This window comes from Oryzias latipes, chromosome 2 (assembly GCF_053564925.1).
Source record: "Oryzias latipes strain Hd-rR chromosome 2, Olatipes_Hd-rR_3.1".
In the NCBI taxonomy this organism is placed as follows: Eukaryota; Metazoa; Chordata; class Actinopteri; order Beloniformes; family Adrianichthyidae; genus Oryzias; species Oryzias latipes.
In genome coordinates, this window is record NC_136238.1 from 26,514,857 (window position 1) to 26,566,443 (window position 51,587).

Consider the following 51,587-nt stretch of genomic DNA (forward strand, 5'->3'; position numbering starts at 1 on the left):
GATCTGATGTCTAAGCAGGACCTGGAGAAACTAGTGCATGCTTTCGTCTTCAGTCGACTTGATTACTGTAACAGTGTGTTTACAGGATTACCAAAAAAAATCCATCAGGAAACTACAGCTCATTCAGAACTCTGCCGCTCTGCTTCTCACAAGGACCAAGAAAGTGGACCACATTATTCCAGTTCTGAGGTCTTTACACTGGCTACCTGTCTGTCAGAGGATAGACTTTAAAGTCCTGTTACTAGTTTATAAAGCTTTGAATGGTTTAGCACCAAAATACATGGCTGACCTCCTGACCCAGTATGTACCAACTTGACCTCTCCGCTCTTCTGGATCTGGTATTTTATCAGTCCCTAGAGCCAGAACTAAACATGGGGAAGCTGCATTCACTTTCTATGCTCCACAGATCTGGAATAGACTTCCAGAAAACATTAGATCTGCTGAAACACTCAGTGTCTTTAAATCCAGGTTAAAAACTCACCTGTTCACAGCAGCATTTAATTAATATGTATTCAAAAGTTTATGTCCGTACTATTTATTTATGCTTGTTTTAAATTCAAATCTTGTTTACTATCTTTTAATTTTATTTTAATGATCACATTTTTACTATTTGTTTTTAATTGTTTCTTTTAATTTTTTATGTAAAGCACTTTGAATTGTCTCTGTACATGAATTGTGCTATATAAATAAATTTGCCTTGCCTTGCCTTGCCTTCTAAGTTCCAGCTTGGTGAGTGTGCAGGTAGCCATGGCAACCACTTTCCAGGTCAAAGGGAGGACCACGGCCATCCAGTCTCCCGGCTTTTGGATTGATTTGGATTTGATAAACATTTGTTTCCCAAATTTTAATAGTAGAATTCAACACGGGACATAAAGTGGATTCTAAGAATAGGAACAAAAATAGAAACAACAAAATAATCCTCCTCTTGTTGTTACAGTGAACCCAACGGAGGACACTTTGGACCGCTGTCCATTCACCTGTTCTGCATAAGCGGACTGCCGGACTCATGAGAACCGTGTCTCTTGGGAGATTCGTTTCTCAAAGCCGGAGAGGCATTGGGACGGGTGGAGTCACATGCAATGAACAAGCACAATTCATCAATCTGTGGACCGTTTATCATCATTTTTTCTTTTTAAACACTGACCCCCAGAGGTCTCCATAGATTTATGTTCAAAAGTGTCTCACATTCTAGAGATTTTTCATTTCTCTCTATTTCTGACACAGAATCTGAACAGTTCAAACGTTTAGTTCAAAATGATTCAAAGCAGAGAAATCCCTGAAAACAAACATTTCTCTTCTTTCAGGAACTCTTTGACTTTCCAGAACTCTGCTGTGTCTCCAACATCACCCCCCCACAGTCCAGCATGGAGCGTCTCTGGACTCTGTGGAGGAGAGTCCTGCTTTCAGAGACGTTGTAGAAGGACAGAACACCTGCTCTGTGATCCAGGTCCACTCCTTCTCTGGAGGAACCAGGAGCTGAGATGGAGGTGAACATGCTGTTGTGGAGAAATGAGAAACTGTCTGGAAAACAAAGGAATGACCAAGATTTAGCATTCAAACCAAATCTACTGGCATTTCCAGATCTGCTGGTGTTCTTGAATGCCACTGCTCCAAAAACATCAAATTTTTCCCCAGAACAGGCCTCGGTGTGAAGGTCTTCCTGCACTGAGGACAGCTGTGGACGTTCTCCTCTGCATCCCACAGTCCTTGAAGACACTTCCTGCAGTAGCTGTGTCCACAGGGAATAGTCAGCGGATACCTCTTTGCCAATTTTGCAATATGCTTATAGCTGGTCTCATTGGTTCTTCCCAATTCAAGAGGGTTAGCATCAAGAGGGATGCATCCTGTTGCTCTGTATTTGGTAACCTTTACCTTTATCTCCTCCAAAATAGCAGAGTTATTTTCCACAGACAATCCGGTGATGCTGTTTTAAGTGCGTTAGCAGATTAGATGTTTTACAGCGCAATACGCTGTGTTTGACTTATCCAACTGTCTTTTCCCTTCATGGATGCTCACAACAAATCAAGTGTTCCCACACAGAAGAGCGTAAGGAGATGGGTGGGTCCTCAGGTTCTGGTCTCACGTCTGCATTACCCGTAGTGCTATAGTTGACATGCTAACTGTTCATTCATTCATTCATTCATTCATTTTCGGTTCCGTTTTTGTCCCTTTCGGGGTCACGGGGCTGCTGGAGCCTATCCCGGCCACTTATGGGCGAAGCCAGGGGACACATTGGACAGGTCGCCAGTCTGTCGCAGGGTAGAATGTCCACAATCACACACCCATTCACTCTCACACTCACACCTAGGGACAATTTAGAGTTGCCAATCAACCTATGATGCATGTTTTTGGACGGTGCATACACGGGGAGAACATGCAAACTCCACACAGAAAGGTCCCCCTTTGATGTTGTTTTTCATGTCCGCCAGCCAGGACTTGAACCGGGGTCTTCTTGCTGAAAGGCAAGAGCGTTAACCACTGCGCCACCGTGCAGTGCACAGACATGCTAACTGTCTGTTACCTAATGCGGGGAAAACTCGCGGTTACCATAAGTTCCGTCTCGGCGCAAAGTTAATACATTGGGAGGACAAAAACAAAAAAATAAATAACATACCGAAAACTTTGTACCGTTTTGTACCGAAAACGGTACAAAGGTGAACCGAACCGAAAGTGCCATTCCGAAATGTTTTGGTACAACTACGTGTACCGTTACACCCCTATTAATTGACCTAACAAAGTACATGCTGCAGTCACTACTTTGTGTTTATATGTATATATTTATTAAATGTTCACTGAGCACATTAAATGTTAGAATTAAAAAAGTATAACAAAAACATTTAAACCATAATGAAGACATTCAAGAATTAGCTCCAATGACTCAAAACAAACAACTCATTTCTATTTGCAGGTACATCTAAAACAATTCATTTTGTGAAAAAGTTGTACATATTTTGTCAGCAGTAAAACTCTTTGTCTAATATCATTACACAAAGATTCAAATTATTGATCAATTACTTTTTTTGCTTTTTATGTAAAGATGAAAACCTAAAAAGAATTCCTAGAAAAGTATGAATATCATATTATAACAATAAATTAGTAGAAAAATTCCTTTCCATACATTAAATACTCACTTGTAACTCCCTCTAATGAAGTTACTTCATCAATATGGTATGGAGGCCATCAGATTTTTCCCTCCTGTAAATAAAGTCTTTGACTGTGGTGCAAAGGTTGAGAGGTCGACCTCTTATCAGAAAAGTTTATACTTTACAGTTTACAATAACTCCTTTTTTACACTGTTTGTGAAGAGAGTCTTGTGAGTTCTCATGTGTGTCTGAAGACTAGATCTGCAACTAAAACTTGAATCACATTCTTGACAAGAAAAAGGCTTTTCTCCTGTATGAATTCTCATGTGTTTTTTAAGACTTGCTGCATGACGAAAACTTGTATCACATTCTTTACAAGAAAAAGGCTTTTCTCCTGTGTGAGTTCTCATGTGTATTTTAAGACTTGCTGCATGACGAAAACTTGTATCACATTCTTTACAAGAAAAAGGCTTTTCTCCTGTGTGTATTCTCATGTGAATTTTGAGACTAGACATTTGATTAAAACTCTTACTACATTCTTGACAAGAAAAAGGCTCATGTCCTGTGTGAGTTATCATGTGTGTTTTAAGACTACCGCATGACGAAAACTTGTATCACATTCATTACAAGAAAAAGGCATTTCTCCTGTGTGAATTCTCATGTGTATTTTGAGATTAGATATTTGAATAAAACTCTTACTACATTCTTTACAAGAAAAAGGCATTTCTCCTGTATGAATTCTCATGTGTGTTTTGAGAACAGATCTGTGACTAAATCTTTTCTCACATTCTTTACAAGAAAATCTCTTATCTTTTGCATGGATTCTTGCGTGAATTCTGAACAGAGATTTGTTGCAAAAGCTTTTATCACATTCTTTACAGATATAATATCTTTCATCGGACCAAGTTTCCATGTAGTCAGACGGGTTAGTAATTATTCTTGAGTTTTTCCCAGACTTGATAGAGGAACATCTCTCTTCTTTTGGAGATTGTTTGTATTTCTTACCAAGATTTGTCTTATTGGGATTTTTTCTAACATCAGAGACACACTGACCTGCTGACATGTGAGAGCCGTCCACACTTTGGACATGACTTCTGTCCCTCCTCTTCCTCTGATCTCTGTTCTGTGGGTCTGTCTCTTCATCTGTAGTTGATGTTGATTCTGTCTCTTCATCTGTAGTTGATGTTGATTCTTCTTGTTGGTTTCCTTCTTCATCCTGACCATCAGTTACATTAAAGTTCTGCTGATTGTTTAGATCTGCTTCACTGTTCTCCTCTTCCTCATAAGTAGGAATCTCCATCAAGGTATCAGTCTCCTGCTTCAGATTAAGCTGATCTTTATTCTGACTGATGTAGAACCCTTTTTGACCCTGTTTTATCAATAGAGGTTCTGTTTCTTCTGTTTTTTCTTCTTTAATCATTTTGGGTTCTTGTTTCTCTTGCTCCTCTTTAATCTGTGGAAGCTCTGATTCCTCCTGTTCCTTTTTAATGTGTTGAGGTTCTGGTTCTCCATGTTCCTCTTTAAACTGTGGAGGTTCTGGTTCTTCATGTTCCTCTTTAAACTGTGGAGGTTCTGGTTCTCCATGTTCCTCTTTAAACTGTGGAGGTTCTGGTTCTCCATGTTCCTCTTTAAACTGTGGAGGTTCTGGTTCTCCATGTTCCTCTTTAATATGCAGAGGCTCTGATTCCTCCTGTTCCATTCTTAGATTCCTCTGTTGGTTGCACAGATCATCTTCACTCGCATAACGCTGAAGGAGGACTGCAGGGACAAAAAGACAAAAAAGGAGACCTTTTATACCTTGTAAATTGGCAAGAAAGATCTAAATCCTTTTTTTTGGAAGTAAAATAATTGAAATGAACAATGTCGTAGTTCTCTTTCACAGTTAGGACAGTTAGAGGTGATGTGAGTCTTTCAGTCTTCAGTAGGTCAAACACATACCGTATTTTTATGACCATAGGACGCACTGCATTATAGGGCGCAGTTTAAGTTATGAGTGAATTTTCTGTATTTAACACATACAAAAGGCGCACCAGGTTTTAAGGCGCGGGCAAATTAAAACATATCGGTAAAACATGCATGTTAATGTATTTCAAAAAAGGACAGCGGGAGAAACTGAGTTGGTTGTGATTTATTGTTTATTTTTTCAGTCATCAATCAGCATCCAAGAATCCATCAAAGTCCTCATCTTCTGTATCTGAAATCAACAGCCTGGCTAAATTTCTATCAAACACGCCAGGTTCCCTTTCGTTATTGTCAGAGTCCGGCTCGTTGCCGGCTGTTGTGAAAGCTCGAAGAACTGTGCAAGCAGACACTTAGCCCAAGGCATCACTCACCGGACGCTGCCTCCCACAACAATAAAAGCTGCCTTTTTGTGCCCTGTTCTGCATAACGCTACTGTGCTGTTCCCCTTCTTCTTGCCATTGTCACTCACTGTGATGTCAAAAGTAAGCGGCATCCATGTTGGTGATGTGGCTTGGCTGGATGTGTTTGTCTGCAATCTTTTTACTAAAGTATGAGCGGAATATGGACAGCTTTTCATTAGAATCCACTGGAAGTTGCTGTGCCACCACAGTCCTTGCCCGGATTGACAGATAGCACTGTTTCATAAAACAAAGCACCAAGACGGCCCTCTTTGAAAATGCAAGCGTTTCTGCCTTCAGTGGAATGATGACTGTAGAGACGCTTCTACCAGCTGTTCTTTTGTCATTAATCTATTGTTTCAGTTGGTCTTCAACCTCTGGCCACCTCGCCTTGTTTCCTTGGAAACTCAGCTCCATCTTCATGACTTTTCGGAGTTCGTTTTCAAACTTCCTCTACTTGCGTACCATGGATTCATTGATGTTGAATTCTCTGGCAGCTGTTTGTACGTCTTCTTTCACGACCACACTTGCCATTCTCATGCTGTCCTCTCCTACGTCTTCTTTACCGAAGTCACACAACAACACATTAGGCCCACTGCACCATAGGACACGTCATACATTTTGGAGAAAATACAGTTGTGAAAATATGGTAATCAAAGAAACTCTCTACATTTTCACAAAAGGTAACCCACTTATTTTAAACTATGCATTTTAGTAAACACACACCCGACACACTACATACACTCATCTTTTATAATAATAAGGTGGTGACCATTGATCTTCTGTTCCCTACCCCATCTCCTCTGGGGGGGGAGTAAGACCCTCAGTAGTGGTGATAGTTGTGTCTCTTAGGCCAGGATTCTAGACTCAATCTTTGCACCGTGTTAAACTGTTGAGTTCAATGTAATGTGGTTGAAAAAGTCAGTCCATCAAACTTTTGTGCTGGTGCACCCGCACAAAAGTTTGATGGACTGACTTTCTCATCTACATTACATTGAACTCAACAGGTTTACATGGTCACTTTCTTTTTTAATAGTGTAACCAGCAGCTCTGCCTTTGACAGGTGCATGCCTGTTTGATTGGGGATTTGGTCCAGCTGTGTCTGTCCTTATATAAGGAACAGGGAGTGAGTGGATAGACAGTGGCTGCCTGCATGCATGGTGGCATGTATGGCTGAAGCTCCTCTTGTTGGGAGGATGTAGATCACCTTTTACTCATATTCTGCTCTTTTAACTAGATGCTGTAAGTGGCTGGGAGGTGTTGCAGATGTCATGAGCCACTGCGTGTTCTGTACCCACCCTCTTAATACATTTTAATGTGTTTTTAGAGCGACGTATTTATTGTAGGGATGGGAATAGAAGCCCCATGAAGCTTCCCTTGGGGTTCATGTAATTGTACCGGAAAAATGAACCACCCATTCAGGGCTTTGAAACCACACAAAACAGCGGCATCTGGTGGTGGTCTGGATACATATCATATGCTTCATTTAAGCTCCTTGTAACACTTCAATGTGGAAATGATGATGAAAAAACGTAAAACAAAACAATGTTGTTAATGATTATTAAAAAGAACAATGTAAAACAACACAACATGTGACGTTTTCTGTGAGAAGTGCTTGACAGCAAAACACACATCACATGAAGGAAAAAAAACACAAAGCAAAAAATAAATAAAACAAAATTGTAAGATGCTGGCCTTGAACCCAAGACCTCTGGATGTGACTCCCAGCAACCATTTCACTGAGCTATATCTACTGATGTTATATTTGTCTTGACATTATAAATATATCTAAGTATTTTTTTATACATGACGTTCATAGTGCATTGTTTTATTAGGAGAAATCGAGTAGAAACGATCTTGAGCCACAGTACGTTTTTTACCAGGAGTCATGGTAAAGTGCAATGAACTGACGCTGATTCTGATACAGGGGAAACAATAGAACTGGTCGGGAAACGTTCGGGATTCATTTCGTGTTTCTAGAGAATAGTGCGCCCAACTGCAAGTGACATCTGAAGCGTGGTTCGACCAAATGAAGCATTTGATGCTTCATACGTCATCAACCACGTGTTGCGCTAATTGACACACGCCTAGAAACATTGTGCCGAAACACTGTTTCATTACAGTGAAGTGCTCGCTGAAGCGCCGTGTCAAACAGGACATCCCTAATTTATTGTGTGGTTGACTTTGATTTATTTTATTGTTGTATAGGTCTTAGTTGGGCGTCGGTGCGTGCGATGTCAGTGAGGGGGCCCCTGGTGGCAGCATCTTCCTCACTCCAGTTCCCTCACTGTATTTTTTTTTTCCCTTTTAGTGTGTAGTGGAAGTTTTGTTGGCACGTTTTTCTTATTGTGTGTGGGTTCGTTTTATTTGGTTTCAGCATGGAGTGGAGTGAGATGCGCTGCCTCGTACTGGCTTAGTCCCTCCCTTTCCCTCCCCTCCTGCACGGGCGGTCGGCTCCGCCTTCCTGTTTTATTCCTGCATCTCCTTTTATTGTTTTATGTCCAGCTTATCAGAGTAAAGTGGAGAAAAAAAGAGAGCGCAACACTTCAGTGAGGCGGAGTCTGAGCTTTTAATGACGGCGTATGAAGATTATACGTCCATCAAAAAGTAATACGGCTGCATGATCAATAGAAAGAGTTTCTGCTTGTAGTAGAAGAACAGACAAAGTAAACGCACGAGTTTCTGATCTTATTTCCGTTTTCCCTGTGACTTATATATATAACTTATCCAATTTTGCCAACTTAAACGAATTACTTCTATTGGTAACAAATAATTGAGTTAAATTTATTCAACCTCATTTCACATCTATAAAACTCAGTAATTATGGCCCGCAGCAGCAGTCACTGACTGCAAGGACAATATTGTTTTCGCAGTTGGAACGACGACTTCGCCGCCTTTCAGCGAGAATTTGACCCCCGCCGCATGCTCGAAAAGTCACCAAAACGTGCACACACCTGGGATAAATTGCAAATGAATTTTCCACAAAGTCAACGTCACCCCCCCGAAGACGATGACATCACGGCCAGCGATCCCGTCAAAAAAATGAATGGGCCGAAAATCGCGTATGGGGCCGAACAAAATGGACTTCAAAATACAGCCGCGAAACCAAGACACACGTGTCGGGGATACCCCAAAGATGTTTTGAAATCATTACGGGACGGCCACACGACCTACGGCTTGGCGGCCATTTTGTGGCGAACTCTGAGAATTGGCGATTTTCGTGTTTTCCCACAATATGGGGAAAAGACACTTTTGTTTGAACAATTTTCACGCAATTGCACACACTTGCTGCCAGCTCCATTCTACAAACACCCCAGAAGTGTCGTTGACCTTTGACCTTGGGAAAAGGCCGCCATCTGGAATTTTCTCAAAAAAGCACCTTTAGCACCAGATACAAACGAAAACTCGTCGTTGGAATTTTCATCAATCGTCTCGTAACTTTTCGGGCACCAACGGCCAGCTACTCTGGACAAAATGTTGGAATTAGAAGTTGTAAATTTTGAACGGCGTGCGCGTGGCGAGCTAGCAACCGTTGCCATCTTGGCTAGCTCGCACATTTTTCATCGGAATGTCGTGAAGAGGTAATATGCGATTCCTTGGCCCGCGCTGAACAAAACGATGCTACGCACGACAAGATCGATAAAGGAATGTGGGCGTGGTAAGCAAAAAACCGTCGCAGAAAAATGTGCCGACTCGGCAAAAACGAAAAAATTCGGAACTTTTTTTTTGAGAATCGACTAACGAAACCAATATACCCTTGTCCGCGATATCCAAAGAACGCTTTGAAATCATTACGGGATGGTGACACGACCTACGGTTTGGCGGCCATTTTGTGCCAAAATCTGCCATTTTGCGTTTTTCACGTTTTTACACAATATGGAAAAATGAACTTTTTTTTCGAGCGATTTTCACGAAATTTGACTCACATGTTGCTAGAGCAAGTCCACAACTACCTCTGGAGTTTCGTCCACCTTTGACCTCGGGAAAGGGCCGCCATCTTGAATTTTCTATAAAAAACGCCTTTACCCCTGGATTCAATCGTAAACTTGTCGTTGGAATTTTCCGTGATCGTCTCGAAACTTTTTGGGCATCAACGGCAAGCTACTGTGAAAAAAATGTTGCAATTAGAAGTTGTAGATTTTGAACGGCGTCCGCGTGGCGAGCTAGCAAAGTGCGCACTGTTATAACTCCTATGTTTTTCAAAGGACTACTGTGAATTTTGAATGCATGCAATAATGCCTGAAACTGCATACATTGAAAAACACTGGATATAGACATATAAGGAATGTGGGCGTGGTTAGCATAAAACCACTGTTGCTAAGGACAACAAAAAGTTTACTTTTACCGATTTGTCCGAAACTGACGTCAATCTGTTCGTCCTCCCGAGGGGACCAAAACATAAAATGGTTGCTATGGAGATAAAAATCAACAGAAAAGCCGCCATTTTGAAAAAGGTGTTTTTTTTAACTAACTTATGACGTATAGCTCTCACCAATGGAGAAATGTGTTTTTCTGAGTCAGTTGATGATGTTGCTCGCTATGCTAGCACTTTTAGCCACATTAATATAGCTAGCATTGTTAGCATAATTAGCATTTTAGGTAATGTGTTTTTCTGAATCAGTTGATGATGCTGATCGCTATGCTAGCACTTTTAGCCACATTAGCATAGCTAGCATAGTTAGCATAATTAGTATTTTAGGTAATGTGTTTTTCTGAGTTAGTTGATGATGCTGATCGCTATGCTAGCAATTTTAGCCAAATTAGCATAGCTGGCATAATAAGCGAAATCAGCCTTTACTAGCTTTTAATTTGTGGGCGGTGAGGGCGGTGAGGGCGCCGGTGGTGCGTAGAGTTGGGCGTAGAAGGCGGGTTGCGTCTGCGGGCCATACAACTCATTTTTACATATTTATCTAACTAAATGTCATATTACTCCAATTCAATTAATCTTTTTCCATCTTAATTAATTATGATTCTTGAACTCTCATATGTCTACGTTTGAGCCGGCAGATATGCTCATTTTTATAACAATTAAAAGGACGGAAAAAAATTACACGGAGTCACAATTTCAATAAAGAATTCTCTGTCATTACAATTATAGGGTTGAATGGTAGGGGTGCTATATAAACTCATCATCCCCTCCTTTACTCTCACTTATGGTGCAGAGACATAAGCAAAGTAGGACAAAATAACTCGCCAAAACACGGTAAAACAGCTCAAACAGTTAAACAACTAAACACATTTTGTCAAAAACCCACACTTAAACCCAAATCCGTCCAGACAGGCAAAGGGAATGGTATCCCAGAATCCCTTGCGGTGCCGCTCTAACAGCAGCACCAAAGTTACACCTACTTAATTGAATTAATTTGAATTAAAGGAGAATAATTGTCTGAAACTTACATATTATTTTTAAGGTGACCTAAAAAAATGATTTATCTTAACTGAAGCAAATAGTTAAGTTAGATCAAAGTAAAAAAAATTATCTTTCCAACATCCATATGTGGTATTATCACCCTCTCACGGTGGAAAAAGTATTATCTGAGCTTCTTCATCCACTAAATCATCTTCAAATGGACATGCCATGCTGCTTCACATCTCTGAAAACAAACTAAGCTTCAACTAAACCTGCCAGGTTATGTTCAGAGCATGAGTTGCCATGGCAACTTGACCTACCCTGAAACATACCTCCATTTCTGAAACCGAAAGCTGAGGTTATCAATTTCCTTAGCCTCAAACTTACCGTGGGAGCTAGCATAACCTGCTTTCTGGAATACCCCCCTGATGTTCACACATGCATACTTATGCATTCAGACCAACACATGTGAAATACTTCATTCAGGTGAGATCCGCCACCCAGGCCAGGTTCGGCAGGACCGCCACAGGGGCCCCCAAGGCCAGAGAGCCGGGAGGCACCTGGGGACTGAAGGCCTGTTCACACCGGGACGAATTCCGCCGGCGATTTTCGCTGACGTTTAACGCCTCGTGACTAAACAAAGGGCACCAATGAGAGTGTGCACACCGACGCGAAAAAACGCCACGCGCTAAAGCGTCAAAAAAAAAAAAACGCATTGGGTTCGTTTTTTTTTTTTCCACGAGTCGCGTCGAAATCTATTCGACCAATGAGAATGGCGCTTTTGCACACGTGTCTGGAGCTTCTGAAGTTACAGTAAAACACAACTTGGGGGCGCTCAAACACAAAACTGCCTTGCTGAGCACACATACCAGCGAAGAAGATAGACGCCAAGTAGCGTCTACGCTGCCGCAAAGAAATAATGACGGACATTCTAAAATATCCTCTTACCAAGTCCCAGTTGGAGCTACTGATGCTTGAAATATTCATGTTTTCTTTGTATTATTCTGACAAGCGCGTAAATACTTGCTCTCTTCTTCTGAGTGAAAAGCGACTTTAAGAATCGTAAAGTTGCGCAGCGCCACCTTGTGTACAGGAGTATTTCTGTTTACATTAAGCGCCATCTAATGTCAGGGAATGAAATTGCATGTTCGCTCGGCTCACCGAGCTCACCGCGAAAATCGCCTGGGTGTGAACACAAAAAACGTGGCGAAAAACGCTGGCGAATAACGCCTGGCGAATATTCGTCCCGGTGTGTACGGGCCTTGAGAGTGCCAGACCCAACCCGACAAAGAGAGCGCCCCTCCCCCCCACGCTGCCCCTTGAATGTTTTCACTCAGTACAAGTTAGTAAATGCTCCTGATGAAATTTGCAGTTCACAAAAAGAGAAAAAGTTAGCGGGAAATGTTTTTCTCATTCACATGCCTCTGTGACAATGCATCTAATGCTGGAATAATGAGGTCATGTGACCGGTTGTGAGTAAGTTGATGGGCTACAACCAATGTCCACAAACATACAGGAGCATATGTAACGTCATTTAATAATATCAGAATGTGGTATTTTTAATAAAATAACTGCTTTCTTATTGTTTTGTTAATTTCAAGAAACGTTATCATGATTTTCATTTTACCCATTATTTTCTTATTTTGCAGACTTTATAGACATTATTTTCATTTTCTTCTGACTTTCGTCATGCGTTTTAGCTTTTTTTAAATTAAAATGTGGTCTGTCACCTTATATGTTCTCTGCTTTCAGTTTTTGGCTCCATGGCTCCAAACAAAGAAGAAGAATGTTTTGCTGATGCCTGGAAATAAAAGGAAATAAAAGTCTGGAATCTCTCTATATTAATAACTTAAAATATCTTTAATGTAAATACGATGTTTGCTTTAAAATGTGTGTTTTTAAGCTAAATTATCTTTTGTGAAGCTTCGAATTGAATTGGACAATTTTCTTGATTATATTCCTAATTAATTTATATTTGCTAGTAAGGAAATAAAACAGGATTTGATATCAACTTTAGTTCTTGTGGTTATTTTGACTAAATGGTAAATACTTATATAGCACTTTTCTACCTAGAAGGTAGGTACAAGGATCACCCGGTCACACACTGGTGTGTGACTGGGCTCCGCTGCCAAACACAAGCGTCTGCCTACCACCAGAGGCAAGGTGGGGTTCAGTGTCTTGCCCAAGGACACTTCGACTCATGGGCGTGCAAGGTGGGAATTGAACCTGCAATCTTAGGATCATGGGTCGACCGCCCTACTGCTGCACCACGGAGAACCCAATGTATGTAACTTGCTTTGCAATGACACCTCCTTTTCTTGGATTGGACAGTAATGAGAAAGTTCTGACACTAAGGAGTCTCACCTGATTCTGGTCAAAGATTTTATTGATTTGCTCCTTATTTAGGAATAAAATTGGTGATCACGTAAAATGACATCACTTTATCTGAAAGGTCGTTATACCATTGGAAATATTTCTTTAACACCTAACCAGTGACATAAAGATCAGGACAATCCAACGATTTCAAATGTTTAGTCACGTACCAACTATGTGGAGCTGAAGCTGCGGGTTCCAGCTGCTATCCAGCAGTCTGCGCTGACGACAGAGCTCCTCCTCGTTCTGGACGATGGTTCCTTCAGCAGCAGAAAGTTGTTCTCTGACAGAACCTTCCTGAGGTTCTGAAGACATGGTTCCTGCTCCGATCTTCAGCTCCAACTCCCACAAACACCGCCGTCCTCTTCACTGCAGCTCCGATCGATCATCTGCTAGTCTCACAATCACAGAAAAAAGGTCCAAACAGAAACTTTTCTTCTGTTTGGAGATTTTCCTGAAAGTTCCTGTGATCCTGCAGGAGTCAGTTCTGCTCAGCCTGCAGACCAAACAGAAAAGACTCTGGAAGCTTCCACATGTGAAACTTCAAGACAAAGAATCCAAACAACAACATCTGATTGGTTGACTTTTGGAGGGAACGCTGCAACAGTCTTCTGTGATTGGTTCAGCCGTCCCTGCCCCCACTAGTCCACTGCACAGGGGGCAACATTCCAGGGGGGGTTGGTAATCTCATCCTTCTATTGTTTCTGCCCCACTGGCTCTTTCAAAATAAAGGCTTGTTGTAGCAGAAACCTGAATGGAACATCAGAATGGATTCAAACTGCTGCTGGGTTCAAAGCCTCGTTCTCAACTTCCAGCTGAACTCTTCATGAGTTTGAGCGTCTGTGACAAACTCTACAGTTGAACAACAGCAGTGAAAATCTCCATGGATGTCAACTGGGAGAGAATCAACAGGAGATTTCCAAGAGTTTCTGCAGGAACTCATCACAAAGTCAGGAGCTGCAAGGCCTGATGGGAGATCTGGGATCCTATTGTGACATGAAGGAAACTCCTTCAAACAGGAAAGATTTCATCTGACACGATCACTTTGACGTTAACATGAAGATGGATCCCAGTGATTCAGCTGAAAAACATCCCATAATACTGTTCTAGATGGTTCTAGAGTGGTGTGGAGATTTCCTGTTTCTCCAGAAACTAGAAGTCAAACCTGAAAGCAGAAGCTGCAAACTGAGTCTGTGAGGCCGATTTTCCAGCAGCACATCCTCCTCATCTGCTGCTGAGATGGAATGATGAAGATCAGCTGAGGAACAGCAGGTTTCCTCTCACATGTTCCTGCTGCAGAAAACACTGTTTCATATCAACTCATCCACATCATGAAGGATCAACATGTTTGACTGAATTTACATGAAAAGAAAAGACGTCAAAGAAATCTGTCCATACGGGAAAGACTGAATGAATCCAAGTTTTTAGCAGATAGATGGAACTTTGTTTGATTTTCTAGCTCTGCTTTTCTCCAAAGATGAAGAACATCAAGAAATAACCAATAAATGCTGATCTGGAACATTCTGTCTGGGAGTCTGACTGACACTTTGACACTTTCTCCATTCTGCTTTGATCCGGGTTTGAACCTGCTTTACTGCCACCACAACACATCCAATCCCAGCCCAGAACCTGAAGCTGGTTCTGAACATGAAGCCGGTCTTCAGGGACAGCAGGACTGATGAGTTAGTGATCTTCTCAGATGGACTTCAGACCCCTTAGAGCTGAAACTCTCACTTTTCTCTAGGAATCAGCTTCTTGTTGACGACACACTGCTGCAGTCAGGGGAACACACAAGAAACACACACACACACAAAGACACACAAAGGGGGAGGAGCTTAGCTCAGGCATTGAAGTCATGGTTGAACTCTTCTGGGACTGATTTTAGACACAGAAAGCGCTCGTGTTGTAATCAATAACATGATTGGTCAGCTTTAGCATCAATGGAAACATCACATGGTCTTTCATTAAAGTCCATTTAGATCATAGTTACAGAAATAAGAACTGATCAGAAGTCATGAATCAATGGAGATTCAGAAACATTCAGAATATTTCACTAGTCTGATTGGAATCACTCTATTCAATAGAAACCAGCAAGAAAATAGAGATTTTCTCTCATGACCTCATTATTCATGTGAATTTATCAGCTGTAACCCATAATTCAGACAAATGGAGCCAGTAATTCCAGAATAATCCTCACATAGATGTTGTGTGTGGAGCCCGTTTTCCTTTAGATGATCCAGCTCTTGGTCCACTGAACCTCCAACCTTCTTCCATTTGTTCAGCTGCTGGACAGAACAAAGAAAAACAACCAGATGTTTTTGCTGAGTCAGGAAAATGCCTGTTGGAGCTCCAACATGATTGTTGACGGTGTTCCTCCTCTTTCTGCTCCGCTGACGTCCTCATTTTCAGTTTCCTGATCAGACAAACTAAACTCTTTTCCAGGTTTGAATCATCAGAAGAAGAAGAAACTTCCACCTTTGAGCCACATGCTCAGAGAATCCACTTCCAGAACAGCAGAGATTCCCGCCACATGTGACAGAGCATCCAGGTGATCTCCAACTACAGGACATCATCACCTGCCTTTGACAGTCACACCTCCATTCTAGATGCAGCCAATGACCTCTAGGCTGTTTGAGGCTCAGAACAACATGACAGCCAGGAAGACCATCCCTCCTCCTGACCACCAGCTGCTCTGTCTCACAATGGCTGCCATGAGGAAGACTCCATGAAGAGTTAACGCCCAGAGGTCTGCTGGACCAGACACCATTCCTGACAGAGTGATCAGAGAGCAGAGCAGCTGCTAGACGTCTGATGTCTGACAGGAAATCTTCTAGCAGATGTCAGCTCCATCCCTTCAGACGTTAGCTGACAGACTGGCGGCCATGAGCTGGAACAGCAGTCAGAAACACAGTCAGAGGGTGGAGATGGGCTGCAGGTGAAGCAGGAGTCCCCGCCAGAAAAGACGCTCAGAACTCCTCCTCTTCTTCAGCTTTCTCAGGGATGAAGCAGAAAATGCTTTTTCCAGAAACATCCCTCCTGCCTCAACCCACTTGTGTCAAGTAGGAATTTCTGGAGCTGCTGGAGTCAGCTGGTTTCCATGGCAACGGCTGATGAAGGACAGAAGTTTATGTAAAATGAGACTGGAACATTGATGTTTATACTAAAATGACTGTTTCTGTTATCAAAAGCTGCAGAAAGAAGAGACTCAGCTTTTTCCAGCAGCTTCTTCCTGCAGAAACATCAGCAGAAGAGAAGCAGCAGCCATGAAGGGACTGAGGACAGACGGACATCCAGCCAGAATCCAAGCAGCACCTTCATCTTGATGAAGCTCCACCCTCTGACCTTCATCAGTCATCTCCAGGCTCCGCCCCCAGTCTGCAGCAGCTTCATCTGCTGCCTCCATCCTCTCTCTGTGAGTCTCTGCAGAGTTTTTCTGCAGCTGCTGGTTTTTCTGCAGCAGCAGCAGCATCAGAGCCAGAGAGCCAAAGAAAGTGGAAAGTCTGAGAAGGAAGCAGCTCTGAAGCTCTGCAGCTGACGGTGCAGCTTCAGGACTCATGAGGAGGAGCACATGCACGGCTCTGATGCTGCTGAACGTCTGACTGAGATGATCCACATTCAGAAGAGAGTTTCAGAGTGAAAGACGTGTGGAAGAAGAGAATCCTGAAGGTTTCTGTGCAGACATGAACTCAGTCAGAGAGCGTCTGAATGTTGGAGGATCCAGAAGAAACCAGGAGCTCATGAAGGTGGTTCTGTTGGAGCAGAGAGCAGAACTCTGATCCCAGTTTCAGGAACAATGCAGGCTCATGTTCTGGACTGAAGAGTTCTCCTGAAATGTTCTGTTCAGACTTCTTCAGGATCAAATCTGTGTGTGAATGTGGAGGTTTGTCTGAACCAAGCTGCAGCTCACTTTGAAGCTCCTTCAGGCTCACACAGCAACAATGACAAAGACTGAAGCTGCTGTGCTGCCCTCTAGTGGCAAACATGGCATCTGCAGCACACATTTCTGCATTTCTCAACATTTTTGAAGCTCATCCAGAGAATGCCAAAAGTGTGCAAAGCAGTAATCAAAGCAAAAGGTGGCTACTATGAAGAACCTACAATATGACATATTCTCAGTTGTTTCACACTTTTTTGTTATGTATAGAATTCCACCCGTGTTCATTCATAGTTTTGATGCTTTCAGTGTGAATCTACAATTTTCATAGTCATGAAAATAAAGAAAACTCTTTGAATGAGAAGGTGTGTCCAAACTTTTGGTCTGTACTGTAAATAAAATGTTAAGTGTTTTTTTTCTTAACCTGAAAACTATTTGAATAAGAAACAGAAACAAGAAACAGCATTAAAATCTTGCAGATTGTCGGTGAAAAATGTTTGAATTCCAAAGATCTTTAATTTGATTCATTTTTCTGTTATATCTCTACTTCATGAATATTTTAATCTAATTTCAATTAAATTAAGTAAATTTCTCTATTGTTTTTTTCCCACTGTAATAAGAACTTCAAAATGACGGCTTGTCTTGTCTTTGTTATTAACTATTATTGTTATTAGAACTGTTATTAACTGTTTAATGTTAATTTAAAAAGGTAATTATTCTATTTAGCAACAGGTTTTATTTTATTTTTTGTTTCTTTGTTAACTTAAGAAATGTCTTTATTCATGACTGTAGTTTAGAAATACAATAAACGAATGTGATCAGGTTTAGTTAGTCTCTGATGCGTTTTGTATGGATTGTATACTGTTCATAATTAAATAAATAAATATGAACTCATGCAAATACACAATCAACCAATAAATCTCTCATAAATATATAAAAAGATCATGAAATTGTGGAAAACCTGCATACCGATTTTAAATTAGCCATTATATTATTCAATATATTTCATTTTGCTTTAAAAACCTGTTCATTATTTTAAAACAGCATTTTAAAATATTCATTTTTAATCATGTGGAAAATTATTATAATTCTGTCTTTTTTCAGAAGCTCGTATTTCAATATCAATATTTTCCAAAGTAGCTTTGTTTTATTTCATGTTGCTGTTTTTCACAATGGCGTATTTATTTCATGAAGAGCTTTTTCAGGAGAATGAGTCTGTCAATCAAACCAGACAAGGCGGAGACACTTTTGTGATTGGCTACTCCTTTACTCAGACATGAGCAGCAGCACCTTGACTACATCGATCGAAGATGCTTCATCAAACGTGACGGCGCGATGCACACCGCTCAACACTAGGGGGATTATGCACCTCAACACATCCACAGTGTTACACGAAATTGGACAGTTTTTGTTCTAAATTTGCGGATAAATGTGGCTTTGGGCGAGTGTGCATAATTCAGGTGATTTTTTGGTCGGTTCGGCAATTTTCATCTTCTCATTAACATCTAGTAGTGGTCTAAGTTAGGCTGGGTGGTTGTTGGAGTTCCACAAAACGTCTATGAACTGGAGTTCCATGAACGCAACATGCCGCGTGTGGGATGGGCTACCAGCTAATGTTTTTAGCCTGATAGCCACATGGAGCAGTTGCTTGTGCTTATCTCAGTAACAATGCATGGATGCACATCGAGAGTGTTAAAAGATCAGGTTTATTTATTTTGAATAGTTCAACATGATAACAATGTTTCCATGTTTGAGTTCATGAGATCATCCTAGAGAGTCTCTGCTTCAGGTCCTGCAGTCAAAATACGTCATAAATTACGTGTAAATCAGAGCGCCCAGGCAGCGCGAGAGTGTATGTGTGAGCGCAAGTTAAGGGTCTGTTGCCCTGTCCCCCGGAAAAGGAATAATAAAAAAATGTTTCCTCCAAACTACAGAGCCTGATTCTTGGAGTAAACCCTGGCTGCAGAATTGCTTAATCAATCCCGGATCTCCGCTGCGTTTTCCGACCACGGTCAGAAACGTCATCGCGGGAAAGGTTCAACATATTCCCGAGAGGGAAAAATAAAACCAGAGGACCTGATTATAATCATTGTCTCATTGAAAATAGAAAAATATAAGGTTCAGGAGGCCTGAGCAGGCTTGTTCCGCTTTCCGCAGCTGTCTGGTCTGACTGTCGGTCCGCCAGCTCGCCTCCTGCGAGCCGACATGAGGCACAATGTGAGCTCTGAGTGAATGGCGTAAGAATGAGGAGTGTTTCAACGGGGGACTACCGGAGCTCCTCTGTGGTTTGGTCCACACAAACCCTCAAACTACAAAAACAGAGTCGTTCATGTTTGCATCTTCTGCAGCAGACAGATCGTTTGTCTCTATTTGATCTCTAATGTCAGCAAAGCCGTGCGGATATCGCTGAAATATGTCATCTCTCTGACTGGAACACCGCTGAGCGGGTTTCGAGGAATAAGAGTCAATTTCCATGGATGAGCCAATGAGTGTTTAGATCCCGCCCACTTTCACTGATTGACAGATAGACCCATTCTCCTGAAAAAGTTCTTCATGAAATAAATACGCCATTGTGAAAAACATCAACATGAAATAAAAACAAAGCTACTTTGGAAAATATTGATTTTGAAATACGAGCTTCTGAAAAAAGACAGAATTATAATAATATTCCACATAAATAAAATGAATATTTTAAAATGCTGTTTTAAAATAATTAACAGGTTTTTAAAGCAAAATGAAATATATTGAATAATATAATGGCTTATATAAAATCAGTGTGCAGTTTTTTCACAATTTCATGATCTTTTTATATATTTATGAGAGATTTATTGGTTGATTGTGTATTTGCATGAGGCCTATTTATTTATTTAATTAAATATTTATTTATTTAATTAGGAACAGTATAGGACTCCATAGTTTTGTAGTCAAATCTGAACATTGATGAGACAGTGTAATGACGTCACAGCAGCTCTCAAAAAGTTTCCTCCATACGTTTTTTCTATTTTTCTTTTCTTTATTATCTCCTGAATCAAAACTGTTTAAAAATATTTGAAGCTTTTTGGACCATATTGAGGTTCAGTTAAGCAGTTTATACGTTTCTTTTTAAAGGAAGTTCCTGCACCTGACCCGGAAGTAAAGAGCACGAGGCGCTAGCAGCGTTAGCTTGTGTTGAGAGGTCGGTGGTGTTTTGTTGGGACGTTTGTGAGGTTTTTGGACAGAAAGGACGATACGTGGTTCGTGTGGAACTCTCAGAATTTTCCAAAGTGTCGTAAATGAGTGAAGAAGTGTTGAACGGAAAGACAACGTGGATTGCTGTGATTGTGAGACTAGCAGATGATCGATCGGAGCTGCAGTGAAGAGGACGGCGGTGTTTGTGGGAGTTGGAGCTGAAGATCCGAGCAGGAACCATGTCTTCCCTTCAGTCTCTGAGAGAGTTGATCAGCGAGCGACTAGCTGCTGCTGCTGAAGAAATCTGCAGACTCTGTGAAGGAACCATCGTCCAGTACGAGCAGGAGCTCTGTCGTCAGCGCAGACTGCTGGATGTCATCTGGAAACCACAGCTGCAGCTACACCACATAGGTATGTGACCTTCATCAAAGAAACAGAGAAGCCCTTTGAGCTTCATGGTTTTCTTTTTGGTGACCCGTCTGTTAGTTAGTGGTGGTTCTTCACCAGGGGTGTCAAACTCATTTTTACTGAGGGCCACATCAGCATAGTGTCTGTCCTCAAAAAAGGCCAGATATAACTTATACATCTAACTAAATGGAATGAATGAATGTTAAATAACTCATTATTTATGTATTATAACTTTTAAAGTAACAATTACATAGAAAACATATGTTTGCTTGTTACTTAGCACATGGGTCACCAACCTTTGTGAGACCGAGGGCTATTTCATGGGCACTAAGTGGTATGAAGGGCGCCACTAAAAACCTCCTCAATCCAAAACACACTTTAGGTTGCGGGCCGAACAAGATAAACATTTATTGAACAGACTAAAGCTAAGCTTTTAAACCTTTAAGACTTTAACTTAATTTTAACCTTTTAAACATGTAAATAAAAACAAACAGGAATAGTTATCCGGAATAATAAATACATTCTGTGAAATTAAGCAAATATGAACAAACAAAGCCAGGGAATATTAATAATTAGAAATAATAAATCAAATGATTCCGTTTTATTTGCTCTTTTGTCCTTTTCTTAGAGCTGAACTCCTGACATCATTTTTAGCAATAAGTTCATTTCTGCTTGGTTTGTGAAGTTCTGTGTGTGTCTTTGGTCCTCTGTGTGTCTTTGGTCCTGTGTGTGTCTTTGGTCCTGTGTGTGTCTTTGTGAAACATATCAGAGGGATTTGATTATTTAAAAACCTGTTATTGTGAAAATCATGTTTAGGTCTCATAAAACATTAAAAACTTAATTACAGAACTCATCAGTGAGATTACTCCAAAATATTTGCCATTTTCCTAATTTTTTACAACACCAACATTAAAATCCTCCAAAATCCTCAATACTTTCATAAACAAATGATCTATTGTTTATTTATGGTCTGAAAAAGTGCAGTTGTTTTCCAGCCAGCATTACCTGCTGTCTTTATTTATACGTTACTATCACCAACTAAACAACCGTAAAAATAAATGGAAATGGAAAATCTTCTTCCACTTTCGGCTTCTCCCATCAGGGGTCGCCACAGCGAACGTGTCGCATGGTAAATTTGGCAATGTTTTTACGCCGGATGCCCTTCCTGACGCAACCTTCTCAAACCGGGCTTGGAACCGGCAGAGGTAGAGAAGGGAAGAGGGAGCAGCCCGGAGTTGAACCTGGGTTTCACGGACGGAAGGCGCCGCAAACCAGCACGAGCTAAACTGGCTCCCACAAATGGAAATGGAAAATACAGACAAGTATTAAAAATGTCTGCAATAGTTAGTGAAGAATGACATTATTAGAATGAGCTGAGTAATTTAAGCCACCCGCTGATCCGGGTGTTCCACAATGGTCTCCGTGTGCCGTTTCACCTCGCAACCTGCACCCACTACCCCTCCCCTTGTCCTCCTCACACACACGCACCTCTTTCTCAACGGCGGGAACACCGATTCACAAGTTTCAGGCCGTTCCATCCTCTGCCATATATTTCATGACAGCAGAACTGAAGTGCATTAATTACTAAATAGCAAGCACTGAATCACCACCCTTTACTATCCAGGTAAGTACCGTTGTGCCCAAGTCTAAATTAAATATCCTCATACTTAGTAGCGGCTCCACTTGACATGTCCGAATCTGCTCCCCGTGCCCCATGCTAAGCACAACCCCAGTTTGTCGAAAACGACACTCACATATGTTGGCAGTCTGTTATGTCTGTTAATTTTGAACACCCCCACCAACAGCCAAACAGCATTAAACTCACTTCTGCTCACAGCTCCCTCACTTCTGGTGAGCAATTGAACACACCCCAGATTCCCCACTTCCCATGAGTCTTAAAAGCTGAAGGCGGGGCTAAACCCCAGATCGCCACAATATATTGATTTGCTATATGAGCAGTGCTATTTTTGGGGCACTCCCGTTAAATGATATTTACCCTTCCAATCATTTTTACATTCTCTCTTTAACTGGGATAGTGATCTTTTTGTCTTTTGTGGAAATTATGTAGAAAATGTGGAACATCTTTTATTGGAATGTTTTCATGTAAAAGAGTTTTGGTCTTCTTTTCATAATTGGCTCAAATACAAAAATATCATCATTAGCCCTTTAAATTGGAATACAATTAAAATTCGATACAATTTATTCACAAAAATCTGGACTTTCTGATTAATGCACTGATTGTAATTTCAAAGCATTTTATTGGGTGAAATCTCACATTAATGGATTACTCAACCGTCTCAACCTATTCTCTAAATCTTTACATAACATGAATCATAAGAATGCCCAGACATTGTGTAATTTATTTGATCTATTTCAGCTTTTGTAATGGACCCTTATTTTTATGGATTATTTTTTTTAAGTTATATTTATTTTTAATTTTTTTTGTCTACCTAATTGATAGTGATAGATAGCTGTGGAAAACATTGATGATGTCATGATTGTGAGTTTTCCACGGATTTCAAAAATGTCCCACAGCTGCTCTAAACAGAGGACACACTTTGGACTTGGTTATTACCTACAGCCTGTCTGCTGGAGGGTCCAGTCTGTCCAGTTGTGTATTTTTGTGTACATCTTTCCAAAACTGTCCAGAAGCCACTTGTGTACACATTCCAATGTACACATCTGGAGCAGCTGCTTGTGCTGGTGGAACCACACCCCGGTGTGTTCAAGTCCCGACTGTGCGCCATAAATGCAGATGCCAGTGACATGTGTCACACATGATCCATGAGTGTTCATTGATGTTTTTTTTATCAGGCACTACTGTGTGTTTGTTTATGTCACCAGTGGAATCATCACTTTCCTTCTCTAGAACCAGAAGAACAAACTGGAAGAACAAAGTTTCAAGTTCTCTTCCCATCTGATTGCACAAGGCAGAAAAAAGGCGGGAGTTCAACCATCACCCTGAAACAAAGTTCACCTTTAAACTGTGTCAATGTCAGATAGAGAAGATTAGAAGAACTTAGAAATGGAACCTGTGTAAATCACTTAGCATTAAATTTTAATTAAATAATGACAATTTTTATTATTTTTTTCCAATTTTAAATTAATGACACATTTATTAAATAATATAATGGCATCTATATTTATTGCTTCCCTTAGTCTCTTGTTGTCCTCCAGACTCCTCAGACATATTCATATTCCAATGATCACAGAGTTTATTGAAGCTTGAAAACCCAAAAGTCCTGAAAACGTATAAAAGGCTCCTTGTTGTGTTTGTGTCCCTGCAGTCCTCCCCCAGCATTGGATGACTGAAGAGGAAGATCGATGCAACCAGCAGAGGAACTTCAGAGTGGAACAGGAGGAATCAGAACCTCCACAGATTCAAGAGGAACAGCAGAGCTTTAATGTAACTGATAGTCAGGATGAAGAAGAAAACCAAAATGAAGAATCAACATCAACTACAGATGAAGAGACAGACCCACAGAACAGAGAACAGGCGAAGAGGAGGGACAGAAGTCATGTCCAAAGTGTGGACAGCTCTCACATGTCAGCAGGTCAGTGTGACTCTGATCTTCATCTCCACACTATCGGTATGTTCACTTCAACAACGGTTCTATCTTGAGCTTCAAGCTCTCCAAACATGCAGTCCATCAACAGCGTGTCCTGGAAGAGTCTCTTCTGTCCCTTCCAGTTGAAAAGACAGAAGACATTGTTGGTCAGTGCAGCCGACAAAATTCTTCAAATCACATGATCTTAGTTAGTCCCTCCAGCTAACGACAAACAGGAAACCTTAACAGATCAAAGAGAAAATTGTTAGCAGATAAAAAAGTACAATCTGTTTTGTCGTCTGTGGTTCTAAGTTTGTAGTTCAGTTCTTTTCACCATATTTCTCTGTCAAACCCAAAATCCCATCTAAACCTCTTTGATGTCTCCATGTCTCCAATTCCAGACATACAGACAGATTCTATTTCCAAAACTACATTTCAAGCTAAAACCCAAAGACAGGGTCCTGCTCATGGATCTGCAGACAGAAAAGATTCAAACCTGAACACATCAGTGAAAAACTGCTTAGTGTCAAAATTGTTCTCCATCTTTTTATGGACTGATTCTTCCTCCAGTGCAGCCTCATCTTCATCAAACTGCTCCTCATTGGTGGGTGGAAACACAACAGGGAGGTTTTTCTGTGTCCAGTTCAGCTCCATGAATGTTCAGGCTGTTTAATGTCAGTGATTTCAGTTTAGAAAAACTGCATCTCTGCTGAGATTTGCTTCACTTCCATTAGAACCTCAGCAGCATCAGGATCATTTTGTTGATGGTTTGTCTGTGGAATGACATTTCATACTCATAGCTTCAGTGGAGATCAAGAGTCTGGAACCTTTAACACTAAAAGAACCATTTGATCCAGTTTCTTCTAGACCAAAACCAAACAAGAACCACAAAGTTCCACTTCACTGTTTAACAAAATACTTTTTATTTCTTTTTTTCTGGCTGTTAAGAAAACCATTTATTAAATGTAGCTTTTAAAAATTTCCCAAAAATTAAATTATGACAGTGTTTTCAGAACTGTCAAGAGATGAATTCTTTGTGTGATTAATCAATCATTAACTATTAAGTCATTTCATGAATCTATTTTTAATCTAACCTAATAATTGCTGTAAAAAGCCTGTAAAAAGAGATATTTATCTGAGGGCTACATGCTATGTATCCCATCATGCATCAGACTTGTCCCATAATGCAAGTCAGGTCCATAAATATTGGGACAGAGACTCATTGTCAGCATTTTTGAATTTGAATCGAAACGAACAAGATGTGTTCCTCCACGACTAAACTAAAGAAGATCTTCTCCTGCAACTTCACGCTGATTTTGCTGTTCCAGGACAGCTATAGCCCCATGAACAGCTCTATCAGATTTCACCATGCTAAACTTTTGCCGTTTGCTGGTTGGGCTAACACTCACTGACATCATCGCTCCACATCCCTCCTGGAAATGCAAACTGGAATTGAGTTTTGAAACACTATTCGCAGAGTGGATGTGAAAACGAAAATCCCCTCTTTGCATTTTGGTTTTAATTATGACACAGAATAAGAGGTTTTAATGTAGATAAAGAAAACGTATTTTGAACGATTGATTTTTTTTTATTTTAATTATGAGTCATTTGATTCAGTTACATTGTGAAAATGAAAAAGCATTTCTGTTACTGATTATAATTGGTAACACTTTTTTTTTACAGTACTTACAGTGTACTTAACTTATTGTGTAACTACTGGGTACTTTCAAGGTACTTACATGGTTCTTTTTATGGAATTTACTGGGTACTTACATGGTACTTCAATAGGAAAATACTAAAATGAACTAACAAACTGACTAAGCTATACTGGCATCCCTGCCCTTAGACCCCCTTCGCAGTAAGGAAAAACACCTAAAAAAACAGATTCCGGAAAAAACAAAGAAACCTCAGGGGTGCCCACATGAAAGAGGGATCCTCCCCCAGGACGGACAGGCGATTTACCAGAACTCTTAGAGAAGAATTAAATTATCTAACACAACAACTACATATATAAAGTAGGGTGTGATGGGTGACTGACATCCCAATGGAGAGAACCCATCGTGATGCCACGCCCCCGCCACGTTGCGAGTCGACCCCATAATCCGCGGTTACATGTACAAAATATCTTGATGGGATCAATGGTCGGATTAGAATCCAATCGTGTACATGGGCCCAGAAAAATGTTTTCAGAATATAAAAACGTTCACTAAAGTCACACTTTCGGTCGGAATAAATCATTCGTACATGCGCAGTAGGGTTTGAAAACCGGAAGGATATAAATTCCACCGAGCAGCTTTTTTTTTAAACTTTATTGAATGCAACAATTCAATACAAAACGATGTTAAACAGCGCTGAGCGGCTATATACATTGACATGTCAGCTCGGTAAAATACGAGATGATCCTCTAAACATGCTTTTAATAATGTTACGGTTATTATGAAACACCTGTTCGCTCATCATTTGAATTTTAATCCGTGTGGTCAGTGCTTTTTCTGAACGAAGCCAGGATTAGCAGTATGCTAACAGGGGCTAACGACATTAGCTTTGGGTGGCGCTGCATGCTGGCTGCACATAAACATGTGGGAATAACATCAGCCTTTATTTAGTCGGGCGGGACACGACTGGAAACACAAATCCGTTCGAATGGTTTCTAAGGACTGAGCGACATTTCTGCTTTGAAGCTCAAACCCCTGTGTCTGCTGACGATCCGAGCTGTGCTCAGACACACACTTTTAGACCCGGTTCTGAGTTCGGTAGCTCGTAATACCCCTAGAGCTGCGGGACGGATCGCAGTCTTAAATCTCCCACACATACCGCTCATGTAACAAAGCACCCCCCCCCCTCCCATCAAACACAAAGCTGTAAATCCGCGCTCCGCCGGTCCACTTCACTAGTTAAGGGCGGGAGCGGACTACTTCTTTTCTATTTTGTCACTTTTTTTGTTAAAGTCACTTCCCTCAGTCTATACTGGATCATCGCGGATTAGTCATTAGTTGGGAAATAAAATTTAAAAAAGTAAAATAACGAATAGAAATGATATAAGAACGAAAAATGTAAAAATAGCCACCACCACCCACCCACCACCCCCACCCCCCGACGATATCATCGTCCGTCCCGATGGTTGACAGCAAACATGGTCAATGGCCAATTTAGGGGACATCGCCCAACCCTAATATAAGGTCCAGCAGACAAGCTTAATCCAGCCGTGGTTGGGGGGACAGTAAAAGGCGCGAGTCGAGCCGGAAACAGGAACCACAGCGAAAGTGGCTCAGGTGGTTGAGCGGGTGGTCCAATGATCAAATGGTTGGCGGTTCGATCCCCGCTCCCACCAGCCAAAATATCGTTGTGTCCTTGGGCAAGACACTTCCCCCCCTTCTTGCCTCCAGTGTGGCTCCACTGGTGTGTTTATGTGCGAGAATGATCCCGGTGATGGTCAGAGGGGCCGTAGACAGGAACTGGCAGCCACGTCTCTGTCAGTCTGCCCCAGGGCAGCTGTGGCTACAACCGTAGTTACCATCACCAAGTATGAATGAGGAGTGAATGAATAATGGACACATTGTAAGCGCTTTGAGTGTCTGGAAAAGGGCAGATAAACCCAATCCATTATTATTATTACAGCCAGGTGTAGGAGCAGGAGCAGAGACGAGGTACTCGGTCAGGTACAGAGCAGAGACGAGCCAGAGATGAGCCAGTACTCGTCAGAGGCAGGATCCAAAGCCAGGTGTAGGAGCGGGAGCAAAGGCGAGGTAGACGGTCAGGAACTGGAGCACGGATGAGCCAACTGGAGTCTGGAAGCACTCCCACTCCCCAGGAGGGGAGAGGGAAAGAGGGACAATACATGAATCGCACTGTACCAAACAGAGGCATGGAGAACTAAATGATAAATGATGATCAAAAATAGAGAAGAGAGGAAGGGTAGAAGTAGATGAGAAAAGAGGACAATTTAAGTCTGCACTCACATGTTTCATGGTATTTACCATAAATTTACCACAGAAACTACCCCTTAAGTACACTGAAACTGTACTGTAAAATAAAGTCAGCCCTATTTCCACTCAACTACATGGTAATTTCAGTACTAAATACTGGGTATGTTCACTTGAATATTACTTGGTATTTACGATTTAAGTACACTCAGGGCTCCAGACTGCGACCAATTGCTCGCATTTTGCGACCAAAATTTGAGAGTGTGCGACTGAATTTTACATCCAGTCGCACATGTGCGACCAGTAAATTTGCCTCCCCCACCCTACGTATTTTTTTATACATTAAATGTGGAAGGGGCACATCAATGATCAATGAAATAATCTGAGACGCGAGCGCATACGCACGCAGGCAGACACACTCGCGCACATACTCATGAAACGCGAGCACACACTCTCGCGTGATGCCCGTCTGTGAGGCGGCCACTGCGTGTGAGAAGAATAAGTCACTGTAAGTGGCTAAAATATGTGGAGGGGGCAGGGCCTAGAGATATTCGCGCGCGCGTAAACATCTGTGGGAAGGAAACAGAGACAAATATAGTCACAACCTGATATGTGCGTCTGAGCTATGGATAAGTGAACTATTGATTCATTCTTCCGGCCTGCGGCTAGTGTACAGCAGGGGTCTCAAACTCGGGCTATTTGCGGCTTCCAAGATGATATTTTGCGGCCCCCGCCTTAAATGAAAATTTAATGTTACTGCAGCCCGCCAGTTTTAATGAATGACACTTTTTCATTGTCGTGCACGGAGATGACCAACCAATCACAGTGGGGTAAATGACTCTTGGGGGCGGGACAATGACGGGGCTTGAAAGCAGGAAACCTGACAGCCCCCTCCCTCCCCAGACCACATGAAGGAGTTCCTTACTTTCCTTTAGAACGTATCTATTCGCTCGTAATTTTCTAAATACATGCAGTCCGTGCTGAACTTTTCTCTGGGTCTCACAGAACCGGAGGAAGATTTAGGTTTTGGTTACGGCGGCGCATCAAACGGTTTATGCACGGCTGTTGCGGCAGCACACCGCTCCCGCGGGTGATGGTCAGCTGAGGAGAATAAATGTCCCACACCTACATGCCTGACAGCTAACGGGGCTTGAACTTTAAACACGCTCGAGCAAAAAAAACAGTTTTAGAAACACTGAAAATACGTGGGGAAAATGTTACGATAGACGTGTTTGAGATGAACCGGCACCTCGCCTGGATCGTTGGGGAGACCAGGCTGGGGGGGGGGGCTGTGAGATGAAGGCGAATCTACAGCGAGACTGAAGGAGAACAGGAAGTTGGAGTTGGAGTTGTCCTCAACATTCAATTTAGTTTTAATATTCCTCTCCCCATTAGTGTGATCTGTGTTATTATATATTTATTTTACGATTATTTTAATGTTTTGTAATGCATGTAGCCTTTTTTAATGAATTGGTATTTTAAATTATTTTAATTAATCACTCAACTACAAAAACCATCAGGACACATGTCCCATAATGCATTGTTTTGTAGTCTGTTGGGCAGCTTTCAGTCAGTACTAAGTTTCCAGCTGTGTCCGGGTAGGTTTGCCCCTTGCTCCCACCCCTTTCTCGCAATATTTTTGTGATGTTGGGGCAGAAACAAAAATATATGTCTCACACCAGGTTATCTGCGCAGCGTTGAGTCCATCTGGGTGTTCTCAAACACGCTTATTGTGCATCTTGGCTACACCTATTTGGTGTCACAAAGATAAATTTCCATCCGTTTTCTTTACTATTTGTACTGAATTAGAAACTGAATTAGAAACAGCACATTGTAATTTCTGCATATATTATTAAAGTATTTATTCGTAATACAGTGGAATGAGTAGATTTGGTTAGCATTTTGATTTACGGTATGGGCCCCTAAATTTTCTGGTTGTGCCCCTAAAATTTTAAGTTAGGGGCCACTGTGCTCCTAGTGAAAAAAGTTAGTCTGGAGCCCTGACACTAAAACTGGACTGTAAAAGCAATGGCGTGCGGGCCGCTGGCTGGCCAGTAGACAGAGACAGCCAGCTGATATTGTAGTTCGGGGTCGAATAGGAATAATAATATTCAGGGCTTGTCTTTTATTAACATACTCTTTAGCAGTCGCTTTACATTTGAAGGCTATTGGGCTACATGCTAACTACTACTGGATCATTTTTCCTGTTATTCATAGACACAGATGTGAGCAATAGTTGGATTTACAGCAGATACCTTCACATTTCTGTCTGTGTGTGTCTCATTACATTGCATTCAAGACAAGGAAGATGTTTAGAGATCAGATTTACTTATTTTAAAAAGCACAAAAGAATCGGTAATCACGTTCATTCACATCCTGGTATTCTCTCCATCCATCTTGCTGCAAAAGCTGCTTTCTGCCGCTACTTCTGTGTCTCTGTGAGCATTCAATAGGGGTAAAAATAAAAGCAAGAATGATCGATCTATTATTTTCTCGATGAAAATCAGAAAAACTATTGTACAATTAGGCTGGCTGCTTTGCCTAGTGGACTGGCTGTGAGCAATATCCCGTCACGCATCACGCATACCCAAGATGCATTTTTACCAATCACCTTGTCCCTGTAACTGAAGTGTAACAACAAGACCAATGATTGTAAACCAGACAAGGCAGAGATGCTTTTGTGATTGCCTCCTTCTTTACTCAGACATAAGCAGCAGCACCCTAACTACATCGATCAAAGTCGCTTCAGCAAACATGACGAAGCAATGCATACCCTCAACACTAGGGGAAGTATGCACCTCAACACATCGACAGTGTTACCAGAACTGGCGGTGTTGCAGGTAAAAATGGCTTTGGGCTGTTTTAGGGTCGGTTCTGCGTTAATTTGACACATGAACCCTCAAACTAGAAAAACAGAGTCGTCCATTTTTGCAACTTCTGCAGCAGACAGATTGTTTGTCTCTATGTGATCCTCTAATGTCAGCAAAGCAATGCAGATATCGCTGAAATTGATGTGGTTCCGCCGGCTCACCTGTCGGCCTGTTCTCCTCCCCTCCATTCATCCCCTCTGCCACATAATAAAACCCTTTTCGCCACTCCATTTTTGTGTCCGCGCTTGGATTCTACAAAGCTCCTCCGGTTTCACAACAGAAATATGTCATCTCTCTGACTGGAACACCACAGAGCGGGTATCTAGGAACACAAGTCGATTTCCAGGGATCAGCCAATGTTTAGATCCCACCCACTTTCACTGATTGACAGACAGACTCGTTCTGCTGGAAAAACTCTTCATGAAATAAATAAGTCATTCTGAAAAACAGCAAAATAAAAAAAAGCTACTTTGGAAAATATTGATTTAGAAATCAGTTTCTGAAAAAAAGAGATACAATTATAATAATCTTCAACATGATTAAAATGAATATTTTAAAATTCTTTTTTAAAATAATGAACAGGTTTTCAAAGCAAAATGAAATATATTTAATAATAAAATGGCTCATTTAAATTGAGCCATTTTTTTCAAATTGTTTCTGTCAATTTTTGACACATTTTTACCGTCTGCGCTGCCAGCAGCACCGCCAGGCTAACACGCACACATAAACACACCCACCAACACCACCACAGGCAAGTTTCTGAGCCCGATTGATGGGGCCCCAGACCTTGGTCCTGGAGGAGATTTCTAAATAAAATAAATACAATAACAGACAAGGCAAGGCAAGGCAAGGCAAGTTTATTTGTATAGCACAATTCATACACAAAGTAATTCAAGGTGCTTCACAAAACAGAAAAATGCATTAAAATCACAATACATCATAGAAATAATCAACATAAAATTTACTTTAAAAGAAAAGAAAAAAAAAATTTGAAAACTGATTTAAAAATAAAGGAAGGAAAGGAAAGAAAAGTGCAGATAGGACCTTTCAGTCATATACACGGCTAAACAGAAATGTTTTAAGTCTAGATTTAAACATGAGCACAGAAGAGCCCTGTCTTACGACTTCAGGGAGGCTGTTCCAGATTTTAGCTGCAGAATATTGAAACGCTGATTCCCCTTGTTTAGTTCTGACTCTGGGAATCAACAGGAGGCCGGCCCCTGAGGTCCTCAGAGTACGAGATGGTTCATATGGCACTAACATGTCAGAGATGTACTTTGGTGCTCGGCCATGGAGAGACTTGTACACAAGCAGAGCTGCTTTGAAGTCTATTCTTTGAGGTACAGGGAGCCAGTGCAGAGACCTGAGCACAGGACTAATGTGATCATACTTCCTGGTTCTGGTCAGGACTCGAGCAGCAGCATTCTGGATGTACTGAAGCTGTTTTACAGCTCGTTTGGAGAGGCCGGTGAGCAGGCCGTTACAGTAGTCTAACCTACTGGAGACAAATGCATGAATAAGTATCTCCAGGTCTGGCTTTGACACTATGTTTTTGATTTTGGCAATGTTTTTCAGATGATAAAATGCCGCTGATGTTACTGACTTGATATGGCTGTTAAAGTTCAGGTCAGAGTCCATGATTACCCCTAGATTTCTGACTTGATTTGAGGGTTTAAGAGACAGAGAATGAAGGTAGCTGCTGAGACTTTCTCTTTGTTTCTGTGGGCCAAAAATAATAACTTCGGTCTTGTTTGAGTTTAGCTGGAGAAAGTTGTTCTGCATCCACGCACTGATCTGTTGGAGGCAGTGGCTGAGTGAATCCACCGGCCCATATTCACCTGTTGTCAGTGACACATAGATCTGAGTATCATCTGCATAGTTGTGATAAGATATGTTATTACTGCGTATTAACTGCCCTAGTGGCAGCATGTAGAGGTTGAACAGAAGGGGTCCCAGGATCGATCCCTGGGGCACACCACAAGTCAAGGCCATGTAGTCTGAGACACAACTCCCAATTTCAACAAAATATTTCCTGTCTTCTAGATAAGACTTGAGCCAACTTAGGGCAGATCCAGAGATGCCAACCCAGTCTTGGAGTCTGTGCAAAAGGATCCCATGATCAACAGTATCAAAGGCAGCACTCAGGTCTAGCAGGATTAAGACAGTGACTTTGCCATCATCAGTGTTCAGGCGGATGTCGTTGGTTACCTTGATAAGAGCAGTTTCTGTGCTATGATGGGGTCTAAAACCTGACTGGAAAACATCAAATGAATTGTTTAATAAGAGAAAATCAGTGAGCTGTTGGTAGACAACTTTTTCAAGGACTTTTCCTAAAAATGGCAGATTAGAGATAGGTCTGTAATTATTCAGTACAGTGGGATCAAGACCGTTTTTCTTCAGGAGAGGTTTAATGACTGCAGTTTTTAATGCCTCTGGAAATATTCCAGATTGAAGAGACATGTTAACTATTTGAGTAATTGATGGCAACACACTGTTCAGGACAGACTTTAGAAATCTAGTGGGTAACACATCAAGGCAGCATGTAGACGAGCTCAGACCGGTGATGGTCTCTTGGACAGTTTGGTCAGTGACAGGTACAAAGTGAGTCAGCTTAGAGTGAGTAGGTGGCCGTTCGATAGTTATATGTGTTGTGGAGTTGATGGCTTTTTTAATGCCCTGAACCTCGTCATTAAAAAATACAGCAAACTCATTACATTTAGGTGTGCAAACCAGTTCTATTGGTAGCTGGGTTGGAGGGTTAGTTAATCTGTTTACTGTTGTGAACAGGACACGAGAGTTGTTGCTGCAACTTCCAATTATTTCAGAGAAGTACCTTTCCCTTGTTCTGCATAAGATCTGGTTGTAAGCGTACAACTCCCCCTTATACATTTCATAATGAACCTGGAGTTTTGACTTGCGGCACTTTCGCTCAGCTCTGCGGCACTGTTGTTTCTGTGCCCTGACTAGATCATCGTTCCTCCAGGGAGCTTTCTGTCTATGTTTTATCAATTTAACCTTCATAGGGGCAATGGCATCCAGAACATTCAAGATGCTAGAAGTAACAGAATTCAGCATTTCATCAACATTGGCACCAGAGGCGTTTTCAGGGTTTATCATTTCTACAAACTGTGCCCTAGTGCTCTCATTTATTTGTCTCCTTTGGACAACTGCAGGGCCAGGCGGTGGTTTGGGAGTAACAGACAGGTCAAAGAATACACAGAAATGATCAGAGAGGGCGACATCAACCACACTGACATTGTAAATATTAACCCCCTTTGTGATGAGCAGGTCCAGAGTGTGCCCTCTGCTGTGGGTGGGGCAACTTACATGCTGAATTAGATCAAAGGTTTCAAGGACAGCATTGAGCTCTTTTGCATTTCTGTCATTGACATTATCAACATGAACATTAAAATCACCTGTAATGACTAGACCATCAAAGTCTGTGCACACAACTGAGAGCATTTCAGTGAAATCATCAATGAAACTTTGGCTGTGCTGAGGAGGTTTGTACATAACTATGCAGAGTAAGGGAGGAGTTTGTTTTAACTCAATCTTAAAGGACACATACTCAAATGATGAAAACACACCAAATGATAGTCTGCGGGTTGCAATATTATCTCTAAACAGTGCAGAAACGCCTCCACCCTTTTTATTTTCTCGTATTTCCGATACATGTTTGTAGTTGGGGGGAGTTGATTCGACTAGAACTATGTTTCCTGTGTTTTTGTCAAGCCATGTTTCAGTTAAAAACATAAAATCAAGATTAAAAGAAGAGATAAGATTATTGATTAAAAATGATTTGTTGCATAAAGATCTGACATTGAGTGCAGCAAGTTTGAGATTAGTTTCCTTGGGACTGGTCGAAACCTTCTTGCTGGGGATATGAACTAGATTTCTTTGATTGGACAGTCTAACTGCCCTTTTTTGCATTCTACGTGGTGCAACTACAGGTATAGCACCAGAAGGAAGCTGTTCATCACAGGGCCCCAGTTTGACATAACCTTTCCTAGGACACTGGGGGCCCGTTTCATCCTAGCTCTAGGGGATAGCACGTCTAGAGGCGCGCAGGGGAGGTCGAGTTGAGGGTAGTTTGGGTGTTGGACCAGGAGGAGCGGGAGCTGGACGGGATTTGGGTGAACGATGGAGGGGGCGTGTTGGAGGGGCTTTGGATGAAGGACGTGTTGGAGGGACTTTGGGTGAAGGATAAGGAGGGAGTGCTGGAGGGGTAGGAGAGCTCCTGTGTGGTGTGAGGCTCACAGGTGTTAGGGGAGCCATCTTAATTCCTGACTTAATGAGGCTATCAAAATGGCTAGGTAGGGCCATGGGTGAAAGTGGGGGGGACGAAAAGGAAAGTGAGTCTTCACTGGGAGTAGATGTAGCAGGGGGCGCCCACAGCTGGTCAGACGGTGGTATTTCTGGGGCCAAATCTGGTGGTTGTTGTTGTGGTTCTGCCGTTGGGTCCTTAGCTGGCGGTGGTTGTTGTGATGCTGGTGCAGCTGAGTCCTTAGATGGAGGTGGTTGTGGTGCTGGTGCTGCCGGATCCAAGTCTTTGACCGATGGTGGTGGTGGAGGTAGTTGTTGTTGTTGTTGTTGCCGTTGTGCTGTGGTTCCTGGGACACTGGCTCGGTCCTTCCTTACTGCCTTTTCAGGGCCTTGGCCTCTATGCCCCAGAGCGTGGAGGAGGTTCTTTACTAACTCTCTTGCTCCACCTCTGTTCAGGTGTGGGCCTCTTCCCATGAATAGGTCCTTTCGTTTCCAGAATGTATTGAAGTTCTCAATGTAATAGAATCCTCTGGAAGCACACTCCCTGGAGAGCCAATTGTTCAGACATGTGAATGTAACTTTATTAGCAGCATATTCCTAACATAACACAGCTGGTGTGCTGAAAGAAGCCTCAGAGACTGTCAAACATTTATTATAGATGCCTGCATCTTTACAGTCAGTAATGACAAGAATCTAAAACATTCTATTTGTTTTCAAACTGTTTTCCTTTTTGTAATTTCATATCAAAATAATTGGAGACAGAATCGGGTTAAAAGTACATTTTCTGTTAATCCCTCCGTCCCCTTTCTAGTAAATCTGTCCTATTTATCTCAGCATGATTTAATTTGGGTATACAGTTATATGACATTAAAGACCTGTTTGTACCTTTTATGAATTACTTATCTGTAATTTCATTTCCTTAAAAAAAACAAAGAAAAAGTATATTCTATCTTTAACTGGTTCAGACTATTTATTGACTGAAACAGCTCTCCTCATAGGGGGGAGGTGTAGGGGGGCCTTTTTCAGTACAGTTTCATACTGTTGTGTTAAAGAAAACAAAACCCTTTTTTTATTAAAAGTTTTTTAATGTGCATATACTGAATGATACTGCAATCATTTGTATTGATACTTAAGAATAAATAAAGTCACCATAGTATCTGTTCTTGTGTCCCTGCAGTACTCCACCAGTGTTGGATGAATAAAGAGGAAGATCTCTGCATCCAGCAGAGGAACTTCAGTGTGGAACATGAAGAACCGGAACCTTCACAGATTAAAGAGGAACCAGGGGAACTCTGCATCAGTCAGGATGAAGAGCAGCTTGATCTGAAGCAGGAGACTGATACCTTGATGGAGATTCCTACTTATGAAGAAGATGAGAACAGTGAAGCAGATCTAAACAATCAGCAGAGCTTTGATGTAACTGATAGTCAGGATGAAGAAGGAAACCAACATGAAGAATCAACATCAACTACAGATGAAGAGACAGACCCACAGAACAGAGATCAGAGGAAGAGGAGGGACAGAAGTCATGTCCAAAGTGTGGACAGCTCTCACATGTCAGCAGGTCAGTGTGAGTCTGATGTTAGAAAAAATCCCAAGAAGACAAATCTTGGTAAGAAATACAAACAATCTCCAAAAGAAGAAAGACTTTCCTCTACCAGGTCTGGTGAAAACTCAAGAATAATAACGAACCCGTCTGACTACATGGAAACTGGGTCTGATGAAAGATGTTATATCTGTAAAGAATGTGGTGATAGCTTTGGTAACATATCTCTGTTCAGAATTCATACAAGAATCCATGCAGAAGATAAGAGATTTTCTTGTAAAGAATGTGAGAAAAGCTTTAGTCGTATATTTACTCTCAAAAGACACATGAAAACTCACACAGGAGAAAAGCCTTTTTCTTGTAAAGAATGTAATAAAAGCTTTAGTTATATATTTAATCTCAAAACACACATGAGAACTCACACAGGAGAAAAGCCTTTTTCTTGTAAAGAATGTAAAAAAAGTTTTAATCAAATATCTACTCTCAAATTACACATGAGAACTCACACAGGAGAAAAGCCTTTTTCTTGTAATGAATGTAATAAAAGCTTTAGTTATATATTTAATCTCAAAACACACATGAGAACTCACACAGGAGAAAAGCCTTTTTCATGTAAAGAATGTAAAAAAAGTTTTAATCAAATATATAATCTCAAAAGACACATGAGAACTCACACAGGAGAAAAGCCTTTTACTTGTAAAAAATGTGATAAAAGTTTTAGTCAAGTATCTGGTGTCAACAAACACATGAGAACTTGTAAGACTTTTTCTTGACAAGGTAAGGATTTAGTGTAAACTCTAATTTCTAAACTTTTCTGATAAAAGGTCGACCTCTCAACCTCTGTACCACAGCAGAAGACTTTATTTTACAGGGGAAAAGTTCTGTATCTCAGAAAAATGTAATATTTTAAAATAAGCTTTTAATGCTTAAAACTTCCGGGGTGAAACCAATGTTATAATGAACTCCATAGCAACCTGAGCTTTCCTTTCATGTACACAGAGCCACAGGCTGATGGCCTCCATACCATGTTGATGCAGTAACTTCATTAGAGGGAGGCACAAGTGAATATTAAATGTATAGAAATGAACTTTTAAAAAAAAATTAAAAAAAACCTTGGTTGTTTTGATATATGATCAGCTACAGGAGGTTCTTTGTCCCAATGAGTTGCTTCCCAGCAGCAGTTAGACTATAGAATGACACAGTTTAGGACTGTTGAAACGTCTGCTGGATTTACTTATTCATTTATGATGTGTACTTTTATTTCCACTTTTTGTTACTATTTTAATTTTTACTAACTATTTGTTTTTTTAACTGCTATATTTCTTGTTTGGCTGCTGTAACAACTGAATTTCCCTCCAGGGATCAATAAAGTCTTGCCTTGTCTTATCCTGACAGCTTTTTAGGTTTTCATCTTCTCCAAGCCACCACTATCAAAAGCAAAAAAGGATCAATACATTTCAATCTAATGATACTAGACAATAAGTTTCACTGCTGAAAAAATATGTAAAAAAAAAAAATCATAAAGTGAATTATTTTAGAATATAAATTAGTTGTTTGAATTTTTATAGAGTTAACATCTAGCAAAGTTAACATCTAGTAGAGGTAGGTATCGTTTTGATCTATTAACTCCTCTTAATCTGCTGCTTTTCACTCTGGTACCTTATTAGTATTTTTATGGATATTTTCTGGTGTAAGTTTACACTAAAATAAAATGATCAATAATTACTGTTAAGATTTGGCTATCCTGCCTTTTTGTCTTCGTTTTTCTTTATTTTTGCTCCTGAACATTGGTTTGGAGGATTGTTCCAGGTAGGATCAACTCCATAGCTGCAGGGGGCAGTATAAGGAAAATGTGAATCCTAATCTACCAGGTAGGTAGATGGGAACAATGAGTTATATCACTAGAGGAGACATCAAGTGATTCCTCATAGGAGGAGAGTACCGCCATCTTGTTGAGGTCAAGTTACTGCTGCAGTGTATGTATGTGAACACATTTTTTCATAATACCAGTTCATTGTGCAGGAGACTGAACTTTTCTTACAGGTTTCCAATGGATTCAGACCTAAGGAAAAAGTGGATTTTAGCAATAAAAATAGCTAACCCAGATGGATTACTGTGGTACCAACTAGTAATAGTCTGGCTATGTTCAGAACATTTGTGGAAACAGATTTAGATAAGAGGCCAGACTGTTTGCCTGAAACCCGACACCATAACATCTGTGTTACACAAATTGATCACTCACATGAATCAGTATAAATCTATTGTTTTTCTTTGTTGGTGGTGGTTTTTTTAAGTTAAATCTATTGTTCACTTTTGGACTTATTTTAAATATTTATTTAATTATTATTAATAGACTTATTTTTATTATTTATTGACTTAGTATTTGTGTATTGTTATTATTTATTGTTTGTATTGACTTACTATTGATTTATTATTATTATTATTATTGTTTGTACGGCGTCCGTAGTTATGCGGTCGCTCTATAGGTCCGTCGTGGTGAAGAGAGAGTTGAGCCGAAAATCAAAGCTCTCAATTTACCGGTCGATCTACGTTCCAGTACTCACCTATGGTCATGAGCTATGGGTCATGACCGAAAGAATGAGGTCCCGAATACAAGCGGCTGAAATGAGCTTCCTCCGTAGGGCGCTCCCTTAGAGATAGGGTGAGAAGCTCGGTCACCCGCGGGGAGCTCAGAGTAGAACCGCTTCTCCTCCGCATCGAAAGGAGCCAGCTGAGGTGGCTCGGGCATCTAGTCCGGATGCCCCCTGGACGCCTCCCTGGAGAGGTGTTCCGGGCATGTCCCTCTGGGCGGAGGCCCCGGGGAAGACCCAGGACACGCTGGAGAGACTACGTCTCTCGGTTGGCCTGGGAACGCCTCAGGGTCCCCCCAGAGGAGCTGGAGGAAGTGGCTGGGGTGAGGGAAGTCTGGGCATCTCTGCTCAGTCTGCTGCCCCTGCGACCCGGTCCCGGATAAGCGGAGGAAGATGGGTGGATGGATGGATGGATTATTATTGTTCGGTTTTTCTAAATAATTTGAATTACATGTCAAAGAGGTCTAAAACTCCTAAATGTTTACTAATTTTTTTTAATTCTTTGTAATATTTTTTTTATTTGTAAGAAGTCCTGCAACAATGCATTTTCATTAAAGTTTGAGCTTTTAAGGCTGACTGTTTCTCTTCTTTAACAACAACAAATGATGTATCTATATATATATTATATATATATATAAATATAATATAATTACATATATGTATAAATATATATAAATGTAAAAATATATATAGTATATAAAAGCTACTTAGACACCTCTAAAAGCAATAGAAATCATTGTCATGTGGGCGTCGTCGACCTCACCAAGATGGCGTCGCGCTCCGCCACCGTCGGCCAGGCTTCTAAAGCGGGCGTGTCTCCTCTAGTGATATAACTCATTGGATGGGAAGAGGTATTTAACTAGGTGACAGTGTGCAGGTGGGGGTTTTGTCTGGCAGTCATGGTGAGCTGAACAACAAACATTTCTGATGTCTGTTTAATAATGTTCTGTTTTATTTCAAGGTTATCAAGCTCTCATCCATTCCATTTGTTTAAAATAAAAAGAAGTTTAAATGAGTGGAGTTGTCCAGCGTCCTCCGTTGTCTCCTGAGCCATTTGAGTTGGGCAGCATTGAAAATGAAGAGAAATAACTCGAAAAATACCAACGTGTATTTTTAGGTAATAAGGATGGGTACCGAGCCCCGGGGCAACATTCTTCAAGACCCCAGTATTGTTAAGATCTGACCTCAACGGTTCTGCTATTGATACTGGAGAAGTAGCTTTTATGTGTCCCACAAAATATGAACATTATCTGCCATATGTAAATCACCATCTCAGTAAATTTTTCGTTATTTAATGATTATATTAATTTCGCTATTATGGCTGAAGAGGACAGGTCTCTCTGGCTATTTGTGTGCACGGGGGCCGGGGCTGTTGTTCGATAGCAAGCGGCGCGAATACAAGACAAGGAAGCTCACACAGGAACGCTACCAAAGATATACGATAGCAGAAAGAGCTAAACGGTCCAAAATGCTGCGGCTCTGTGTGTTTGTAAAATAACTATCTTGTCCTCAGATTGTTGTGGTGCCTGTAACACCGTCAGAGCGGGCAGGAGGAAGTGAACAGCGTGAGCACCGTGTGCAGCTGTGAACGCCAACCAGAGTCTGTTATAGGACGGAAAGTTTTTCTGGAAAGACAGTCAGTGGCGATCTCGTAGGGGACATGTGAGCGCCCAAAAAAGAAAAGAAAAAACTTTCTATCCCCCTAGACCACGGGTCGGAACCTGTGGCTCTTTTGATGGTCACTTCTGGCTCACAGACAAATCTTTAATTATAACACCTTTTTTTCATTAGACCAGTCCTTCTTGTTCGCGATGCGATACCAGAGGGGCGCGCAGTAGTAGCGGTGCTTGGAGAGAGAAAAATCAGCACCAGCACTATCAGTTTACTATTATCTATTATGTCACAAAGTTTTAACAGCCAGAAACCTGTTAATTGCCATGCCTGCAACTGCGCGCTCCCGTATCTGAGAAAGAGCGTGCAGTTGCAGGATCGGGATGAGTGAGGAAGAAAGGGTGTAGGGGTAGTGGGCACATTGTCATAACTTAAAACACAGAACCCGTCACTCACTGCAGCGTGAGTGTGTGTTTGGCTCCACGTCTGCATATGAGCAGTCTTTCTCACATCTAAAGAAAATTTAGACCAACCTATGATCACGTTTAACGGATGGAAGACTCAACGCCTGCATGAAGCTGAAACTCGCCACGTATCAACCAGACTAGACCATCAGCAAAACCACCACGCAGCACCAGGAGTCCCGTTAATGCTGTAACCAACTTCTTGGATCTTTTATTTTGGGAGAGGTGTGTCCCTCCCGAGTTACCCTAGAGACCAGGGGGTGTGGCAAGTTCAGAAAGTATTGTGGATTTTTTTTTTTTTAACTTGTCCTGTCCAACAGCTAGGCAGGCAGATGAGAGCTGAGGGCCTCTTGTTTTGGACATATTTTACTTTAACAAGAGGGGTTATTAATCTTCAGACAAACCAAAGGTATGTCTGGATAAACCCCTTTTGTAATTGAGGCCAAACTTTATTAATTTCAACCAAGTTTGAAAATTTCTGTTGTTGGACCGGACGGAAAAGGAAAGAAGGGAAGAAGAGAGGGATGTTAGAGAGGGGGGGGGGGGTGATAGTGAGAGGGGGGGTAAGACCGTGAAGCAGCATAGAGCAGACAGGTTTACTGGTTGTTTATCATTACGGTAAGGTTAAAATGAGGTACAAAATGGGCGGGGCCTGTCCACACACACACTGAAATGTTCTCAACATACCTGCTAGCTACAAAAATGTCCACATGTCAACATGTACACAAAACAGGTAGTGTTCACAAACGCATACCAACTAGTGTGAAATCTTTTATTCATTCAATCATGCAAACTATTAGTGCAAAGGTGAGTTAACACCTGTGCTCAGGTGAGTGTTTATGTTCTTCTAAAATGGATGGTGGAATGTGAAAAGAAGGAGGAGGAGCGCTCAGCCACCCCCACACCCAGACCCCCGCCGCAGCAGCAGCGGCAGCCGGAATCCCCCCAACGCCACACGGGAACGGCAGGGAACAACCGCCCCCCGGGCGACAAAGACCGCCACCCAGGCCAGGGCCAGCAGGACCGCTGCGAGGCCCCCAGAGCCAGAGAGCAGGGAGGCGCGGAGGGAAAGAGAGCGCCGCCCCAGCCCAACCAGGAAAGCAGCCCCCCCGCCGCGCCGGGAGAGCCCAACGCAGGGCCCCACCGGAGAAGGACGCCCACAGCCCCAGACGAGCACCCCACCACCACCCAGGAGTTCCGGGCATCCCCCCCGCCCCAACCCCAGGTACGAGCCAGGACCCCCCAAGGGAGACCCTCTCCGCGCTCCAGGCAGCCACCCACCCGGCCCACGGTTGGTCCAGGGAGGAGCAAGGCAGGGGCCCGCCGCCCCCGCCCAGGAGGGGGGAACCCCGGGGGGAAAAAGGGGGCCCACAAGGGGTGTTGTAAATATGGCCCGACCAGGCTCGGCCACTGTTGGAAGTTTGGCGGGGCCCAGCACTCAGGGGCAAGGACCAGGATCCACCCCCCAGGGATACGAACACCCCCGGCTCAGGTGTAATGTGAACCCCCCCACCGCGCGGAGAGAGCACCGCCGGGCCCAGGAAGCCGGCACCCAGGGGACACGGCCGCCGTCGCCAAGGGGCCCGCACCCCCCACCAGGGAAGGGGCAGGGGACAGATGGACCCAGGTCCCACCTTCCTTGCAAAATGTGTGTGCATGTATGTGTGTTTGAGAGGGTGTGTGTGTGCATGTGTGTGTGTTTATGTTGGAATGTATATATTGATGGGGGAGGGGTGTGTGTACTAAGGGGGGTGCAGTTAAAATTGGCGAGTAGGGCACTAAGGGGACATCTCCTGATTACTCACAGTGATGTCCACTCACCCTCCCCACCAAGGGGCCCTAAATGTCTAAGGTGCGGTTAAAATTGCCGGGTAGGGTGCTAGGAGGACATCTGCTGCTTGCTGGCAGTGATGTCCAAGCACCCCCCCTACAAAGGACCCTACATGTCTAAGGTGCAAATAAAACCGAAAGTATGGTACGGTAACCATAGGAGGGGGGCCACTGCCAAGTAGCTCCCCCCCCAAGGCGCATCGCAGTGTCATGGTGGCTGTGTCAGCCACCTCCCCCTCCCAGCACTCCTGCTCCTGCTCTGCTGATTGGAACCAGCTGTCCTGCATCTCCTCATCTCCTGCCTGCCTTCATAAGGGTTGTCTTCTCCAGTATCCAGCGCCAGTTTGTTATACTTACTCCGGTGCTTATGTCTGGCCTTTTAGTATTTTCTAAATCTTGTCAAGTCACGTTGTTACTTACCTCGCTTGTGCTCACCTTCAGGTTCATCTCCCACTGGTCATGCTGGTTCCCGCGGTAGAGCTCCTCTCCACGTTCCACGCTGGTCCCGCCGTCCTCGGCGCCCACGCCTCGCTCCACATCGATCCCGCCGTCCTCGGCGTCCTGCTCCACCTCAAGTTGGTCCCGCCGTCCTCGGCTCCCCCACATTACGCTCCTCAGGTTCCACGGTCCGCCGCGCTCCTGGGACGTCAAAGCGTCATCCAAAGATTTCTCAAGCTACGCTCTCTTGGAGACTTTGTAAAGCCCCTGGAGAATTAAATACTCTTTGCAAACTATTTCTGGTCGAGAGTTTACTTCCGGGTTTCAGCAACTGGGTCTGCCACGTCCACGACGTCATGACAGAACAAACTGGCCAATGCCCAGACCCAGCTGACCCGGAGGGACTCCGCCTCGCCGTCACGCATCAAGGTGCAGCCCTCAGCCGTCAAGCTGAAACTCTCCACCAGATGGCATCTGCACAGCAAGATCTGTTTCACCGCTTGGATAGCATCTCTCAATGGTTGAACTAACCAGCCAGCAGTCAACTAACTCCAGCTCAACTTCCTCAGCCTCCGCAGCCGGGAGCTCCCACCAAGCCACCACGTTATGGACCCAGGAAAACTTTCGTCTGCAACCAGAGCCCTTCCATGGTGATGTAAGCGCTTGTGGTGGTTTTTTGCTGCAGTGTCAGTTAATTTTTCAGCAGGCCCCGCGGTATTACCACGCAGACCACTGTAAAATAACGCTGATAGTTAACTCCTTACGAGGTAAGGCCCTTCAATGGGCCCAAGCCTATTTATCAGCTAACCCCATTTTCCAAGTGCTTTTTGAACGCTTCATCAGGGAGTCTCGCCTGGTCTTCGACCAACCCCGCAAAGCAGAGGAGGCTACTCGCCGCCTTCTGGGGTTAAAACAATACAGCTGATCTGTAAGTGATCACCTCATTGACTTTCGTATCCTAGCGGTAGAGGCTGGTTGGACGGACATTGCCCTTAAAGGGATTTTTTACCAGTCGTTGAACGACCAAATCAAAGACCATCTATGTTCACAGCCCGAGGCTCGCACCTTCGAGGAGCTGGTCACTGCGGCCCTACGTTCGGATGTGCGGCTTCGGGAACGACAGGTTGAACGTACTCGTTCTGAAAAGAAGACCACTACTAACTCTGCCCCTCAGCTTCCCAGGTCAGAACCATCTTCCTTCCACCCACGAGAAAACATCAGCCGCTCCTTAGAGGAACCGATGCAGATCGGTCATTCCCAACTCACCCCTGAGGAGCGACGCAGACGCAAGGAGGAGGGTACCTGTTTTTATTGTGGTCAATCTGGTCACCATGTACAACAATGCACGCTGCGTTTAAACTCAAGAGCCCCCCCGTTAGAAGACAGGCCGCGGGAGGCTTCACCTACTGCTAATCAGGAAAGTAATTTCCTTTATGTACCTGTCAAATTACTTCATCAATCTCGCACACATGAATGTCGAGCTCTCATTGACTCTGGAGCTGAACAGAGTTTTATTGACTGTCTACTGGTGTCCAAGCTCAGTCTCCCCATTGAACCGCTGGATCACCCTGTCAAAGCGGCAGGCCTGGGTGGCCAGCTACTCACACGCATCACCCACCGCACCAAGCCGGTACATCTCATCACCTCCGGCAATCACCATGAAGTCACCCAATTCTATATTATGCAATCTCTTCAGTCTCCTGTCATTCTAGGATTTCCATGGCTACGCCATCACAACCCTCAGTTCGACTGGGTGAACCATCACATCACCAACTGGAGCACTCACTGTCTCGCCAACTGCCTCCGCTTCGCCATCCCCACGGTTCCCCCTGATCATTATTCCACTCCAGAAGAAATCGACCTCTCCAAGGTACCCCCTTGTTATCACGACCTCAAGGCTGTTTTTAGCAAAAGTAAGGCGGGTGCCTTACCCGCTCACCGACCTTACGACTGCTCCATCGAGCTACTAAATGGCGCCACCCTTCCCAAGGGCCATTTATTTAATCTGTCCGGTCCAGAAAAGCTCGCTATGGAGAAATACATTCACGAGTCTCTCGCCTCAGGTCATATTCGCCCCTCATCCTCTCCCGTCGGCGCAGGGTTTTTCTTCGTCCAGAAGAAAGACAAGACCCTGCGCCCTTGCATCGACTACCGTGAGTTAAACCAAATCACTGTTAAAAACAAATACTCCCTGCCACTCATCAGCTCCGCCTTAGACTCTGTTCAGGAAGCGCGTGTGTTTTCGAAATTGGATCCCCGCAACGCGTATCACCTGGTTCGCATGAAGGAGGGGGACGAATGGAAGACTGCGTTTAACACCCCGCTTGGGCATTTTGAGTATTTGGTGATGCCCTTTGGGCTCACTAACGCCCCAGCAGTCTTCCAACACCTAGTCAATGACGTCCTCCGTGACTTTCTTAATAGATTTGTTTTTGTCTATCTCGACGACATTCTCATTTATTCACCTAATCCTGAACTCCACACCTTCCACGTACGCCAGGTTCTCGAACGTCTCCTAGAGAACCAACTTTTTGTTAAAGCCGAGAAGTGTGAATTTCATGTCTCCACCGTTTCCTTTCTCGGTTTTATTATTGAAGCCGTCAACATCCGTCCTGATCCGACAAAGGTCTCTGCAGTCGCTGAATGGGAGACTCCCAGCTCACGTAAACAATTGCAACGTTGCCTTGGTTTCGCTAATTTTTATCGAAGGTTCATTCGGAACTATAGCAGTCTCGCCGCCCCTCTCACCAGACTCACGTCCATCAATCAACCGTTCATTTGGAGCCCAGAGGCTCAAAATGCCTTTGAAACCCTAAAGAGAATGTTCGTCACTGCTCCTATTCTAATACAACCCGACCCGCGACGTCAATTTATCGTAGAGGTTGACGCCTCCGATTCTGGGGTCGGAGCCGTCCTTTCTCAACGTGAAGACACCACAGGCAAACTCAAGCCATGCGCCTTTTTCTCGCGTAAACTGTCCCCCGCAGAACAAAATTATGACGTGGGCAACCGCGAACTCCTTGCCATTAAGCTCGCGCTGGAGGAGTGGCGTCATTGGCTTGAGGGGGCTGAGCATCCCTTCATTGTATGGACCGACCATAAAAACCTAGCTTATCTCCGTACAGCTAAACGCCTTAACTCTCGTCAGGCCCGTTGGTGTCTTTTCTTCGATCGCTTCACTTTCACCATCACATATCGTCCCGGTAGTCGCAATGTAAAACCTGATGCCCTCTCGCGAATATTCAGCGCCCACGATCATCATGAGGCGGTTCCCATCATACCCCCCACATGTGTCATTGGTAACCTCACCTGGGATATCGAGACCCGTGTCCAGCAGGCCCGAGGCGAAGAACCCGACCATCCTCCTCCCCCCGCTAACACTCTGTATGTTCCCTCCTCACTCCGTTCGGATGTCCTGGTGTGGGGGCACGCGTCCCGGGTATCCTGCCATGGGGGTGTCCAAAGGACTCTTAATCTCATTAAACGCAGGTTTTTCTGGCCTTCCATGGAGCAGGATACCAGGGAGTTCGTCGCCGCCTGTACGGTGTGTGCCAGATCAAAGTCCTCCAATTCACCTCCCGCCGGCCTCCTCCACCCTCTGCCCGTTGCCGGGCGCCCTTGGTCCCTCCTCGCATTAGACTTCGTCACTGGGTTACCACCTTCCCAAGGTAATACAGTTAAATTCTCACCGTAATCGATCGTTTTTCCAAAGCCGTTCAGTTCATTCCCCTACCTAAACTTCCTACGGCCACCGAAATGGCTGACGTTCTAGTTCACCAGGTCTTCAGGCATCACGGGATACCCACAGACATTGTTTCAGACCGGGGTCCCCAGTTCGTGTCCCAGGTTTGGCGTTCTTTTTGCTCTGCTCTTGGCGCCACAGTAAGCCTGACCTCAGGATACCACCCCCAATCTAACGGCCAAGCTGAACGTGCAAATCAGGAGTTGGAGGCCGCACTCCGTTGTCTGGCGGCCCAGAACCCGTCCAGTTGGTCCAAGTTCCTCGTTTGGATTGAGTACGCACATAATAACCATCCCTCTGCTGCTACCGGTATGTCACCCTTCGAAGCCTCTCTCGGTTATTCTCCACCTCTGTTCCCCTCTCATGAACTGGATTTGGCCGTCCCTTCTGTGCAACACCACCTCCAACGCGTTCAACGCGTTTGGCGCCAGGCCAAGGCCGCTCTCCTGCGTACGCGGGACAGTGATTGTCGGATCGCCAACCGTCGCAGGAGAGCGGGTCCCGACTACCAACCCGGTCAAAAAGTCTGGCTTTCCTCCAAGAATATACCCCTGCAATCTACCTCTCGTAAACTGGCGCCCCGCTATATTGGTCCATATACTATTGAGAGAATCATTAACCCAACCTGTGTCAGACTGCGGCTCCCGGCGGCTTTAAAGGTACATCCCTCGTTCCATATCTCGAACATCAAGCCCTTTCAGGAAAGTCCACTTTGCCCGCCATCCGCTTCCCCGCCTCCCGCCCGGGTCATCGACGGGGCTCCTGCTTTCACAGTTAGTCGAATCCTGGACATCCGCCGCCGGGGTCGCGGCTTCCAGAGAAACTTGATTCTTGTTGTGGTTTGTTGTTTATAATTGTGTTTTTCTTTAATGTCTAGATGCATTTATCTGGTGGACTGGGAGGGGTACGGTCCGGAGGAGCGTTCATGGATCTCACGCTCCCTGATTCTGGACCGTTCCCTCCTGGACGACTTCTTCCGGGCCCACCCGGATCGCCGTCCTGGACCACCTGGAGGCGGTCGTTGTGGGGGGGGTACTGTCATGGTGGCTGTGTCAGCCACCTCCCCCTCCCAGCACTCCTGCTCCTGCTCTGCTGATTGGAACCAGCTGTCCTGCATCTCCTCATCTCCTGCCTGCCTTCATAAGGGTTGTCTTCTCCAGTATCCAGCGCCAGTTTGTTATACTTACTCCGGTGCTTATGTCTGGCCTTTTAGTATTTTCTAAATCTTGTCAAGTCACGTTGTTACTTACCTCGCTTGTGCTCACCTTCAGGTTCATCTCCCACTGGTCATGCTGGTTCCCGCGGTAGAGCTCCTCTCCACGTTCCACGCTGGTCCCGCCGTCCTCGGCGCCCACGCCTCGCTCCACATCGATCCCGCCGTCCTCGGCGTCCTGCTCCACCTCAAGTTGGTCCCGCCGTCCTCGGCTCCCCCACATTACGCTCCTCAGGTTCCACGGTCCGCCGCGCTCCTGGGACGTCAAAGCGTCATCCAAAGATTTCTCAAGCTACGCTCTCTTGGAGACTTTGTAAAGCCCCTGGAGAATTAAATACTCTTTGCAAACTATTTCTGGTCGAGAGTTTACTTCCGGGTTTCAGCAACTGGGTCTGCCACGTCCACGACGTCATGACACGCAGGCTAGACCCCCCACCCCCTCACCCTAATATGAGGTTATATGAGGAAGGGGGTAAGTTGGGGACAGCTGGTAGACTGTCCCCCGGTGGTCAAACAGCTGTCCCCCCGCCCCCCCCAGTAAAGGGGCCAGGCCCACCCAGCCCAGGGGCCCCACCCCCGGAGGCGCCGGGGGAGCCGCCCCCCCCCCCCCCCCCCCCCCCCCCGGAGCAAGCCCAGGCCCCCACCCCCAAACGCCGGCCCTAGAAGAGCTCTGGTCAGGCCTCGACGGGACCAAGGCGGCCAACCGGCCGGGGCAACCACCGATTGCTTCAGCGGAGACCCCGACCGGTCAGCCCCCCCGCCCCGTACCAATAGTGGGTTCCCGACCCCTGCCCTAGGTTAAAACCACCCATTTCTGCGTAAAATTAATTCAATTTGCGTCAGGACGCCCCTACTATCCTGTCACCTTGCTGCTATGATGACCGTATGCTGCGTCTGTGTAGAACATGCTGGAGGGGGGCGGGGGTTGCGGGAGTCTGCATCAAAGTGAATTTGTTTCCATCATCTCACTCATCAATCACCTCTTGGTGTTTGACAGACAGAAAAGTCTGTTCAAGGTTGTGGAAAATGGACAAAAGATCAAAAGGAAACATCACACTCATAAATAATTAAAATCAATAATTAAATCAATGTTCTGACAGCATTTGGGATCAATACAAGTATTGCCAAATGAACTCTAGCAATATATCAGCGGAAACATTTATTGATTTATTTCAAGCATTGTCGTCAAAGCAATATAGAATTTACCCATATTTATTAAACTGTGAAGGAAATTGTTTTAGTATTATCCTTGTGTAAATGTATTGGTGAAATGTATGTTTAAATGTTAACTTAGATTGACCTCTTCTGAAAACAGTTGTGTGTTTGTTCATCTGCTTCTCATCCCCAGCCAGGAAGAGGGGGTTTTACGACACACTGTCCTGAGCTGATAAGGGATACTGTTTGAACTTAGAATCCAACCAAAAGGGTCATTTGACGACACCCCCTAATGAACTTTTCTCTTTGTCTTGAAATTGTGACCTCCCACTTGTGTTCTTAATAAAAGCAGCACGAGGAGAGGCAGACCTTTGAGAAGAGAAGCGTGGTAGACGTTTTCTGTCACTCTTGCTCCTCTCCCTCATGCATGAGAAACTTGATTCTTGTTGTGGTTTGTTGTTTATAATTGTGTTTTTCTTTAATGTCTAGATGCATTTATCTCACACAAACTCATTACTGAAATGCTGCAGTTTCATCCTTTGAACCAGATGGATCTGAATTTAAAGTCAAATATTCTAAGGAAATCATGGATTCACAGACATTTGATTGACTGACCGGCTGCTCTACAATAACTGGTGACCAGGGTTTTATTGTGCAAAAAGTCATAAGGAAGAAAATCCCAAAATGTTTACTGAATTTTGTTCCTCCTTTACTAATTTGTGTTTTAAAAAGTAAACTTAAAAAAAATTCAACACAGATTCAAAATTGGGAGCACATCCTCTCTGACGTCTCCACCTTAAATTTCTATAAATCCAAGTCCAGATTTACAGACAATCATCTTCATCCACACTGAGGGTCTGAGCTGTTTGGGAGGAAGTGCTGCCAAGTGTCAAGCAGTATAGGTAGACAAGAGAAGAACCATTGATGGAGGTTACAGAACTGTAGAATTGGAGTCTTCTTTAGTGTTTAATAGTTAGAATTCAACAGTTTAACTGAACTGTGTTGATAGGGGCGTTTAAATTAGAAAACAGTAGATATAGAAGACTAAATGAACAGAAATGTGTTACTGGTTTGTTTACTTATTGAATTTTTTATTTACATATTTTATTTGAATGAGTTTTATAAGTACATTTTCTACAGAAAACAGTTAATAATAGAGTATAGTAATAGTATAGTACATGTTCCATACAAATTTATTGGCTCTCAGACACTCACAAGTTGCGTGTGTGTGTGTGCGTTGAAGTTGGGGCCCTCCCTCAGCTAGACCCTGCCTTCAGTGGCCCCCAGATAAATTGAGTTTGAGACCCCTATGTAGGGGATTCAGGGATTGTGGAGCGGTTGTTGTTTCCTTCTGGGTTAAAGTGCAGTTTTGTGTAACCTCCCAAAGAGGAGAAACCCAAAAAAGAAAGGAAAAGCAAAGAGACAGGTGGAAGCCATCATGAGATTCCTTTCAAACAGGAAGTTCTTTGTCATTTCATTCACTAGTTTCATTTAGCTCTAGTTTTTGAACATTCTAGAAACTCCTAAAAACATTTTCTGTCCACTTTGAAACCATCTGGGGCTGACTTGGCCTTGCTCGCTGGGATACGGCCAACATCCAGAAATCTACCAACAGACATTTTTAGCTCTAGTTGTTGAACATTCTATGTTTTGAAGAGGCAGGCTCTTCCAAAAGAAACTAGCAGGAGCTCCAGCGCTGGTCTTTGCTTGGATTTGTTTTAGACTTGTTCAGAGTCAAATGCATGTTTTAAGGGGAGGAGGAGTATTTTGTTGTTGC

At 43.2% G+C, this 51,587-nt stretch overlaps 2 long non-coding RNA genes across 3 annotated transcripts; one reads left to right on the forward strand and one right to left on the reverse strand.

Annotated features, from left to right (window-relative positions):
* Positions 1-600: 600 nt before the first annotated feature.
* LOC144988246 (uncharacterized) lies at positions 601-16,008 on the reverse strand. Of its 2 annotated transcripts, none has more exons than XR_013652092.1 (3): positions 15,364-16,008; positions 13,337-14,935; positions 601-4,841 (listed from the first exon to the last, which is right to left on the reverse strand). It is a non-coding gene; the product is annotated as an uncharacterized LOC144988246 (long non-coding RNA). The 2 variants fall into 2 exon arrangements; XR_013652091.1 differs by having other exon boundaries at positions 13,337-14,938.
* Positions 16,009-20,181: 4,173 nt separating this feature from the next.
* LOC144988323 (uncharacterized) lies at positions 20,182-38,158 on the forward strand. The gene is made up of 3 exons (XR_013652190.1): positions 20,182-20,619; positions 23,904-24,170; positions 36,398-38,158. It is a non-coding gene; the product is annotated as an uncharacterized LOC144988323 (long non-coding RNA).
* Positions 38,159-51,587: the final 13,429 nt, after the last annotated feature.